This window comes from Stegostoma tigrinum, chromosome 34 (assembly GCF_030684315.1).
Source record: "Stegostoma tigrinum isolate sSteTig4 chromosome 34, sSteTig4.hap1, whole genome shotgun sequence".
Taxonomy (NCBI): domain Eukaryota; kingdom Metazoa; phylum Chordata; class Chondrichthyes; order Orectolobiformes; family Stegostomatidae; genus Stegostoma; species Stegostoma tigrinum.
Window position 1 is genome coordinate 6572533 of NC_081387.1, and position 60948 is coordinate 6633480.

At 43.9% G+C, this 60948-nt stretch overlaps 2 protein-coding genes across 3 annotated transcripts in view; both read left to right on the plus strand.

Moving 5' to 3' along the window:
- The window catches only part of LOC125446645 (zinc-binding protein A33-like), a 20246-nt gene extending 18918 nt beyond the window's left edge, over positions 1-1328 (plus strand). Inside the window, exon 6 of the mRNA XM_048520372.2 lies at positions 1-1328. This exon is cut by the window's left edge and continues 1061 nt beyond it. The gene's annotated coding sequence lies outside the window, so the exon portion shown is untranslated.
- A 21504-nt stretch (positions 1329-22832) lies between these two features.
- Positions 22833-60734, plus strand: LOC125446640 (zinc-binding protein A33-like). 2 transcript variants are annotated; one of them, XM_048520365.2, is made up of 11 exons: positions 22833-23751; positions 26791-26886; positions 26966-27199; positions 29700-29722; positions 29803-29957; positions 30909-31099; positions 53306-53401; positions 53483-53716; positions 54360-54382; positions 54475-54632; positions 59401-60734. In XM_048520365.2, exons 1-11 carry the CDS (start codon positions 23296-23298, stop codon positions 59931-59933), a joined length of 2199 nt encoding a protein of 732 aa, XP_048376322.2. In that variant the 5' UTR covers positions 22833-23295; the 3' UTR covers positions 59934-60734. The 2 variants fall into 2 exon arrangements, with proteins under 2 accessions (XP_048376322.2, XP_059495437.1); XM_059639454.1 differs by lacking the exon at positions 26791-26886.
- Positions 60735-60948: the final 214 nt, after the last annotated feature.

Consider the following 60948-nt stretch of genomic DNA (forward strand, 5'->3'; position numbering starts at 1 on the left):
GTCCCACTGTTCTCACAGAGGTGATGTTCTCAGTTCACATGTCCAGCAAGATAAAAGACACAAGGATTTTGTTTGATTGGCACTCCATCAACAAACATGCATTCCCTCCACCAAAGACGCTCAGTTGCAACAATGTGTATGATCTACAAGATGCACTGCAGAAATTCACCAAAGATCCTTCGGCAGTTCCTTCTAACCTCACGGCCCCTGCCATCCAGAAGGACAGGGGCAGCAGATACCTGGGATCCTGCAAGTTGCCCTCACACCATTCTGAATTAGAAGTATATCACTGTGCCTTCAGTGCTGCAGGGTCAAAATCCTGGAACTGCCTCCCTAATGGTGTTATAGATGGAACTATAGTGGTTCAAGAAGGCAGCTCATTACCACCTTCTCAAAGGTAGCTAAGGATGGGCAGTAAGTATTGACCCGAGATGCTGGAGAATTCCGGTATAACAAAGTGTGGGGCTGGATGAACACAGCAGGCCAAACAGCATCTTAGGAGCACAAAAGCTGACGTTTCGGGCCTAGAACCTTCATCAGAGGCCAAAGAAATTACAAGAGAGTTGCAGTGGGAGAGAGATTCCCTGAGGTTGGTCCGGAAGGAGGAGGGTAACTTCTTCAGATTAGGCATCCTGGAAGAGGCTTCACAATGAGGTTAAAATTGTGATCAGAGATAATGGGAACTGCAGATGCTGGAGAATCCAAGATAACAAAGTGTGGAGCTGGATGAACACAGCAGGCCAAGCAGCATCTTAGGAGCACAAAAGCTGACATTTCGGGCCTAGACCCTTGATCAGAGACCCAAATATTGACCCAACCAGTGAAATTCACATCCTCTGAATGGATTAAAAAACAATCTGAAGGCTGCAGGAAACTGTGTAACTGACCATGCCATGAGATGCCACAGCTCTGAATCTTATACCTCATCCAAGCTAGGTGTAATTTTGATGGGGAAAGGGTCACATTAAATACAAGGGGTGGTCAACTCACTACCATCACTTGAGAGTGCTGTCTCCCACTCTGGTGGGAGATGGGTGGGGCTCACCAAATCTGCTGCCTCCTCACCATTTTTGAGTAACTAATGAATGGGCCATTAAACTGCTCCTGTTGCTGAGTAGTCAAACCATTTTTCATAGAACATGACAGAATAGTGCAGGAGAGCCCAGAAGGGGGATATTGAATTCTCACAGTAATAAGAATGTAGAGCTGCTGTGTTTCATTGTGTGTCACCTCCTGAACCTGTTGCCTGTTCATTAAATACTATTTAATACTGAGCTATTGTTAAGTCCTTTCCAAACACATCTCTGCAAATGAGTATTCATTCAATTTTTCACACATTGTGTCTAAAGCTCAGTGTCAGATTCTATTCTGTAAAGTGCCTAGAGGTATCTGCTTCTGTATTAAAGGTGCCGTAGAAATGCCAATTGTGGTTGTCATTTTTGTCCAGTCTTTTTCTTGTCAACCAAAAGGTGTATGCTATTCAGGTAAAATGACACTATCCTGCCCATCACACAACTGATATTGGCAATTTCCCATCAGCTAAAATGCTAATTCAGAATACTCTCGGGAAGTACATAATGATGAAGGGTACTCTATAGGTTGCACCCTGTGTCTGTCTTCTGAGGAGGCCAATGTGGTTTTTCGCTGTGGCACATCGGAACTGTTGAACCTCTGTCCAAAAAATAAGTCTCTGTGGGTGATCAAGAAGTGTTAGACGGTGTGAGTAAAATGTTATTAGCTGAATAGCAAGGGAAGGGATGACCTGTAATCAAGAGTAGAGGAGGAAGAGAGAGATAATTGCAAGAAAATAAAAATAAGTTGGTGCTGGAGGGAAACCAAATGACTTTGTTACTCCTTCAGAACATTAAAATACATTTTCAGCACTTATTCCGGGATTTTAAATGAATATTTTAGCAACTGCTCTTGCCTCTCTCAAAATGCCTGTATTTATAACTCTTTCCAGACAGCCCCCTTGAGTCATCCTTTCCCTCAGCGCCCGAATCATCCTCAGTAAACCTCCCTCCCTGCGGTCATTGCTGATCTCCAACATTTACCAGGTAAATCTGGCTGAGGTGAAATACTATTCTGCACCGTGTTCTGCTAACCAGATGCTCTTTATATGGTGCAATCTATCAAAAGCATGTAAAACAACACTTTCCGCTGTATCTCTGCATGTGTGACAATAATAAATATATCAAATTGAAACTGACCAGGGGGTGAAACAAACCAAAGGCCAAACGGTCCAGCAATCATCATGTTCAGTTTGGAACTGATCAGGACGACAACTTATTTCAGCCTGAACGCCTGAAATGTTTTAGCATCGTATTGTCATGAATAGAGTAGAATAGAGAGGCAATGCGGAGTTAGCTCGTAAGAGCCAACAGGTCCAGCCAATGGGCTAGGATACCCTGGGAAAAGAATGAAATACTTTTCTAATCAACACAACTCTAGAGCATGATAATAAAATGTGAGGCTGGATGAACACAGCAGGCCAAGCAGCATCTCAGGAGCACAAAAGCTGACGTTTCGGGCCTAGACCCTTCATCAGAGAGCTCTCTGATGAAGGGTCTAGGCCCAAAACGTCAGCTTTTGTGCTCCTGAGATGCTGCTTGGCCTGCTGTGTTCATCCAGCCTCACATTTTATTATCTTGGAATCTCCAGCATCTGCAGTTCCCATTATCTCTGATACAACTCTAGAGCAAGTGGGATTTGAACCTAGGTGCCCTGGTTCAAAGGTAGGGGCACTACAACTGCACCACAACAGCCCCATTTTCAGAAAGAATGTCATCAATAAGTGAAGTCAGGTGTATGACATTGCTATTTTACCAGGCACAGTTGATGAGTAGGCTGATGGTGACGCCTGGGTAAAGGCATCATCAAGGTTTTAGGCCAGTATGATGGTATTTATATAATCCTTACAGAATGGAGCAGGCCATTCAGCCCGATGATCCGCACTGATCCTCCAGAGAGCATCCCACCCACACCCAGCCATTTCCCATCGGTAATCCATCTAGCCTGCGTATCCCTCAACACTACAGGCAATTCAGAACGACTAATCCACCCTAACCTGCACATTTTTGGACGTGGGAGGAAATTCGATCACCAAGAAGGAATCCACACAGATATGGCAAGAACTTGCAAACTCCACACAGTCACCCAGGGCTGGAATCGAATGTGCGACCCTGGTACTGTGACGCAGCAGTGCTAATCACTGAGCCACTGTGCTGCTCAGGGGGTAAGCTTTCAGGGGAAGCCTATAAAACAAGCTTACATCTAAAAGGGCCCAAGATAACCTAGCCTGCTGGTGTATATTTTTCAATTAACAACAATTTCAAAGGGCTGGGGGGGCCTGCTGTGGTCGTCCATCTCCACGCTGTGTTACCTTCAGCATCTGCAGTTCTTACTGTCTTGAAAGGCTGTGTGCTCCTTGTGTTTCAGGCACAAATTGGCCAACAGAGGGCAGTGGGAACTGCTGATGCTGGAGAATTTGAGATAACAAGTGTGGAGCTGGATGAACACAACAGGCCAAGCAGCATCAGAGGAGCAGGAAAGCTGACGTTTCAGGTCTAGACCCTTCCTCAGAAAATGAAGTAAGGTCTGGAACCGAAACGTCAGCTTTCCTGCTCCTCTGATACTGCTTGGCCTGCTGTATTTATCCAGTTCTACACCTTGTTATCAAGCTCAGACTGGAGCAGCCATGACCTATATCAGAGCAAATTACTGCAAATGCTGGGAGTCTGTACTGGAAATAAAAAATGCTGAAAATCACAGCGGGTCAGGCAGCATCTGTGCAGGGAAAGCAAGCTAATGTTTCAAGTCTAGATGACTCTTCACATCAGCTCCAATGAAGAGTCATCCAGATTTGTAACATTAGCTTGCTGTATCTTTTCATGGATGTTACCTGACCTGCTGTGATCTCCAACATTTTTTGCTTTCAGCCATGTCCCACATTAAGACAATGAAAGCAAAGCTCTGCAGATTCGGAAATACGAACAAACAGAGAATGCTGGAGAAACACTGACAACACCTGTGGAGACAAATGGAGCTGATGCTTCAAATCTGGTGTGGTTCTTCTTCAGCACTGAAGGATTTTCGAAAATAGGACCCTTTTTATATTTTTGACAGAAGCGGAGGAGGAGCAAGGCAGTAGATGAATGGAAGCCAAGTGTAAAAGATAAAGGGATTCTTAACAGTGGATAAATTTTAAAAATAGAGATGCAAAATGGGTGTAAAATAAGGACTGGAAATGGCGAGAATTGGCCTTTTTACTTTTCTGTGGAGATAACCAGGATGAGGTTAGTAGGTAGGAGATGGGGTGGGGCTTGAGGTTCCCCAACCCCATCTCCTACCTATCAATCTCATCCCGCCCCCTTGACCTGTCCATCCTCTCTGGACTGACCAATCTCCTCCCTAACTCCCTACCTACACTCACCTTTACTGGCTCCATCCCCGCCTCTTTGACCTGTCTGTCTCCTCTCCACCTACCTTTTCCTCTATCTATCTTCTCTCTTCCTCCCCCGCTCTCCCTATTTCAGAACCCTCTTCCCCTCCCCCATTTCTGAAGAAGGCTCTAGGCCCGAAACGTCAGCCTTCCTGTTCTTCTGATGCTGTTGACCTGCTGTGTTCATCCAGCTCTACACCTAGTTATCAAAGATTCTCCAGCATCTGCAGTTCCTACTATCTCTGAAGTAATTGTTGCAGTTTTTGTTAATCATTTAAGTACACCAAGAATTGTTATTTTACATTCCTCTTTCTTTTGTTTGTATGTTAACTCAGGAAAACGTAAAGAAAATATGTTTTTCTTAACGTTGTGTAGTTTAATCAGTCACATCTGGAGTTGGCACTTCACATTTACCTTTAAAACAAGAGAACTTTAGGGTCTAGGCTGCCTTTTTGGAATTTTTTTTTGGCTGGTCTTTAACAGCGTGAAATCACTTCATGTTGGAAATAATAGGGAGCATTTCTGATTTGATTGAGATTTGCATAACCCATCTGCCCCCACAAAAAAATCAAAACCTTCTCTACCAGCTCATCTTCAGAAACAAAGGCATTTAGATCCATGATATCTACCAATGGGAAGGTCAAATATGCAGCAGGGTCTATTGGAGTACACCTACCATAACAATCTTAAAGGTCATCTGGGGAATGATGAGCTCCCACTCTTCTATCTCTGACACAACCAAATAAAGACAGTTTTGGGTTACAACAGAGTCAGAGGCTGAGTAACACAGCAGTTTATGAAGCTTTGATAAATTGGACCCTTCAAAAGGAACCACCCCAGACACACTTTCCTTCCTCTGGTAGCGTATAGAATGTCATCTTACCCCTTCTCCCTGACCAAGGTGCTGGATGGTTATGTGGGAACCAAGACTGACAGGAAAGAAGTGCCATCAAGGGGCAGTGCCTACTCCCTGCAAATGGGTGTGAAGGTTTCTTTTGGGATTGAAACAGGAGTGTAGGGAAACATTAGGATTGGTGTAAAATTGAAGCAGAATTATGGGGAGTGCATGAGGGAAGTAAGAATAGTTTTCATTGATATAGGGCTGTGGGGACAGAATGTGGGACAATGGGATTAATATATGGTTTTTAGGAGAGGCAAGGCAATTGGGTTAGCTTTGGATGGGAACATGGCTGATAGTGTGACAGTTGTAAATAGTTTGATATTGACTTAGGGCTATGCAGAGAAAGTAGTGGGATTACTGCAAAATACAAGTTTATTTGCTCAAAATCCCTGTGGAATCGAGAGAAGTGTAAATTTAGTGTATTCTTGTTAGTACAGATTGAATGGACCGAAGGGCCTCTTATGTACTGTATGATTCTATGTGCATTTTTCAAAAAATACTTGTTTGACTGGGAACACAGATACACAAATGGCATCTGCTACGTCCGGCATGACCATATTCTCTATTTTGCATTAAAACTGAAAGGATCGGAGTTCTGGCAGAGGAGTGGTGGAGAAATCATCCTGCTGTCTTTGCATTCAAAAGAAATTAATCTCTGTTCAAATTTCTTTCCTGTCCTTGAATCTTCAACCTTTGATCTATGACAAGAATTTTGCAGTAGTTACATTTCACATGCAATGGCCTAGTGGTATTATTGCTCGACTATTAATCTAGAGAACCCAGTAATGATCTGGACGCCCATGTTAGTGGACTTTGGATTCAATTAAAAATCTGGAATTAAGAGTCTAATGGCTACGTCAGGAAAAACTCATCTGTCTCATTAATGCCTTTGAGGGAATGGAACTCCCATAATTACCAGTTCTGGCCCATAACAAGTGAGATTCTACATTCAATTATATAGAATCATAGAGTTGAACAGAATGGAAACAGACCCTTCGATCCAACTCATCCATGCTGACCAGATATCCTACAGTATTCTTGTAAGTATTTTTTGCACCCTTTCAAGTTTAACAAAATCTTTCCTATAGGAGGGAGACCAGATTGAACACGGTATTCCAAATGTGGCCTAACCAATATCCTGTACAGCCACACAACATGACATCCCAAATCCTACACTTAATGCACTGACCAACAAAGGCTAGTGTACCAAATGTCTTTTTCATTACCCTGTCTACCTGCGAATCCACTTTTAAGGAACTATGAGGATTGCACTCCAAGATCTCTTTGTTTGGAAGCATACCTCAGGACTCTACCATTAAGTGTATACATCCTGCACTGATTTGCCTGAGCAAAATGCAACACTTCAAACTTATCTTAAAATCCATCTGCTACTCCTGGGCCCATTGGTCCTTCTGATCAAGGTCCAATTGTGCTCATCACTGTTCACCACACCAGCAATTTTGGTGTCATCTGCGAACTTACTAACCATTCCTTCTATATTCACATCCAAATCATTTACATAATATCAATGCTGTTGATTCCAGACTGCCCTCCGGACAACTAGGAATGGGCAATAAATGCTGGCCTAGTCAGTGACACCTACATCATGTGAATAAATTTTAAAAATTGGAAAGATGAGAGCTGACTGGGCACCTTGAGACAGAAGTAGTGTGCGAGGTGCATGAGGTGAGCAGGGTGCCAAGTGGGTAGATGCCATGTACGCAATCAGGCGTGAGCAATTCTGTCAGGGTGGGTGGGAGTAGATGTTTGGGTCAGGTTGGGTAGGGAGGTATCAAGTGGGAGTGGGAGGGTATCATGAGTGGAGGAGGTTGGTGTGTGAAGTGGAGCATCTAGTGCATCAGAGGCTGGTGTTGGGCCAGGATACCCAAGGTAGCTGGGTGGGGGTGGGGTAACAGTTAAGAAGGGGAAGGGGAATGGCTGGGGCGGTGGTGGAATTTGTTACTTTGGGAATGTTTGGGAAGGGTGGTGGAGTTGAGTTAACAGAGGCGTCTGGAGTTTGGTGTGTTAGGTCTAGCAATGGTCTTCACAGAATTCCTAAAGGGAACCAGGCCATTTGGTCCATTTAATTGACACTGGCCCTCTGAAACACATATCACCCAGACCCACCCATCCCCACTTGATGTCTATAACCCTGCATTTGCCATGGCTAATCCAGCTATCCTGCACATCTTTGGACTGAGGAACGAAACCAGAGCACTTGGAGGAAACCCATGCAGACACAAGGAGAATGTGCAAATCCACACGGATAGTCCCCTGAGGATGGAATCAAATCTGGGTCTGTGGCACCGTAAGGTGACAGTGTTAACTACCGAGTCCCCATGTCAGGAAAGCAAGGATGAGAGTGAACAGATGTTGGATCTGGGGCAGGGGCAAGGCGTTGTTGGTCCAGCAATGTCACATCAGCAGTGGGACGGGAGGGTAATTGGGTTGGGTGGGGATTGTAGTTTCTGCATTGGGTAGTCTCAGGTGTGGGGGTGAAGCCATTGATGGGGAGTGGGGTGTGAAGGTGAGCTGAGGCCAATTTCAGCACTTGCTACGTGCTAGGGTAGATTTTTAATCCTCCAACTAATCCTGGATAACTGGGAAGCTGAGTTGGAAACTTTGGAGGTTTTTGACTTTAAGGAGTTTTTTTTCCATACTCCAGTTTAATCTTTACCAATAACTCTCTGGTGATTCGGCTACCTAGAACATAGAACATAGAACATAGAACGTTACAGCGCAGTACAGGCCCTTCGACCCTCGATGTTGTGCTGACCTGTCATACCGATCTCAAGACCATCTAACCTACACTATTCCATGTACGTCCATATGCTTATCCAATGATGACTTAAATCTACTTAAAGTTGGCGAATCTACTACTGTTTCAGACAAAGCGTTCCATTCCCTTACTACTCTCTGAGTAAAGAAACTACCTCTGACATCTGTCCTATATCTTTCACCCCTCAATTTAAAGCTATGCCCCCTCATGCTCGCTATCACCATCCTAGGAAAAAGGCTCTCCCTATCCACCCTATCTAACCCTCTGTTTATTTTATATGTCTGAATTAAGTCACCTCTCAACCTTCTTCTCTTGAACGAAAACAGCCTCAAGCCCCTCAGCCTTTCCTCGTAAGACCTTCCCTCCATACCAGGCAACATCCTAGTAAATCTCCTCTGCACCCTTTCCAAAGCTTCCACATCCTTCTCATAATGCGGTGACCAGAACTGTACACAATACTCCAAGTGCGGCCGCACCAGAGTTTTGTACAGCTTCACCATAACCTCTTGGTTCCGGAATTCAATCCCTATATTAATAAAAGCTAAAACACTGTATGCCTTCTTAACAGCCCTGTCGACCTGGGTGGCAACTTTCAAGGATCTGTGTACATGGACACCGAGATCTCTCTGCTCATCTACACTGCTAAGAATCTTACCATTAGCCCTGTACTTTGCCTTCCGGTTACTCCTACCAAAGTGCATCACCTCACACTTGTCTGCATTAAACTCCATTTGCCACCTCTCAGCCTGGCTCTGCAGCTTATCTATGTCTCTCTGCAACCTACAGCATCCTTCATCACTATCCACAATTCCACCGACCTTAGTGTCATCTGCAAATTTACTAACCCATCCTTCTACGCCCTCATCCAGGTCATTTATAAAAATGACAAACAGCAGTGGACCCAACACCGACCCTTGCGGTACACCACTAGTAACTGGTCTCCAGGATGAACATTTCCCATCAACTACCACCCTCTGTCTTCTTTCAGCAAGACAGTTTCCGATCCAAACTGCTATATCTCCCACAATCCCATTCCTCCGCATTTTTCCTCACAAACCTTTCCACAGTGACAGTGCCCCTTTAAGATGACTGTGCAGGACATGAGTCTCACACTAAATTGGGAGAAATAAAACTGAAGGGGATGTTAGTGCCAGGAAAAGAAGCAGGCGATGAGATGGCTGTCAGTAAACACACCCTATCCCTGGATGAGGATTTGACCTGCTCCATCTGCCAGGCTCTGTTTGTGGAGCCGGTGCGATTGCAGTGTGAGCACAATTTCTGTAAATCCTGCATTCAAAAATGCTGGGGGAAGCAGCGCCAGGCAGTGTCCTGCCCGCAATGTCAGCTCGTTCTTCCCCGGAGAAGTTACACCAGTAACAGGGTGCTGGCCAGTCTCTGTGAGAAGACCCGGTAACTGGATCTGAACCTGAAGCTGGAGGAGGATCGCCCTGACTGTGAGGGACCTGGGGAGAGTGTGAAGCAGGTCTGTGAGGAACACGGAGAGAAGCTGATCCTGTTCTGTGAAGAGGATGAGGTTCTGATCTGCGCCAGTTGTGTAGATTCCCAAATCCATTCAAATCACAAGTTCCTGCCAGTACAGCAGGCGGTTCAAAAGTACATGGTAAGGGGAGAGAGTGAGTTAGCCAGCTCCGCTCTGCATTGCCCACTGATTTGTCATTCGGACCCTGATGCACATTTTCAGCTAAATGCTGACATTCTGACAATGAGCAATCAAAGATAATTTGCCAGTCAAGTTTTAGAGATGTACGGCATGCAAGCAGACCCTTCGGCCCAACTCACCCATGCTGACCAAATATCCTAAATAAACCTCGTCCCATTTGGCCCATATGTCTCTGAACCCTTACAGATGCCTTTTAAATGTTGCAATTGTACCATGCTCCATCACTTCCAGTGGCGATTGGTTCCAATACAGGCACCATGCTCTGTGTGAAAAAGTTGCCCCTAGGTCCCTTTTAAATCCTTCCGCTCTCATCTTAAACCTTTGAGCTCTAGTTTCAGACTCACCCACGCTGGGGAAAAGACCTTTTCCATTTATCCCAGCCATGCACCTCATGATTTTATAAACCTCTAGAAGCCTCTGATGCTGCAGGGAAAGTAGTGCCAGCCTATTCAACCTCACTGACCCTGGCAACATGCTTGAAAATCTTTCGTGAACCCTTGCAAGTTTCACAACATCCTTCCTGTAGCAGTGAATGCAGTGTCCAAAAGTAGTGTAAGCAATGTCATGAACAATCGCAACATGACTTCCCAACTCCTATATTCAATGCAGTGACTAATGAAGGCAAGCATACCAAATGCTCATCTTCACTATCCTAATTACCTGCAACTTCACTTTTAAGGAACTATGAACCTGCACCCCAAAATCTCTTTGTTCGGTGACACTCCCTGCGATGCTACAAATAACTGTAAATTCCTACCATGACTTGCCTGTCCAAAATGCAGCACCTCACATTTATCTAAACTAAATTCCATTTTCCAATCCCCAGCATATTGGCCCATCAGATCAAGGTCCCATTATACTCTAAGGTAACCTTCTTCACTGTCATCAACACCTCCAATTTTAGTGCCATCTGTGAACTTACTAACCTCCTGTGTTTACATCTAAATTGTTTATATAAATGATGAAAAGCAGTGGACCTAGCACCAAGATAACAAAGTGTAGAGCTGGATGAACACAGCAAGCCAAGCAGCATCTTATGAGCAGGAAAGCTGATGTTTCAGGCCTAGACCCTTCATCAGAAATGGGGGAGGGGGAGAGGGTTCTGAAATAAATAGGGACAGAGAGGGGGAGACAGATTGAAGATGGATACAGGAGAAGATAGGTGGAGATAGCACTAACCCTTGTGGCACATCGCTGGTCACAGGCCTTCCCCTTTTGCACTATGTGAATGTGAGTTCATTGTAACACTTGAAAATTAACTTGATGACAGCAATAATGAAACAATAACATTGAAAATATAATCAGAAATTGCACATTATAGAATAGCATAAAATACATTGTTTTAAATGAAAAAATTGAGATTTTTCAAGTAGTTTATGAAAACTTTCATTATTTAGGCTCACCTGAGATGCACCACCTCATGGGATGGGCATCAAATGCTGCCTGGTCAGCGATGCCCTCATCCCATGAATGAAGAAAGAAGAAAAAAAATGTGGCTATCAGCATTTATCGTGACTTTCTAATTAACCTAGAGAAAGTGGTGATGAAAGTGGCCTTCTTGAACCAGTGCAGTCTTCTATAGAGTCACAGAGGCATACAGTACAGAACCAAATGCTTCTGACCCACAATGTTGTCAGGAAAGTGAATTCCAGGATGTGGACGCAGTGATGCTGAACAAATAGGGATAAAGTTCCAAGTCAGCATGGTGTATGCGTGTGTGTGGCGTGGAAGGGAACCTGCAGGCAGTAGTGATGTTCTCATGGATCTGCTGTCTATTGTCCTTCCAGGTGATATATGGCACAAGTTTAGAAAGTGCTGCTTCCAGAGCTTTGGTGAGTTATAGATAGCACAGTCTGCTGCTGATGTGAAATGGTGGTGAAGTGAGCAAATGTTGAAGGCGGTGGATAGAATTGGTTGCTTCTGTTGCTGTAATGAACCTGCTGTGACAGATGTCCTGGACAGGTGGGACTTGAGCACAGATCTGGCCTTGAAGCAAGGACAATGCCACTGCACTACAAGACCCAGAAGTGGTTATCCTGTTTGGAGTTGGCTTCTTGGGTATTGTTGGAGCTGGACTCACCTGGGAGTTGAGGAGTATTCCATCACACTTCTGACTTGTGCTTTGTAGTGTATGGGAACTTTCTGGGAAGTCAGGAGACATATAGTTTTTCTTGAGCACATGTCTTCACAGTTTATGCAATAACAGCAGACATTGGAAGATAGTGAGATCTGATTCCATTTTCAGTATCAGCTGAAAGCATTCTTGGATTCCATGGAGGAAGGAAAGAAAAGTCAATTTGAATTAAAACAGCTTCGGGCAGAGAGATTGTATAAATGGATGTGCGTATAGTTCCTGTTCCTTTTAAACAGTGTAAATCTTTAACAAGCTATAGTTCGAATGATCTTGCTTTTTATTTCAGGGATTCGCCAGATCACTGGAACAAAACATCTCTGCACAATTTTCCAAAATCTATCAATACCTTGAAAACAAAGTGAGACATTTAATTGAAGGGCTGAGGAGATAAAAAGAGGAAGATTGGCGACAAATGAAGGAGAAGCTGACAAGCATTGAAGAGGAACTAACATCACTTGAGGAGAACATATTGAAACCCGATGAATAAATTAAACAGCAAGACAGGGCTCGCTTTCTCCAGGTGACTCTTTACAACTCAATTCTTAAGCTGGTGCGAGTGTAAATTGCAGATTGTAATGGGGCTGAAACCGTATCATGGCATTCCCTAATATTGAGTCTAATGAATGACAAATGAAGATTGAAACAAATGCAGAAAGTGCTGCAGAAACTCAGCAGATCTGGCAGCATCTGTGGAAAGAGAAACAGAGTTGATGTTTCAAATCCAGTCTCTCCAGCAATTTTTGTGTTTGTTTCAGATTTTCAGCATCTTCAATACTTTGTTTTCAAATGATGATTGAGTTTAGATTGACAGGGGGATTGCTGCACAGTGCCACTATCTGATACGGGCTGCAGTGTATCTGTGACCAGAGTACAAAGTCCAAAAAACAGTGACAATGAAGAGATGAGTGCATTACAGTCAAGGAGAGACAAGAGACTTGGAAAATCACTGAAGCAGCACATGAAATCATTGAAATTAAAACAGGTAGAAACAAAAAAGAATTGCAGAGGCTGGAATCCAAGGTAAAAGCAGGAGGCTGAAAGAACACAGCAAGCTCAGTCCTAAAGAAGGGCATTATCCAAAACATTGACTGCTCCCTTCCTTCAGATGCTGCCTGTGTTCTTCCAGCCTCTTGTTTGTCTAAATTAAACAGATTTTGGATGGCCGTGAGAAAACCAAGATCCAGCAACGAAGTAGCGGATAGAATGTCAAAGCAGAGGATAGAAGCTCATCAGCAAGTTTTAGATACTGCAAAGACATCATCTTGGTAAAACACGAAAGGCTTGTATTTCAGAGGTAGCTGTGCTCCTGAGAGATGTTTAATGTAGCTGGCATAAAAGGATTCCGCGTAATCCAGGATAGAGGACAGGAAAAAATTCAGTGGCTGCAAGAGCTGCTCCATTTTTGTTTAGGTATTTTCAGTGTTGGAGCTGATTTCCTTGAATTATAAAAGCCATAATTGCTCTTTTACAGCTATTGCATTGTTTTGGAACTTTGGGGGAAAAAAGATCAAAGAAACTGCACTTTAAAAAGGAGGAAGGGAGACTAAGGCAATGACCAAATGGGCAGTGATTCAAATGGAGAAAGAGACCTACACTGCTGTCAGACCCAGCAGTGAATATGTTCAGTTGATGCCTTTGCTGTCTAGTTTTACAACATTTAAAATCTGGATGGGTACATAAATAAGAAGGGTTTAGAGGGATATGGGCCAAAGGCTGGCAAATGGGCCTAGATTTATTTCAGATATCTTGTTGGCATGGACGAGTTGGACTGGAGTATCTGTTTTCCATGCTATATATCCCTATGCCTCTATGACTCTAACTCACCTGTGTTACAAATTCGCCCCATTGTCAGACTAAAGGGCCATGTGACAGATTATTTTATTCAGGAATAAGAGTGTAAACAGATGGAGACAGCAAGCCAAGATCAAACAATAATCAAGGCAAAGAACTGCGGATGCTGGAGATTGGAAATTGAAACAGAAAGTGCTGGAGGAATTGACGTGTGAAGAAAGAAAGAAACAAAGACTGGATCACCTGTGGTTATAGTCACTGGAATTTCGAAGAATGTTGGGGGATCTCATAGAAACGTATAAAATCCTGATAAGGCCAGACAAGCTAGATGCAGGAAAAATATTTCTGATATTGAGGAATTCTAGATTTAGGGGTGACAGTGTACGAATAAGGGGTAAGCCATTCAAGACTGTGATGAGGATGAATTTCTTCACTTGGAGAGTTGTGAACCTGTGGAATTCTCCACCACAGAAAGCTGATGGGGCCAGTTCATTAGATATATTCAAGAGTGAGCTGGATGTGGTCCTTGTGGCTAAACTGCTCAAGGGGTATAGAAAGAAAGCGGGAATGGGATACAGAAATTGCATGGTCAGCCATAATTAAATTTCATGGTGGAACAGGTTCAAAGTGCCAAGTGGCTTACACCTCCACCTAGTTTCTATGTTTCCGAGCTCAGCAGTTCTGAGGTAGAATCCCTGGACTGGAGACCTTAATTCTGCTTTCCCTCCTCAGATTCTGCCAGACCTGATGAGTTTCTCCAATGTTTTTGTCTCAAGCTTTAATGGTTGGAATGAGGTGAAATGAGGAAATGTTAAAATGCAGCTGACATGAGGATGTTTGCCCCAGGAGACAATGCTAAATGCCTGGGATGAGCAAATGGAAAGGAACTAATCAGATGATGTAGCACATGGAATAGTGGTCTTCAGTCCAGATAGAGTGGTAGAGATGTACAGCACAGAAACAGACCCTTCAGTCCAACTCGTCCATGCCACCCGGATATCCTAAATTAATTGAATCCCATTTGCCAGCATTTGCTCCATATCCCTCTAAAACTTTCCTATTTATGTAGCCATCCAGATGCCTTTTATGTGTTGTAATTGTACCAGCCTCCATCACTTCCTCTGGTAGCTTATTCCATACACACACTACTCTCTGCATGAAAGTGCTGCCCCAGGTCCTTTTTAAATCTTTCCCCTCTCGACTTAAACTTATGCCCTCTAGTTTTGGACTCTCCTACCCTGGGGAAAAGACCTTGACTATTCAACCTATCCATTCTCCTCATGATTTTATAAACCTCCATAAGGTCACCCTTCAGCCTCCGCCTCTCCAGGGAAAATAACCCCAGCCTATTCAGCTTTTCCCTCTCAACCCTGGCTACATTCTTGTAAATCTTTTCTGCATCCTTTTGAGTCTCACGTCTTTTCTATAGCAGGGAAATCAGAATTGAAAGCAGTATTCCAAAAGAAGCCTAACCAATATCCAGTAGGGTGCAACATGACCTCTAACTCCTATACTCAATGCACTGATGACTAAAGGTAAGCATACCAAATGTCTTCTGCATGACCCTGTCTACTTTTGACTCCACTTTCAATGAGCTATGGACCTGCACGCTAAGGTCTCTTTGTTTGGCAATGCTCCCCAGGGCCTTTCCGTGGAATTGATGGGCCAAATGGCTTCCCTCATCCAACAATACCCTGTAAACTCAATGAATGAATATCAACTGTAGGTTACTGAGGTTTCGTGGTTAAGGGTTTATGTGCAAAACCTCTTAGATTTTCCCACTTCTCCTTTGTTCTGGGAGCAGTAACGCATTAGTTTTCAGCCCTATGGTTGATGCCCATTCAGATACTGAGCTTTAGGAGGTTATTTGACTGTGAGCATAACAGTGAGCCTAATCCTGTTCACATCTGATGTCTAGGCAGGTGCATGTAGCTCCAGAGTTGTCACACTGGCTGTTGCCTCTTTCTGGAGTGAGAACACTGGGTGAAGTGTATCAACAGTGTCTCCAGTTTGGGTCTGCACAGACCAGAGTAAAGCTCTGCGTTACTGGGTAAAGAGAGATGAGAAATGAAACAAACTGACCATTGAACCTTCAATATATTCAGCGGCAAACCTGTTCAGTGTATCAGAGGAGGTTTGTGAGTGCTGGGTGTGTGTCATGTTATCACATCACTGGACTGTGTCAGTGAAAAACCCACCCAGATTCTTTCACATTTTACTATAAAACCTGATTATTCATCCTTGTTAAGTACAATCCAAAGAGCACTCTATATTTGTTGAAATGATTCTGCTTTTCTGTCCTGCAGGAGCTGAACAGATTGCCAAAAAGGTAAATGTCTGATCCAGTTTTACATTTGTGCACAGTTTGTAACTGGCAGTGTGTGATTATATCAAACACATTTAAACAGGAACAGGACAAAGGGGAGGTAGAAACACAGGAAGGATTGGAATTACACAGAATTCCAAGGCCCTACACAGTATGGAAACAAATGAAACAGTTCATCTCTCCAGGTAAGTCACCCCACAGCTGGGTCTTAACTCTCTGGAGCATTTCCCTCTGTCTTCTCCAGCCCCACCTCTCCTTGAACTAAGATGGCACGGTGGCTCAATGGTTTACATTGCTGCCTCACAGCACTGGGAACCTGAATCTGATTCCAGGCTTGGCTGACTGTGTGTAGTCTGCACATTTTCCCTGTGTCTGCATGGTTTTCCTGTGGGTGATTTGGTTTCCTCCCACAGTCCAAAAATGAACAGATTAGGTAGATTTCAATGCTAAATTATCCTGTATTGTCTAAGGATGTGCAGTCGAAGTGGATGAGCCGTGGTAAATATGGAGTTACAAGGATAGGCGTGGAACATCTTCACTGGATTGGTGCAGACTTGATGGGCCAAATGACCTCCTTCTGTGGGGATTCTATGATTCTAAGCTGTGGCCTGTGCTTGGTAAAGTTCACTGTGACAAAGTCTAGGACCTCACTCAAGGTGCCTTTCACTGAGTGCCAGAACTCTATGTTTGATACAGGGACGTTTAACCTTTCCAGTGTGATTCACTGGATGGTGGTGAAATTGGGTGATTGTATTATCTGCTCTCTGATGAAGGGTCTAGGCCCGAAACGTCAGCTTTTGTGCTCCTGAGATGCTGCTTGGCCTGCTGTGTTCATCCAGCCTCACATTTTATTATCTTGGAATCTCCAGCATCTGCAGTTCCCATTATCTCTGATTGTATTATCTGTTCCTTTTGCACTTAAGTCTGGGGTTGTAACTAATTATCCCCACTCTTCAGTATTTACTGACCCAGAAAGGATGACATTTGGGTGTGTACATGAACAGGAAAGGGTTGGAGGGATGTGGGCTAGGAGCCGGTAGGTGGGTCTAGTTTTGGTTGGGATTATGTTCAGCAGGGACCGGCTGGACCAAAAGGTCAATTTCCATGCTGTCTGACTCTTTGATTCACTGAAATGATACATCGCCTTGGTGAGACCTTGCCTGGAATATTGTGTACAGTTTTAGTCTCTTTACCTGAGGAAGACTGTTATTGCGATCAAGGGAGTGTAGTGAACAATTACCTGGCTGATTCCTGGGATAGTGGGGTTGATGTTTGAGAAGAGGTTTGTGAGATCGTGTTCAAAAAAAACCAGACGACCAAGTTCAGTGAGTGGCAAAAATAGCCTCCTTATTGTACATTCACAGCAGCACAATGTGAGGCAAAGATAGAATCCTAAAACCATAGCTTGAAAATAGCCTATTTTATGCATAATTTGAGCATAGATCAACCTCCTATCAATACATGGGTTTCCAATTCGTGGGGGCTGAATGCAGTGCTTACGGGTTTGTTTTTTTTTAACTTTCAATCTTGTCAGCTCCTGCCCTGTAGGCTTTCTTCACAGTCCCTTCTCGCAGGAGTTTGGTTTCATATTTCCAGGGTAGTTAGGTCAATTTTGCTCCCGTGTCCAAGAGACACTGAATGTCTAGGTCACCCACCTTCATGGTCATGGACAGTTCATCTCCCCTCTGCTGGCAAAAAGCCAGTAGGAGCATAGAGGGGCATGGGAGGGGCTCTTTCAGTTTTTAGTCACGTTCAGCAGTTTCTGCTGCTGTTGGATGGATAGCCTTTTAAACTGTTCCAGGAGATCGAGATTACTCCCCACCATCAGAGTCTCTCTTTCTTTAGTGCCCTTCGGGGAGCTCCTCCCTTTCCTCCTTCGCCAGCGCTTCTTGGACCAGTGACCTTCCTTCCCACATTTCCCTGGGCGTCTCTCCTGGGTTTTTCTGGGGCTACTGGGGGTCTGTCCCACTTGCTGTAGGATTCATAACTGGGCCCCCATATCCCAGCCGAGCTGGTGGGCTGCTCGACCAGTTCTTAGTACTTGGTCCCACTCTGGTCCCGGTCGGGTTTATCAAGCTTCAGCATTTTAGTGAGCTCCGGCCTCAAAGGTAGATTTCAGTGGTTTGTAGTCACAGTTTTCAAAATTGGTATCATCCTGCACATTTGAGACCCCTGCATATCCATTCCAGGTTGTCCTAAACCTTTCCTCATATTCGGGGACTTCCTCAGTGGCTTTTTGGCAGCAGGCAGTGACCTTTGTCCAATCAATCTTAGGTGACCTATATCCCTGTAGCCACTGTTTCATTGCCGTCCAGCCAGCGTGCAGCTCCTGCTTATGTTCCCTGGGAGCCCCTTTAATTATCTCAAGGAGGCAGCGTCCCTCTCTCTTGGTAAATGTTACAGTCAGAATTTGTACCCTGTCTCAGGGATGGAGCAGGTATATTCCCCTTAACTGGTCGAGAATTTTCCAGGTTTTCATTGGCCGTTTCTTTGGGTGAGACATTTCTTCAGACCACCTGTTAAATGTTTTCAGGGGTCGCACGAACATGTATGATGTGGTTTTCAGTCTGCCTAACTGGAACATCCAACTCCCTGCTGTCCTCTACTCTTTGCCTCACCATTTTCTCATTTTCACCTTTTTTGGTTTTAAGGGATAATAAAAATCGTATTGAGGATATACAGTCTTCATCATTGTCACTGCTAGAGGATCCCTGGGTCTCAAGAGCTACGGCTTTATTTCACTTAAACACTTCCTGGACATCATGGGTGGTTGGGTACAGATTCCCGATTGGCTTGGGAGCTGGGGGAGTTGCAGCGGGTGGGGTGCAACTGACAAACTTGTCAGCTCTTCCTTAAGTTTTTTGCTCTCTTTTACAAGCTCTTGATTTTTAAGCTCAACTTCCTCCCGGCTGGATTTTTCCTGCTGCAGCTGTTTGTGCATTGCATTTATTTGACCTTTCAGATTATTTGCTTCTTGATCATGGGCTGATCGGGTCATAATTTCATTTCTTCAGCTGAGTTGTGCCATCAATGTAAGGGACCATTTAACCCTGTCCTCATTCTTCTGCCTGTTAGTTCTTTCCCCAGACCCATTTCATGTTCTTCAGGGACTACAGTCCTTTTGGAACATTACATTTCCACTCGATTCTAGTTAGAATCTCCACTCATGAAAATTGTACGTCAAATTACTGTAATAGCTCCTGCAGCATTTCTTCCTCCATTCTGTCAAGCAGAGCAAGCCTGCCTTTGGAGGTTGTAGACAGCTTACTGGGGTCACACATGATGACCCGAAATCATGCGCTGTAGACAATGCCTTTCTGTGGACCTCTTGTCCTAAACCTATTTCAGTCGATTTTGAACCTTCTACCTCTAAGTGTAGGGGGATCTGAAAAGTTAGCATGCTCACGAGAGATTTGAGCCACATTCTGGGACTAGATCATGACTGAGCAGGGTGCTTCTTACCTTCTGATAATATCCGTAACTGGTCATTTTTGACAGTGTCCCCCCAGCATCCTGCCAACTACACCAAGTTGAGAGATTGCATTTAAAGAACCAGAAGACCAAGATCAGTGAGTAGCGAAAATAGAATCCTAAAATCATAGCTCAGAAGTAGCCTCTTTTATATAGAATTTGAGCATACATCGACATTCTAACACTTGATTGCTAAGCTATGGCTGCTGTACAAAAACTGTTTAGCAGTAAATCGCAGATGGTTTAAACACTTGCTAAGTGTTAAAGGTTATTGTTGAGTGTTAGCAGTTATTGTTGAGTGTTAGCAGTTATTACTAAGGTTAGTGGTTATTCTAATGAGATTAGAGTGTCTGAAAAAGGGCCTAGGCCTGAAACGTCAGCTTTCCTGCTCCTCCGATGCTGCTTGCCCTGCTGCGCTCATTCAGCTGTACACCTTGTTATCTCAGTTTAGAGTGTCCATCCGATTTGTCTTTGCATAATTCAAAAGGCGTTAGTCTTGTTATTTCCATAGTTAGAATATTAATAACAATGAATCTGTTTTTTAAATAAAAGTTTGGATTTCTGTCAAAGATCGCGCTGTCTATGACTTTTATTTGCGATCGCCTATTCATTCAATTTCACAGTTGCATCTCTTATAGTAGCGCCGTCAGTTTCAGTCATATTCTCATTCATTCAAAGTCATGCAGTTCTGGACAGAGAGCTATTTGTTTTATTAGTAGGTTAAAGGTTGCTTATATACATGGTGTTGAATAAAGCCTTGGGGCAAGGTAAATTCTGCCACCTACAGATCATAATATGCATTGTCTACTACAAGAAACCCTGCAAGGAAGCAGTATTTTAATCGTAAAGAAAAGGGCTAATCCAATTGTCATCTTTGAATGATTCTTGGAGCCATGTTGGCTAGAGAGGGGTTTAGAGTAATGGGTTGGGGATCACATCTATTAAAGGCTAGGTTTTAATATGAAAAACACTACTTTTGGTCTGAAAGTGTAAAAATGTTTTACCCTGTGATATTTATGCAGTGTTGTTAGCTGTAACGCATGGCTGCACCTTTGAGTAGAATGTTGGCCTTGTTAAATGGAGCTGTGTACATAGTGTGTTATGCATGACTGCACTTTTGTGTGAAATATAACTGCACCTTTAAATGGATTGTAACCTGAGGTAAGGTGCTTCTGAGTTGAACTGGGTGTTTAGCACACTTAAGTTTGTAGTTAGCATTATATGCCATCATGAACAGTGATATAATCATGAATAATTATTAATGGACATGAATTATGATATATCAGGTTGAATAGCTGGAGTTCAGAAGAAATAGAAACCTATAAATCCTAACAGGGCTAAACAGAATATATACAGTAAGGCTGATCCTGCTGAGTGAGGAGTCCAGAACCAGAAGTCAGAGTCTAAGGATACAGGGTAGACAAATTATGACTTAATACAAGGAAACCTTTCTTCACTCAGGGAGCGGTGAGTCCATGTTATGAAGAAGGATCACTAGATTCAAAATGTTAACTCTGCGTTTTCTTCACAAATGCTGCTGGCCTGTGGAGTTTCTCCAGCAATTTCTGTTTTTGTTTCTGATTTCCTAGCATCTGCATTTCTTCTTTTTATTTTGGTGAGATTGTGGAATTTGCTACCGCAGAAAGTAGCTGAGGCCAAAACATTGTATGATTTCAAGGAGTTGGAAATAGCTTTCGGGGTTGAAGGATGTGGGCAAAAGCATGAACAGGTTAGTGAGTTGGATGGTCAGTTATTATCGTAACGAATGGCGGAGCAGACTTGATGGGCTGAATGACCTATTCCTGCTGCTATTTTCTGTTTCTGCGTGCCTACTTTTACAGACATCTGACATTATATTTTGGTAAAATATTTTGTGTTTTTAATGTTCTTGTAGCCCCAGCCTCACTGACCCTGGAACCAAAGGCAGCACATTATTCCCTCATTCTGCCTGAGGCGAGACACAGTGACACAGCATTACAGCCTCCGATAATCGGGGGAGATTTCACGTGGCTTTGTGTATACTGGGGTCAGAGAGATTCATCTCAGGGAAACATTACGGGCAATGGAAGTGGGGGACAAGGCTGAGTGAAATGTGGGTGTGGTCAGAGAGTTTGCAAACGGGAAGGGGATTCTGAAATAAATAGAGAAGGGGAGGCGGGTGGAAGGTGGATAAAGGAGCGGATAGGTGGAGAGGAGACAGACACGTCAGGGAGGCGGGGATGGAGCCAGTAAAGGTGGGTGTAGGTGGGGAGGTAGGATGGGGGTTGGCCAGTCAAGGGAAGATGGACAGATCAACTAGGCGGGAATGAGACCTGTGGGTAGGAGGTGGGAGTTGAGGTGGGAGGGGTGGATAGGTGGGAGAAAATACGGACAGGTCAGGGAGGCAGGGACCAGCTGGGCTGGTTTTGGGATGAGGTTGGGGGGCGGGGAGATTTTGAAGCTTGTGAAATCCATATTGATACCATTAGGCTGCAGGGTTCCCAGGCGGAATATGAGTTGCTGTTCCTGCAACCTTCGGATGGCATCATTGTGGCACTGCAGGAGGCCCATGATGCACATGTCGTCTGAGGAATGGGAGGGGGAGTTAAAATGGTTCCGACTGGGAGGTGCAGTTGTTTGTCACGAACTGAGCGGAGGTGTTCTGCAAAGCGGTCTCCGCTTAGTTTCCCCAATGTAGAGGAGGCCACATCGGGAACAGCGGATACAGTATACGACATTAGCGGATGTGCAGATGAACATCTGTTTAATGTGGAAGGCTTTCTTGGGGCCTGGGACGGGGGTGAGTGGGGAGGTGTCGAGGCAGGTGTAGCACTTCCTGCGGTTGCAGGGGAAAGTGCCGGGTGTGGAGGGGCTAGTGGGGAGTGTGGAGCGGCCAAGGGAGTAACGGAGAGAGTGGTCCCTTGGAACGCGGACAAGGGGAGGGAATAATGTCCTTGGGAGTGGGGTCAGACTGAAGGTGGCAGAAGTGGCGGAGTCTCCGAGAATAGCTATTCACGCTCCCAGCCAGATCGTTATTGACTCCTTTGTCTATCCAACTATTCTTCTCTGCCTTTGAGTTCTATCCCTACATATTGTTTGCTCTTCATTCCCTCTTCCCACTTTATCCTTTGGTTAGTTTGGATAGAGTCAATCTCCAATTTTTGCTTCCTTGATATGCTACTGTACATGACCAAACCGCAGTTGTGGGTGGACATTTATTTATGAATAAAGTATATTATTGAAATGTAAAAAAATACAAATCTGAGGTACAAAAAGAGAGAAATAAAGAAAGAAAGCTAAAAGTACTGCATTACAGTTCTTTTTGTAAGTTAAGGGAAATAAAGTTAAACATTACAGTCCCTCGATAGCTTGCAGTTGCTCCACGCTGATCCCCATCTGAGACTGGCTCCCACAGCATCGTCGCCGCTCTCTCCGCAAGATAAATTAGAAAGCAAGTTTTTTTGAAAAATTAAAAAAAGAATGAGAAAAGGGGGAAAAGAGGAAGTGGATGGAAAGGGCGAGCCCAGGGCTGAGATAATGAGTGGAATCCTGTGAGAGTTGATTCATGCCATTGCAGATATAAACATACTCGCTCCTAGTTTTAAACGCCCAATGGGAGAAATTGCATTCTTTTCTTCATGCCTGGCTAGCGAGCAGTCACGCCTTTCTACCCACCGGAGAATTGAAACCTAACAACTGAGAGAAGCTAGATCACCCTGTGTGGTCCAAAACAAGCTGAAAGAAACGAAACTGAATGTGGAGCAGGGACTGAACTGCAGAGCTGCCTGCGAGATGGCCTCCAGGAAACCGAGCAAGGATTTAACCTGCTCCCTCTGCCTGTCTCTATTTGTGGAGCCCGTGAGGCTGGACTGTTGTCACAACTTTTGTAAATCCTGCATCCTGAAGATTTGGGGGAAACATCGTCAGGTGGTGTCCTGCCCACAATGCCGAGTGGTTCTCCCTAGGAGAGGTTACACCAGTAACAGGACCCTGTCCAATCTGTGCGAGGCGGCTCGGCAGCTCGAATCGAACCTAAAGCTGGGCGCGGAGCTGCCTGGCCGTGAGGAACAAGGCGAGAAGCTGAACCAGGGCGGGGAGAAGGACCCATCCCTCTGTCAGGAACACGGGCAGAAGCTGGTGCTGTTCTGTGAGGACGATGAGATTCTGGTCTGTGTCAACTGTGTTGATTCTCCTCCACATTCCGACCACAGATTCCTGCCATTGGAGAAGCCTGTTCGAAAGTATAAGGTAAGGGAGTGAGTGAATTAACCCATCAGAGATAATGGGAACTGCAGATGCTGGAGAATCCGAGATAGTAAAGTGTGAGGCTGGATGAACACAGCAGGACAAGCAGCATCTCAGGAGCACAAAAGCTGACGTTTCGGGCCTAGACCCTTCATCTGATGCACGGTCTAGGCCCGAAACGACAGCTTTTGTGCTCCTGAGATGCTGCTTGGCCTGCTGTGTTCATCCAGCTCCACACTTTGTTATCTTGAATTAAACCATCTCACTGTTTACCGGACAGTGTGGGCAAACACAAACGATTTTCACTAGTTGGGATTCTTGAACTGGGGGCATACTTTGCGATTCAGGGACAGACCATTCAGAGAGATGGTAGAAAACGCTTCTACAACTAAGGGTGGTCATTGTTTGGAACTCTCGTCCCGGTGGCTCGGTGGTCAGCATCGCTGCCTCACAGCGCCAGGGTCCCAGGTTGATTCTAACCCTGGGTAACTGGTTGTGTGGAGGTTGTACGTTCTCTCCGTGTCCGTGTGGGTTTCCTCCCTCCGTCCAGAGATGTCTAGGACCGGCCATGCTGAATTGCCCATAGTGTTCAGAGATCAGCAGGTTAGGTGGATGAGCCATGGTATATATGTGGATTGGGTGAGATGCTCTTAGGAGGGTTCGTGTAGACTCGATGGACCAAATGGACTCTACCCAAACTGCCCTGTAAAGTGTGTCACAAATGGCAGTTATTCATTTTAATTCTGAGATAGAGATTTTTTTAAATTTAGCAAAGGTTCTATAGGATGTGGGCCAAAGGAATGTATATGGAGTTAGGCCACAGATCAATATGATTTCATTGAATGATGGAACAGGCTTGAGAGTCTGAATGGACTAGTCCTGTTCCTAGATTCCTAATTATTGCCGTTTGAAAGAGGCTCTTATGGCATCATGGTAGTGACCCTACCTCTGCCACAGGAAGCACAGGTTCACGTGCGTAACAGCAACTCTGAACAGGTTGATGCGAAAATATCTCGAACCGTTTGAAATAAATGAATGAATTCATTTCAGCCTTGCTTTTTTTTTTAATCTGACGCTGATATTTGACGGTGAGAACTCTGAGATGATTTATTTACAGTGTCACGCTATTGGAAACTAATGTGTCACAGCCTAGTTTTAAATTAACATAATCTTAATACAACTTCACGTTGGCGTTTGCTTCCGTACAGGCTGCATTTATTGCTGCCAGTTGGGGAACCAACTGTGTTTGACCATAAGACCATAAGAAATAGGAAAAGGAGTAGGCCATTCGGCCCCTCGACCCTGCTCCACCATGCAATAAAATCACAGCTGATCTGATACTCCTTACTCTTGCCCCTTATCACACATAATTGCTGTACTGATCAATTTTCTATCTCAGCCTTAAATATACACAAGGACTCTGGCCCATAGTTCTCTGTGGCAAGGAGTTCCAAAGAAATTCCTCTTTATTTCAGACTTAAATTGGCACCCCTTAATTCTGAGACTATTTCCTTCTGGTGCAAACTCTCCCAGGAAGGTAAACATTGTCTCAGCATTTACCCTGTTAAACCCCTTATGAATCTTGCATGTTTCAACAAGATCATTCTTCTAAACTCCAGTTAAGTTGATTTCCAACCTGTTTAGCCTTTGCTCACCATACCAGGTATCATCCAAGTGAAACTCCTCCAAACTACCTACTATGAAATAGTATCTTTCCTGAAATAAGGGAACCAAAACTGCTCACAATACCAGCACCTTGTACATTTGCAATAAGACTTCTCTCCCCTTACATTTCAACCTTCTTGAAATAAGGACCAATATTTGATTAGATTTCCTGATTACTTGCTGCACCTGTATGTTAGCTTTTTGTGTTTAGTACACAAATACTCACAAACCCTTTTGTGTCGCAGATTGGTGTAGTTTTTCTCCACTTAAATTGTACACTGTTATTTTGTTCCCCCTTTCAAAATGATATTCCAAGTATAGATGCAATTTACTCAGGATTTCAAAGATTACCCATTTTATTCCAGCGCCTGAATTGGAGAATCTTTGATATATGTCTCCATAAAATATGTTTTATTTGATTTGGAGAATAAAAAAAACTGCACAGAATATTCAATCTGTAGTGTACAAGGCCTTGGACAATTATAGCAAACATTCTTTATTCTTGGACATGATACTGCAACCACCTTGCAGTAAAGGTCCACATGCCATTATTTTCTAATTGCTTTGAGCTTTCTGTGCTCCTAGCACACCTCTCTCTGAGAACCAAGCACCCGAGATGCTGCTTGGCCTGCTGTGTTCATCCAGCTCCACACTTTGTTATCCTGGATTCTCTAGCATCTGCAGTTCCCATTATCACTGATGCCATAAGGCCAGACCTTGTTTTCTCTTTGGTCCCCTTATCCATTTCATTCTTCCATTGGACATATGGTTCAGATTACTGCAAACTTGAGTGTAATTTTCATCTTAATATCCAGCTTTTGTCTCTAGCTCACCCTTAAGTACTGATGTAGTTTGATTTGCTTTGATTTATTGGAGTTGCATATACCTAAGTACAATGAAAAGCTTTATTTGCAGGTAACACAGGCAGATCATAGCAAACAGGGACATACAGATCATAAGGTGCTTAGGCAGAGTAAGGAATTCAAAGTTAGACAGAGTATGGAATACAAGGTACTGTATCACAATACAATATGTGAAGGATTAAACTAGAAAGAGCCCTTGCTCAGTTTGAATTTTATTTACAGTATTATGTATGATGACTCCACACAACTGCCACATATTTAGTCTGTACCTAATGTCCAAAACAGACATACAATTAACAGTCTACCTTATCAAATTGATTCATATAACTTTATATACCATAAAGCTATGATTAGTTTCAAGCCTTGTCTGGTCTGGTCGAATTCTTCTTGTTCTGGCTTTTATACAACACCAGTGCCACATGACACATTCCCTGATAATGTCCTCACAGTTTCTGATACCATATATTAAAATAAATATTGCAATGGATCAATATATGGTTTCTTTCATTCTTAGGATTCATTGAAATCAATCTTAAATTCCATGAAGGCTAGAGAAATAATTGAAAGAGAATTAAAGCAGCAGCAGGAGAAGGAGATTTCCAAATTGCATGTGAGTATTACTTTTGCGCCCTATAATTACTGTTACCTTTAGCAACCCACTGTTTAAACAATCTTTTTCACAACTCTAGGAATTCACATCATCCCTGGAGCAAGACATCTCTGCACAATTTGCCAAAATCCATCGATATCTTGAAGACAAAGAGAAACACTTAATTGAAGAACTGAGGAACCTGAAGGAGGAAGATCTGCAACCAATAGAAGAGAGTCTGAAAAGAATTGAGGAAGAGCTAACATCCCTTGAGGGGAATATAGTGAAGCTTGGTATACATGTTGAGCAGCAAGATGGTATCTCTTTTCTCAAGGTGACTTTTTAATCACCCTGTGTTGGAACTGTTGGTGTAATTGTAAAGAGTAGTTTATACTTAGGATGCAAACTGCATTACAGAAATTAAGACCACAGCAGACAAATCCTCAGTGTGGGCTTTGAATTCTGAATTTATGGAGTTTGTTGAGCATTCATTTAGTTTTAATTTTGAGCACAAACTCAACAAATCAGAAACAATGCTTTAGGTTTCAGCAAGATCAAACGTTAATTTGTTACACAACTGTTTCCGAAAGTTACTCAGTAAATTGTTACTCAGTAAAAGTTATTCTGTGATAATAATTCTGGTGTCTCTACTATAAGAAGGATGTTGTGAAACTTGAAAGTGTTCAGAAAAGATATACAGGGATGTTACCAGGGTTGGAGGCTTTGAGCTATAGGGAGAGGCGGGAGCATTGGAGGCTGAGCCATGGCCTTGTAGAGTCTCATCAAATCATGAGTGGCATGGATTGGGTGAACAGTAGGGGATTTCAAAACCAGAAGGTGTAGGTTTAAGGTGAAGGGGAAAGAGTTATAAGGAACCAAAAGGATCTTATTCATGCAGAAGGAAGGTGGACTGATTACTATTCTGGAGTTCGCTGATAAACTACTCACACCTCCAGTGGTAACCTCCCCACTCCCTGAGGTGTTGAAGTATCTGAAACCCACCCTCTTGCTCATGAACTCTGAGCCAAAGCTTCTCAGGCATTTGCTGCAGATGTGCTTGGCCTGGATCACATTAGCATTTAGGAGGTCCCACACTCTGCAATTATAGCATGTCACCCTGATGTGCTTGCACAGATTTCCAGATTGCATCTGTCAGGAAGGGACTCAGATTGGAAGTCTTGACCAGAAATTCCTGGGAAGTTAAGCAGGTGATCTAAATAGGAAATAGGGATTTTGACCCCGACCTGAAGACTGGGACCATTTATGCATTGGGCCATGGTCACTGAGAAGTAAGGTAATGACGTGAAAAACAAAGGGGTGAATCCATGATGTTAGGGTCTTAACCTTGAAGAAAGACTGGACAGACCTACACATTTCACTGTGGAAAGAAGAAGGTATTGATTTTGGCTGATAGTGTAAGTGGTGAGACATCAGCTCAGTCTCACTGTATACACCTACTGCACTAGGGCAGCATGTTGGCTCAGTGGTTAGCACTGCTGTCTCAGTGCCATCAACCCTGGTTCGATTCCAGCCTCAGTTGACTGGCTGTGTGGAGTTTGCATATTCTCCTCATGTCTGTATGTGTTTCTTCTGGGGGCTCTGGTGTCCCCCACAGTCGAAAGATGTGCAGGTTAGGGGGATTGGCCATGCTAAATTGCCCATCGAGTCCAGGGATGTGCAAGCTAGGTGGATTAGGTATGAGAAATATCGGGTTACATGCATGGGGTAGGGGAGTCGGTCTGAGTGGGACCCTCTTCAGACGGTCAGCGCAGACTTGGTGGGCAGAAAAGCCTGCTTCCACACTGTAGACATTCTATGATTCTACAATGAACTCAAAATCAACAGGAATGGGATAGCATTTATGGAGTTGAGTGAACCAATATCATGTGTGTTACATAATTAACCAAAGTCAACATAAGCTCCACAGTGCGTGTATGTCTCAGAGAGAGAAGAGAGGTTTTATTGAGACATGATGTTGAACAGGACAAGGGAATGCAAGCCAATATTAAAATTTAATTGTTAGAGAAGGCAACCTTGATATGGGACTGACATCAAGAATATTATTTAATTCAACAGCCATGAACAAATGGAATGAGCTGATGGATAGAATTAGGAGACAAACTGACCAAATGATGCAAGATAGAGAATGCTTGTTCGTCTGACTAGATGGAGGAAAGGCTTCCCTCCCCCAATAACATCCTCACCACCTAAATATCTCCCACAGGCTCTAGTAGTGAGGCTTCCCCCATTGAGGGCTTTGCTATCCGTCCCTTAGTTTCTCTTTCCCACTTATTGTTTGTCCTGGGAACACTGACACGTTTGAACCTCATAGGTGATGCCCATTCAAAGTTGGAGCAATAGAAGACTATTTAACTGTGGGGGAATCACAGTGGGTGAATCTAATTCTGATGTGTATACAAGCACGTCCTACCCCATAACTGCTCGGGTGTGTAGGATTTGGAAGACAAGGTGCACAGACAGAACCTCTGTTTCAGGGGGATGCTGATGCTGAGAATGTGGAATGATTTGTCCCAGCTTAGGGCCGCTCTGAAGTTCTCAGAAAGTGAAGACCAAAAATGGAGAAAATTGAGATCCAAATGAAAATGAATGAATGAGCAGTGGAGCAAAGCTCTGAAATCTTGGCAGGTGCATTTGAGGGGTAAGGGGGGGAAATAGGGAGCAGTAACTGGACTGGTATCACATTACTAGTGAAAATGTTATGAGCACAGTTACACATTTCACTAAAATCACAGATTATTGAATGTGTTAAAATGTAAAATCAAGACACCAATGTTTACTGATTAAACCATTTCTAATGTTTCATTGTCCTGCAGGAACTGAAAAGATTAAAAGAAAGGTGAGTGGTATTTACATGTATACATATTTATACTGTGATCAATTGGTCATTGTGCGATAAAATCAATTCTATTTAAAAAGATACTTACACAAAGAGGATGAAGAGGATGAAGAGGACTTTTCATGGAGTGATGAAGATAATGAAATAGTGATATTTCCAAGAAGGAATTACAGAAGATATTATGGTCCATTACTTTACTCAGTGTGGAAGGAATTGAGGCAGATCATCTCTCCATGTAAGAAATTCACAACATTGTGTTCACTCTCTGTGGAGTTGCTTTGCTCTCTTCCACCCCCTCCTCCTGAAAGTGTTGCCTTCAGTGGGTATAGTTTGCTGGGGTAGCCTCTTGGATTTCTCCTTAGGGATTTCTTCTTCAAGTGGGACCACTGATTGAGTGATTCGAACACGACAGCATCAGAACATTTTATTTGATATCTAGACAGCCAGCTAGGACTCAAGATTGGGGTCCTGTATTTGCTGATTGGTTTGCAATTTGAAGTCCAAGAATAATGATACGGAGGCTCAGTGGTTAGCACTGCCTTCTCACAGGGCCAGGGACCTGCGTTCGATTCCACTCTCGGGTGACTATCTGTGTAGAGCTTCCACGTTCTCTCTGTGTCAATATTGTTCTCTGCTGAGTGCTCTAGATTCTTCCCACAGTCCAAAGATGTGCAGGTTGGATTGGATGGATGGGCCATGCTAAATTTCCCATAGTGTCCAGGCTAGATGGGCTATTCAAGGTAAATGCGGGGTTATGGGTGGGAGAGTGGGAGGCTGAGTCGGGTTGGGATGCTCTTCTGTGGGTCGGTGCAGACTCAATGGGGACCAAATTTCCACACTGGTGATTCTGTAATAACTTGAACTTCACATTGTACCCAGCCTATAATAGTAACCAAAAGAAGAGGAGCCAGATTCAAAATGCTAATTTTGCTTCTCTCTGCACAGAAGTTGTGAGGCTGACTGTATTTCTCCAGCAGGCTCTATGCTAGTTGCTATTGTATCTGTCCACTGCTCAGGCTGTAGTCCGGTATTATATATACCTGCTATCTAATTCACTTTGCAATAAATCCAATGCAAAAATTCTGAGCTTGGTGCTGAGTCCAGGCGTGAAGGCAAGAAATATTAACTCTTGTCTGTCTGCCTTCCTTTGTATAAAATACTTGACATGATTTCTATTTTCTTTCAGTTCCAGCCTCACTGACCATGGATCCAGACACAGCTCACCGTAGCCTCGTCCTGTCTGAGGATTTGACCAGTGTGACAATCAGCCCTAGAAAAAACCTGCAGCTTCCTGATAGCACAGAGAGATTTGATCAGCATCCATGTGTTTTGGGGTCACAAGGATTCACATCAGGGAAGCACTACTGGGAGGTGGAGGTTAGCAACAAGACTGAGTGGGACATTGGTGTGACTAGAGAGTCAGCAAATAGGAAGGGAAAGATAAACCTGAAACCTAAAAATGGGTACTGGGTTGTGGGGTTGACAAATGGGAATGAATACAGAGCCAGACAGTACTCTGTAATTAACCTGGCTCCGAGTGTGAAGCCTGGGACCATTGGAGTTTACCTGGACTATGAAGGAGGACGGGTGACCTTTTACAATGCTGATGATATGTCCATTCTCTACACGTATGCTGACACATTCACCGAGAAACTCTTTGCTTTTTTCTGTGCTGGATCCTACTATGAGGCTAGAAATATTGCTCCTCTTAAACTGTGTCATTGTAAACCATAGATCTCAAACCTGGCATGATAGGGATTGAGGGATTGATATTAATCTTTTTGTGACAATGTCCTGCTCTAATGTTGATCTCTCTCTCTGCACTTCATTGGCAGCTGTAGCCTGCACTTGTGTAGTATAATCTGCTTGTGAAGCATATTAGACAACACTTTTCGTGTACCTCGACAGTAATAAATCAAATTAAATCAAATTTATCACTGTCTCTCTGGGGCTCCCTGGGTAATGAAATCCCAAGAACTAACTGTAAGACAGAACAACCAAGTCCAGCACAAAGTATTTTTCTAGAACTGCTTATGATCTGGAAGGAGCAGGAATTTAACACATGGTCCCTCTGCCCCCATTGGCCCCCAGCCCCCCAAAAAACTAACCTTGTACCAATTGCTGAACATCATCACAGTTAGAAGACAGAAATTGCTGGAGGAACTCCGGTGCCAAAAGGTATAACGAAACTTTTGCAGAATATCTTCAGGGATGAAAGAGGCCATTCGGCCTATCATGTCCGCACCAACCCTCTGAAGCATCCCACCCAGACCTCTACTCTATCCCCGTAACCCCATATTTACCATAGCTAGCCCACCTAGCCCACACAACATGGGGCAATTTTCTTTTACCATGGCCGATTCACCTTAATCAGTACATCTTTGGATTGTGGGAGGAAGCCAGAACACCTGGAAGAAACCCACACAGGCACAGGGAAAATGTGCAAACTCCACGCAGGCAGTCATTTAAAGCTGGAATCAGTCCTGGGCCCCTGGTGCTGTGAGGCAACATTGCTAACCATTGAGCCACTGTCATTCGGTAAGCTGTGCCCTTTTGAGGAAGGCTTCGTAATGGAGCTTCTCTGAATCACACAGGAACCAGTCAGCATTTTCAGAATTTTTTTTACATGTCACAAAAAAAATCTTCTCAAGTAACTGATTGGGGCACGCCGACAAAAGGAGTGGGCAATTTTGACCAGTACACAGCACTCTTGTCTTTATAACAGATGATGTGTGCCCCAGATTGTATGTATTTTGTCCAACCAGATTCCATTAAAGTCCTCAATTTCTTGGTTTTCCTCAGTCTTGGCTCTATTTCAATTTTTTTTCAGCAAAGTCAGCTCTAACTCCTGTTGAGTTGGTCTCAGAGCACAGTGTGAGCCCAGTGCCTCACTGACTGAACCTGACCTCACGAACATCTCACTTCATCATCCTCTTTTCAGCTCTCATGCTTTATTTTACAAAGCCCTTTTTTGATACATTTTTTGATTTTTACATTTTGAAAGTGCACCAAAATATTCTATGTCTTTTACAAGTGGTCTTGTTCATCACTCCCATAGTCAATGCTTCAACATGCGAGCATCAACCAAACCATAATAAGATCAAACTGTTTCTCACTGGTGTGAACTTGGTATCAGTTCACACAATGTGTCCAGTCTCTCTGTTTGGAAGGGAAATGGTTCCTTTCCAATGTTAGTGGTTTCATCCGAGCCCCTTTCCACATTTAACGCAGTAAAGGTGACCCCCACAAACCAGGAATATCCTGATTAGCTCTGGAGAAGGGGGAAAGTGGGGACAGATCAAATGGTTCAGATCAGATGAAGTGAAATATTCATCAGTACTTATGATCCAGCAACATTACCCAATTTATTACAGTTCCTTCTAGATTACCCCAAATTGTCGTGCTTCTGAGTGATGAGGGAGGCATGGTTCTGTAGTTAGCACTGCTGTATCACAGTGCCAGGGATCTGGGTTTGATTCCACCTTCTGGAAAATGTCTGCATTGAATTTGCATGTCTTCTCTGTGTCTGCATGGGTTTCTTCCGGTGCTCTGGTATCCTCCCACAGTCTAAAGATGTGCAGATTGGGTGGGTTGGCTATTGGCAATGTCGGGTTGCAGGGGTAGGGTTGGAGGGTAGGTCTGGGTGGGATGCTTGTCAGTGTGGACTCTATGAGCCAAATGACCTCCTTCCACACCGTACGGATTCTCTAATTGACTCCCCTTCTGCATTCACACCCCACTTCCAACCCCTGCCTGATCACAGCAGGGTGAATTTAATTCCTTTCTTAGTGGATCCCTTCCTCCCAAGGGCCAAATGACTTAAGTTTTAAAGGATCCAGTTTAACCAGGCTTTCTTGAATCAACAAATGAGTGAATTTATTAATTACTCAAGATGAAAAGAAATGGAGACACAAAGCAGAAATAAGGATTTGCTCCATACATAGCATAAAATAAAGGGATTGAATTATTCCGGAAGAGCATGTATGAAGACATTTTGGCAATTATTAGATCATACCATCGCTTTGAAGTTAACAACTGAGCAGTTGATTTTGAGAATCTTGAATTTGACTTGGTTGAAGGTGAAAGGGGAAAGATTTAAAAGGGACGTATTGGGTAACTTTTTCACGCAGAGGGTGGCGTGTTAATGGAATGAGCTGCCTGGGGAAGAGTTGGAGGCTGGTAAAATTACAATTAGTTGGATAGGGGTCAAATGCTAGCTAATGGGACTGGAATAATTTCAGCCATCTGGTCAGCATGGACAAGTTGGACCATATTTTACAGTTCTATAACTCGACGTACCTAGTTACAGTGAGCAGTTTTGTTTTGCTTGTAGTCCATGCAGATTATTGGCAGCGTGGAGGAACAGAGGGATCTTGGTGTGCAGATACATAGATCCCTTAAAATGGCCACCCAAGTGGACAGGGTTGTTAAGAAAGCATATGGTGTTTTGGCTTTCATTAACAGGGGGATTGAGTTTAAGAGTCGTGAGATCTTGTTGCAGCTCTATAAAACTTTGGTTAGACCGCACTTGGAATACTGCGTCCAGTTCTGGGCGCCCTATTATAGGAAAGATGTGGATGCTTTGGAGAGGGTTCAGAAGAGGTTTACCAGGATGCTGCCTGGACTGGAGGGCTTATCTTATGAAGAGAGGTTGACTGAGCTGGGTCTCTTTTCATTGGAGAAAAGGAGGAGGAGAGGGGACCCAATTGAGGTATACAAGATAATGAGAGGCATAGATAGAGTTGATAGCCAGAGACTATTTCCCAGGGCAGAAATGGCTAGCACGAGGGGTCATAGTTTTAAGCTGGTTGGTGGAAAGTATAGAGGGGGTGTCAGAGGCAGGTTCTTTACGCAGAGAGTTGTGAGAGCATGGAATGCGTTGCCAGCAGCAGTGGTGGAAGCAAGGTCATTGGGGTCATTTAAGAGACTGCTGGACATGTATATGGTCACAGAAATTTGAGGGTGCATACATGAGGATCAATGGTCGGCACAACATTGTGGGCTGAAGGGCCTGTTCTGTGCTGTACTGTTCTATGTTCTATGTTCTATTATACCATTCGAAGTGCATTAGGGTAATAGGACAGAGCGAGGAATACAATGCTACGGCTGCACAGAAGTTGCACAAGAATGAGATCAACTTTCAACTTTGAAAAGTTAGTTTAAATTTTATTGTTCTGACTCCTTTCAACAGTGACAACATTCCAATATTTAGCATGAGAGAAAGTCCTTCCCTTTGTTTTAGCTGCAGTGGAGGGTTGCTAAACTGGCAGTTCTCATTGATGCGACTCTCTAATCCACGTGCTAGGACGATTGCTTCCCTTCCTGTCTATTTACTTGATATGCCTTGCTGAGGCCAGATGTTGTGCTTGAGCTCTCTTGCAGCTACAACATTCTGGATTTCTCCACACCTTGCTTCTGAGGGAATATCTCTCAAAGGTGGCTAAGTTGAATCACTGAGGAATTGGCAACTGAGACAACACTCATTGTTTACAGTCAGTCACAGATTGTGTTGACAGCAGGACTCAGTGTAAGCATCCCTCTACAGACAGCTTGTGGCCACAGTTACGATGCCAATCTTATGTGCAGCCTGGCATATATGGGTGTAGTACACGAGGTAAAATTTTCCAAGCAATCAACCTGCTCAGCATCTGCAGTTTTCCCTTCATCTCGCAACAAGGAAGAGAAACAAAATTCTTCATATTGTATGTCAGAAAGGACTTCAGTCTCTTTTTTGTTGTTTTTCTTGTTCTGAATGTTCAGCTGTCTAACTCATCCTTCATATGCCATATAAATTAGATTGTGATTGTTGTTTTGATCGAGAATAGTTTTTTCATGTAAAACCTGGTACTAGAAATAGATTTTGTGCTGGACTTGGTTGTTCTGTCTTACAGTTAGTTCTTGGGATTTCATTACCCAGGGAGCCCAAAAGAGAGACAGTGATAAATTTGATTTGACTTGGCAGATTACATTGGACCTTGCACTGTGAAATGAAATAGGATTCAACTATGACCTCATAAAGAAGACATCCCTAGGTAGAAATGGGCAAAATGTGATTGCATTTTGCACTCAGTTTGAGGGATGATGAGGCTAACAGCACACTCAGACGTCCATTGTAGGCAGTTTTTAAACCTTGCTTCTGTGCATGCCCAGCTTTCCTGCTCCTCTGAGGCTGCTTGACCTGCTGTATTCATTCAGCTCTACACCTTGTTATCTCAGATTCTCCAGCGTCTGCAGTTCCTACTATCTCTGTGAAAAAGACATGTCTGGAAGAGGTAGCTTATGGCTAAAATATCAGGTAGTGAGTTCCCTCGTTGTCTATTCTTGTTAAGTCGTTCCTTATTTGAGCTTTCCCTGAGACGTTACAAGTGTGATATTTCATGGGCTTCACACACAACTTTGCCAGACAGTCACTGAATTTACAACCAAAGCTTTGTTTCTGTAGTAGTCCTTTTTCAAAACAAAGTGCATTATTGAATTAAAAATTAAACAAAAAAGTTTGTAAAAACTTCAGGGTTCTAATCTATTGTCATAACACATGAAAGTGCTTTCATGATGATTTGGGGAGGTGACAGCATAATGGTATATCACTGGACTGCTACTGCCGACACCTAGATAGTGTCCTGGGAAACTTTTGCCATGGCAGATCTTGGAATTTGAATTCAATTAAAAAGAAATCAGACGTTAAGAGTTGAATAATGATTGTCAATTATCAGGAAAATCCCATCCATTTTGCTAATGGCCTCTAGGGAAGGAAACTGCCATCTTGATCTGGCCTACTTGTGACTCCAAATCCATTATGACGTGGTTGATTCTTTACTGCTGTGTAGATAATTAAGGATCGGCAATAAATGCTGGCCTGGCCAATGATGCCCACATCCTGTGAATAAATTTACAAAATATCTCAGTCTACCAAAACTGAACAGAAAAGGCAAATCAGGAAAGTACCCTCTGGCTTTTTATTTCATTTACCAGCAAAGCTGACACCGTATTTTGCCACAATAAAAGCAAGACATTGCAGATGTTGGAATGCTGCAATAATATCAAAGAACAGAAACTGCTGGACAAACTCAATGGGGCTGGCAACATCAGTGCAGAGTGAGAAACAGTTAATGTTCTGAATCTAATGTGACGTGACTTTAGAAATAACTTTCATCAGCTTCCCCCAACTGAGGAGTATGAATGGTTTTGCTGGCAAGTGCTGGGAGGTGGACACATGGTTCATCTGTGTCAGTCTCTTGGATCACAGCATGTATCCAAATGGTTCTTTTCAGATTCAGTTAAATATAATTAAGAGGAGGCTTGACAACAGCAATTTGCTTTAAATATGAATGTTTATTAAGCAAGAATAACGTTTACAATGTTAATAATAAATGGAAAGAAAAAAGAAAAAGAAAAACAAATGTCCCATCCCTTTGCCCTCTGGGGACCCCTTGATTGATGGCTGGTCAGGAGGCTCAGGTTCATTCCTGGTACTGTTCATGGCCCTGGTCTGAGGTGAAGTCCAGCAGCCCTGGAATGAGACTCTCTCCCTCTCTCTCTCTCTCATCCTAAACAGTCTATCTTCCCATGCAGCTATTGAGTATCATCATTAACTTTTCACCCTTTGGCCCATCTGATACAATCCACCCCTGATGATATCTGACATCCTATGTCGCAATTGCAAATGCAGATGCAAATCAGCGATTGCCGTGCAAGCACATCTAATAAGAATATGTAACCTACACTAGAAGATTAAAACTACAATGAAAATAACTAGCATCAAAACAAAGAATACAACAATAGGGTGATTCATAAAATTCATGATCACAGTGTCTTTTGGGGACCAACTCTTGCCTATATTATACACATGCACACCACCCCAATGTACAGTCAAAGCTGTAGTGAAACCAACAAGATGTCCCAACTGATTGAGGTACCAGAATATCATTGACATTTTTTTTCAGTTAATGTATTTACATAATTTGCTCTAAATTTCAGCATTTTTTCAAGATCCTTAATTTATGTTTTTTTTTCTCAATTTCTGTCCACAGCATTCTTCATCACCAGAGTCTTAGCTCAGCGTTTTTCACATACACTAAATGCCCTAACACGTTAAAATTTCACCTCCTGGTTTAGTCATACCAGTGCTCAAGATGAGGTATCTCTGTGTCATCTGATGGGCCCTATCACTCAGTCCATCACTATTTCTCCCAGAATCCTTACTCTTTCATTTCTGCAACATTTTGACATAATAGCCAATCACCCTTCTTATTTTGATTGTATATCATTTTACATCCCTTTCACTAATGCTATTTACATTGTTTTAAAGTCAGTTTCTCTGTGGATTTTGTATATGTCTTGTCATTTAAACTATGTTTTTGTGCTCTTCCAAGCCACACCAATCCTTTTGTCAAGTAGGTGTACATGTCTGAGACCCGTTCTTCAGTGCATGTTTTCTGTATTGTCTTGTTTATTACCTCCAAAATAACATTCACTTTTGCACACTTCCATCAGTATCCCGAGACCATGTCATGCATTCTTGACATGATCTTATCAAACGGTCTATGAGGTTTTATTCGTCTTTCCATACATGGTCCTGATGCCTCCCGTAGTGGCTCGATCACCAATTTAATCTTTCTTAATAAAATAGACAAAGACACAAACATCATCAAGAGAAAGCTATCAATTTGGTGCTCTCATCTAAACTTTCTTTTCACTACTGTAACATTTTAACCTGAACTGCTGCTTCAACCCATTATCTGATTCTTTTTATCTCCTGCCACTAGTCTCCTCCTGAATTACTTCATCCCATCCAATTTTGCCATTTAACTATAACCATCATGTCTGATTCCAGAGATCTGTAGAGATTTGATATTCCAAGGAACAGAATCTTATAATATTTTAAAATAGAAGTCAAGCGTTTGTTTGATTCATATCCAGCATAGTTTGTTTGTTCTCTAAGACAATCCACCTTTTTCTTAAAGTTACTTGACAATTCATTCTAGATATTTGATATATCTCAATGTAAATTTGTCCACGTTCAATATTCTGTTTACTTCCTTAAAGTTACTAATAATGTTTTTACATATTGAACCATTGAACTGTGTGTGCATGCATTCTATCATTTTCCAGAATCCCTTTAAATGTTTTAGAGTGCCAAGGCATGTGAGTCTTAATATCGTTTTTTTTCATGATGTGTTTAAGTGGACCTAAATGACTTTCAGATTCATGACAATCACTACAATTAATATTTCCACAGTACTTTCCCAACATTGATAGGTGTTATTGATGGTTTCAGGGTGCCCAAGCCAACACTGTATTGTAATGTTGAAATTATGCAAATGAGTTGTCAAACAAGCTCTATTTATTCCAAATTAAGCAGAATGGGTTAATTAGTATTAATCCATGATGAATTCAAAGAGAAGGGGTGGGGCATAAACTCCTGCATGTAATTATGTCATCCATCTCTCCTTCTTGAATGAAGGAAAAGTCATTAAATTTACCTTTTTAAAACTTCTCTCACACTGGGAGTTGCACTTTTTATATTCCAATATCTCAAAATCACTTGGATATTATCAACGAGTCCATCCTATCATCCAGAATTAAAGATTCACTCGAGCCAAAACAATATTTGGAAGTCCATTCTTGCCAGTAAATGAAATTTCAAACATGGTAATTTCTGGATCAACACTTAATGCTCCCAGATTCCCTGTTCTGTGGTACTAGGGCGGCACCCTAGTCCATGACGACATCAGCCCAGAGGCCAAGGGGCTTCTGCTTGAAACATGGCCCCAAATCCTGCAATTTGGACCCCAAGCAATATCTTATTATTCTCAAATATTGTGGGTGCTGTCCTCCTACCTGTTTTACCTTATTTGCTATTAGGAGTTGTGCTGTTAGCCCCTTCTCCGAAGATAGCTCTGGAAGCGGACATCCCCTTTCCCATCCGCCCATTCATACTCTGAATCAGATGAACACCAAACGTCTCCATCCCAGCAAGTGGAGGTCCTATTGTGAGGTTAATAACGTGTATACTTTGACTGGCTCAAATTTCCTATTGTGCTGTTTTGCTCTGTTTTCTGTTGTGCCAGATGGCAGACTATCCGGTTTTGTTTCTCCTCTGCTCTCCAGGCTCTTTCCTGCGCTGTCTTAAACTGTTTTTGTTGCAATAAGGTTATACTGTTTTGCTGCCATCAATGCGGGCCTTCAAACTGCCTGTTCCTGGCATGGCACTCTTCCAGTATCCCCACATGTAGAATGCGAAGCTGTTAACAATATCCATCCTATTTGTGGTACACTGTCATTGTTTCTGGGGAAGCTGGCCTCCCGCAAGCACGCGTGTAGGCAGCCTGTGTGACTAACCCTCCTCTCTCTCTTTTTCCTAATGTGACCATCATCCATTCTTGCAGAGGCCCTAAATGTGTGAACAAATTAGCCACAGACCCCGATTCCAGAGTCCTACCACATTCCACACTGGAATTTGGAAGGTCACCAGAGCCTCGGTTTGCCTTTCCCTTCTCTTAAATATTTTCCGGAAACTTAGTCCTGGTTGCCAACTTGGATCAGAGGCTGTATCAAAGCGGTTTTTGTTTTCAAGATATCAAGGTGTGGAGCTGGATGAACACAGCAGGCCAAGCAGCATCTTAGGAGCAGGAAAGCTGACATTTCGGGCCTAGACTCTTCATCAGAAATTAAGACAAGGCTGGAGAGCAACAATTTTCATAAATATGAATGTTTATTAAGTAAGAATAATATTTATAATGGCAAATAACAAATGGTTACAGTTGTAATAATAAGTGGAAGATAAAAAGGGGGAGAAAATCACACATCCCTCTGACCATTGGGAGCCTCTTGATTGATGGCCTGTCTGGGGCTGTTCATGGCACTGTTCGCGATGCTGGCCTGAGGTGAAGTCCAGCAGCCCTGGAACGAAACTTTCTCTCTTTCATAGAGTATCACAAAACAACCAGTACAGAAAATAACGGATACGATAGACAAAACTGTTGGTTCGTAGAGAAAGCAAGTTTTTAAACAATTGTGTGGTCTGCAGGACTCATCCAAGGTAATGCAGCTTGTTAAGTTTCATCAACAAGTTTAGCCCTTTGGAGACAGTAGGAGCTGCCGATGCTGGAAAATATGAGATAACAAGGGTGAACACAGGAGGCATCAGAGGAGCAGGAAGGCTGAAGTTCCGGGTCTAGATGAATCTTCAGATATGGGGGAGGGTAAGGGGACTCTGGAATAAACACAGAGTTGCGTGGGGGGGGGGGGGGGTGAAGGTGATGATGGATGGAGGATAAAGAAACAGGTAGGTGGAGAGAAGACAGACAGGTCAAGGAGGTGGGGATTGAGCCAGTAAAGGTGAGTGTAGGTGTGGAGTTAGGATGGGGGTAGGTCAGTCAACGGAAAACGGACAGGTCAAGGAGGCAGGGATGAGACTGGTATGTAGAGGGTGGAGGAGGGTGTTGGTCAGTGATGTGGGAGGAGTGGATAAATGGGAGAAAAGACGAACAGGTTGAAGAAGTGGGGACAAGATGTGCTGGTTTTGGGATGAGTTCGGGGAGGGGTGATTTTGAAGCTTGTGAAGTCCACATTGAGACCGTTGGGCTGCAGGGTTCCCGAGCAAAATATGAAACGCTGCTCCTGCAACCTTCGGGTGGTATCATTGTGGCACTGCAGGAGGCCCAGGATGGACATGTCCCCCAAGGAGTGGGAAGGGGAGTTGAAGTGGTTCATGACTGGAAGGTGCAGTTGTTTGTCACGAACCGAGTGTAGGTGTTCCGCAAAGTCATCTCCAAACCTCCGCTTAGTTTCCCCAATGTAGAGGAGGCCACATGGGAAACAGCGGATACAATATACCACATTTGCAGATGTGCAGGTGAGCATCTGTTTAATGTGGAAGGTTTTTTTGGGGGTCAGGAATGGGGGTGACGGGGGGAGGTGTAGGACAGGTGTAGCACTTCCTGCGGTTGCAGGGAATAGTGCCGGGGGTGTTGGGGTTAATGGGGACTGTGGAGCTGACGAGGGATTCACGGAGAGAGCCATCCCTCCAGAAAGCAGATAAGGATGGGGAGGGAAAAATGTCCTTGATAGTGGGGTCAGGTTGCAGGTGGTGGAAGTATTGGATGATGATGTGTTGGATCTGGAAGTTGGTGGGGTGGTATGTGAGGATGAGGGGGATTGTGTCTTTGTTACTATTGAGGGGAGGTGGATGAGTTGGGGAAAACACAAGAGATGCAGTTGAGGGCATTTTTGACCACTTTGGAGGGGAAGTTGGGGTCCTTGAAAAACGAGGACATCTGGGATGTCTGGGAGCGGAATGCCTCATTTTGGGAGCAGATATGGTGGAGGTGAAGGAATTGGGAACAGAGGATGGCATTCTTGCAAGAAGGTGGGTGGGAGGAGGTGTATTCTCGGTAGCTGTGGGAGTTGGTTGGCTTGACTTGAAATGGATATCGGTTTCCAGCTGGTTACCACAGATGGAAACAGAAATGTCCAGGAAGGAGAGAGAGGTATCAGAGATGGTCCAGGTGAACTTAACTTTGGGGTGGAAGGTGTTAGTGAAGTGGATGAACTGTTTGAGCTCCTCATGGCAGCATGAGGTGGCGCTGATACAGTCATTGATATATTGGAGGAAGGGGTGGGGGGATAGGGCCAGTGTAGGTGCGGAAGAGGGATTGTTCCACGTAACCTACAAAGAGGCAAGCATAGCTGGGGCCCATGCGGGTACCCATGGCCACCCGCTTTGTCTTTAGGAAGTGGGAGGAGTTGAACGAGAAGTTGTTGAGGGTGAGGACGAGTTCAGCTAAGTGGATGAGGGAGTCGGTGGAGGGGGACTGGCTGGGACTGCAGGACAGGAAGAAGTGGAGGGCCTTTAGGCCATCTGAATGGGGAATATAAGCATATAGGAAGTGGATGTCCATGGTGAAGGTGGGGTGTTGGGGACCGGGGAATTGGAAGGAGGTTTTGGAGGAGGTGGAGGGCATGGGTATTGTCACAGACGTAGGTAGAGAGTTCCTGGACCAAGGGGGAGAAAATGGAGCCAAGATAGGTGGAGATAAGTTTGGTGGGGCAGGAGCATGCAGAGACAATGGGTGGACCAGAGCAGTCAGATTTGTGGATTTTGGGAAGGAGATAGAAGCGGACAGTGCGGGGTTGGGGAATGATGAGGTTGGAGGCTGTGGGTGGGAGGCCACCTGAGGTGATGAGGTTGTGGATGGTCTGGGAGATTATGGTTTGGTGCTCGGGGGTGGAGTCATGATGAAAGGGGCTGTAGGATGAGATGCCAGAGAGTTGGCACCTGGCCTCAACAACGTAAAGGTCAGTGTGCCATCCTACAACTGCACCTCCCTTGTCCATGGGTTTGATAGTGAGGTTCGGGTTGGAGCCCTTCAGCCCGTCCTATGTAATCTATCTTCTCATGCAGCAGTAGAATGTCGTCACTATGTTTTTGTGCTTCAGCCCATCCTATGCGGTCCGCACCCACGGATTATATTCTTCAAATTCCTGCCCTCTCCCCCAATTTGCATCTTCAATCTACCGTATCTCTCAGCCCAAGCATTTGTGTTTCACACGTTCAAATGAAAACCTGTCTCTACTTTGTGTCGGCAAACTCTGCAGTGTCCCTTTAAGAAGTCTGATCAAGTTTCACAACAAACTGGGAGAAACGAAACTGAAGGGAAAGTAAGCGCCCGGAGAAGAAGTAAGCAGTGAGATGGCCGTCAGTAAACACATCGTATCCCTGAATGAGGATTTGACCTGCTCCATCTGCCAGGCTCTGTTTGTGGAGCCGGTGCGATTGCAGTGTGAGCACAATTTCTGTAAATCCTGCATTCAAAAATGCTGGGGGAAGCAGCGCCAGGCGGTGTCCTGCCCGCAATGTCAGCTCGTTCTTCCCCGGAGAAGTTACACCAGTAACAGGTTGCTGGCCAGTCTCTGTGAGAAGACCCGGCGACTGGATCTGAACGTGAAGCTGGAGGAGGATCGCCCTGACTGTGAGAGACCTGGGGAGAGTGTGAAGCAGGTCTGTGAGGAACACGGAGAAAAGCTGATCCTGTTCTGTGAAGAGGATGAGGTTCTGATCTGCGCCAGTTGTGTAGATTCCCAAATCCATTCAAATCACAAGTTCCTGCCAGTACAGCAGGCGGTTCAAAAGTACATGGTAAGGGGAGAGAGTGAGTTAGCCAGCTCCGCTCTTCATTGTTAACGGGTTGTGTTTAATGCAGTTTAAAGTACCTGGTGAATTTTGCTCAGCCCATGTGTTCGCGCATTCTCGGCCCAGTGCTGACCTCTTCCAGTCAGAAATCAGAATTGCACAATGATGATAGCTAAGATAACAAGGTGTGGAGCTGGATGAACACAACAGGGTCTAGGCCCGAAACATCAGCTTTTGTGCTCCTAAGATGCTGCTTGGCCTGCTGTGTTCATCCAGCTCCACACTTTGTTATCTCGGATTCTCCAGCATTTGCAGTTCCTGTTATCAATGACTATGGCTATTCGGGCCAACGTATCTGCATCTGTACTGTTCTTCGTGTCAAATTCCTGCATTTTTTCCCATAGGCGAGCACACCATTTCTGTCCAAAAAAAATCACCCAATACTTTCTTGAATGCCTCGATTGATCCACTTTATTTCCAGGCTGCCTACTCGATCTGCTAACTACTTGCCGTGTGAAGAAATTTTATTTCGCTCACATCATCCTTGCTTTGTTTGAACATCATTTCAAATCTGTGCTTTCTCATTTTTTTCTTTTAGATGTTTTCACTCAACCCATTGTGTTCAGCCCGCTCATAAACCTGAGTGAAATTTCCTGAGTCTTCCTCTCTCGAAGCAGAGCAGTCCCGATTTTTTTGATCTATCCTCATGACTGAAATTTCTCATTCCTGGAAACATTTTCCTAAATCGCCTGGCGCTCTCTCCTTAATAGATTCACGTTATCATTGTAGTTAGCTTAAATGCAACTTAAAAATTCGTCTCCCTCACTGTCTTCTGTCATATTTTCGTACTATGATAGACTCCCCGCCCATAACCCCCTAGATCTGCAACGTCTGTCCGCAAATCCAATACGTCCCGAACCAATTGAAAAGTGAACAGATTCCTGATGACCTTTTTCGCTGTTGCTGACATCTTTAAAGACACCAAAAAGTGTTCGAAACTCATTTACTTTTTTAGTGCACGTGTGTATTTTTTTTTCTCCTGGTTTGCTCACACCAGAGTTCTGGAGATTATTCTCCCTATCCTGGAGATTCCAGAACATCCGGGAGGGTTGGGAATTCTAGCTGCAGTGTCCCTTTAAATACCTTCACGGCTGACTGTTTTATTATTGCTGTACCGTTTACTCTGGAAGTAAGTTGCCCATACTTTCAGCATTTTCACTCTGAATGCGGTGTGATGCAGTTTTAGCGAAGGTTACATTTATTCAGGGCAGAACTGATCGCTGTGTCCTGACAGGAAGTGAAAACACACTCAATTTCTCATAGATAAATTTAAGTAGTACAGTGAAATTTCAGAAAATGCGAGGCAATTGCAGAATTTAACTGGGGAGTTGAACTTGTTGAGCATCCGGGCCAGAGCACAGGGTGATTTGTTTTACAGAATTTGTATTCTGCAACATATATTAAAGTGGAGAATGCCAATTCAATGATTCAAGAAAGGAGGCCCCTGAACTTGATGTGGCATTGGGAAAATGCTGGAATTCCACTTAGGATGGTGTAGTGCCTTCTTTGTGCCACGGTGAAGCATGTCTCTGAGGGGACACAGGACGTTCTCAAGAGGGAGAGTGAACAGCTCGAGAGTGTGATACACATTGATACAAATGACACAGGCAGAAAGGGTGATGAAGACCTGCAAAGGGAGTTCAGAGAGTTAGGTCGTCAGTTGAAAAGTGTGACATTTAGGGTTGTAATCTTGCGGTTACTCCCTGTACGACATGCCAGTGAGGCTAGGAATGGGAAGATGGCACATTTAAATACGTGGCTAAGGAACTGGTGTGTGTGTGGGAGGGGATGGCTTCATATTGGTGGATCACTGGGGGCAGGTTGGACTTGTACAAGAGAGATAGATTGTACTTAATCTGGAGAGCATGATTATGCTGGCAGGGAGGTTTGTTAATGCCACTCATGAGGTTTTAAATGAATGTGGCATGGTTTTGGGAACTAGAGCAGTGGTTCAGCAAGTGAAGGGACTGAGGAGCAATTCGAGGCTAAAGCCAATAAGGCCAAAAGGAGGGACAGATGGTGAGAGGCTAGAGAACATGCTAGGACTGGAGGTCTGAGTTACTGAGGTAGAGTCACAGACTCAGACAGCATGGAAACAGGGTCTTCAGCCCAAGCTGGCCAATGTTGACCATCTTGCCCACTCAGCTAATTCCAATTGCCCACATTTAGTCCATATCCCTTCAAACCCTCTTCATGCATGTACCTATCCAAATGTTTTTTTAAATGTTGCTACTGTATATGCCTCAACCACTTTCTCCCTCAGCCCATTCCATATATGCACCACTCTCTGTGTGAAGAAGTTACCCTCCAGATCCTCCTTAAATCTATCCCCTTTCACCTTAAACCTATGCCCTCTAATTTTCAATTTGCTTTCCCTCGGGGGGAACAAAAGGCTGTATGCAATAGAATTAAAGGCTATCTGCAAAAAAAAGGCATAAGCATCCACACCGCCTCTTGCTCCCATGAAGAGCTTGAATAGCTCATCCACTTCACCAATACCTTCCACCCCAACCTTAAGTTCACCTGGGCCATCTCTGATATCTCTCTCTCCTTCCTGGCCCTTTCTGTTTCCATCTCTGGTAATTACCTAGAAACCAATATCCATTTCAAGCCCACCAACTCCCACAGCTATGTAGAATACACCTCCTTCCACCCACTTTCTGCAAAAATTCCATCCCCTATTCGCAATTCCTTTGCCTCCCCCGCATCTGCTTCCAGGAAGAGGCATTCCACTCCTGAACCTCTCAGATGTCCTCGCTTTTCAAAGTCCACAACTTCAGCACCTCAGTGGTAGAGAATGCCTTCGACTGTGTCTCCCGCATTTCCCGCAACTCATCCCTCACACCCCATCCCCGCAATAACAACCAAAACAGATTCCCCTCCCGTCCTCACATACCAACCCACCAACCTCCGGATACAACGCAACATCCTCCGACACTTCCACCATCTGCAATCCGACCCCACCACCACAGACATTTTTCCCTCCCCACCCTTATTTGCTTTCTAGAGGGACCACTCTCTCGGTGACTCCCTTGTCTGCTCCACACTCCCCTCCAGCCCCACCACACCCGATACTTTTCCCAGCTACCACAGGCAGTGCTACACCTGCCCCCTACACCTCTCCCCTTACCCCCATCCCAGGCCCCAAGAAGACCTTCCTCTGCTAATGTGGGAAACTGTATCCGCTGTTCCAGATGTGGCCTCCTCTACATCAAGCGGAAACCAAGCGGAAGCTTGGGGACTGCTTTGCGGAACACCCATGCTCGATCCTCACTTCTGCACCTCCCAGTCATGAACGATTTCAACTCCCCCTCCCATTCCTCAGACGACATGTCCATCCTGGACCTCCTGCAGTGCCACAATGATGCCATCCAAAGGTTGCAGGAACAGCAACCCATATTCCGCTTGGGAACCCTGCAGCCCAATGGTATCAATGTGGACTTTACAAGCTTCAAAATCTCCCCTCCCCTTACTGCATCCCAAAACCAGCCCAGCTTATCCCCGCCTCCCTAACCTGTCTTTCCTCCCACCTATCCCCTCCTCCCACCTCAAGTCCCTCCTCCATCTCTTACCTACTAGCCTCATCTAGCCCCCGTGACCTGTCCGTCCGCCCTGGACTGACCTATCTCCTCCCTCACTCCCCACCTACACTCACTTTTACTCGCTCCACCCCCACTTCTTTGACTTGTCTGTCTCCTTCCACCTATCTTCTCCTTAATCCATCTTCTCTCCACATCGCCCTCTCTCCCTATTTATTTCAGAATCTCCTGCCCCTCCCCCATTTCTGAAGAAGGGTCTCAGCCCGAAATGTCAGCCTTCCTGCTCCTCTGATGCTGCTTGACCTGCTGTGTTCATCCAGCTCTACACCTAGTTTCTTGCTATTTGCATTCATCCTATCTATGCCCCTCATGATCTTATACACCCCAATAAGATTACACCTCATTCTCCTATGTTCTGAGGAATAAAGTCCTTTCCTGGCCAAACTCTCCCTATAACTCAGGTCTATTAGTCCTGGTAACATCCTTATAAATCTTCTTTGCACACTTTCCAGTTTAACTGTGTCTTCCCTATTAACAAGGTGACCAAAACTGTACTCCAAGTGTGGCCTCACCAACAACTTCTACAACTTAACATAATAATCCAACTCCTATACTCAGTACCTTGACCGATGAAGGCCAGTATGCTGAATGCCTCCTTCACCACGCTATCAACCTGTGATGCTGCTTTCAATAAACTATGCACTTGTACCCCTCAGTCCGCCTGTTCCACCACAATCCTCAGGACCTTACCACTTCCTGTGTAAGTCCTACTTTGGTTTGACTTTCCAAAATGCAACACCTCACACTTATCTGTAATGAATTGCATTTGCTATTCCTCAGTCAACCTCCCCATCTGATCAAGATCCTCTGTAAGTTTTGATAACCTTCTTCTCTTATCAACTATACCTCCTAATTTTGTATTATTCGCAAACTTACTAATCATGCTTTGTACATTCACATCCAGATCACTTATGTAAGCAACAAATAACAAAGGTCCTAGCACGGACCCCTATGGCACACCACTACTCACAGATCTCCATCCGAGAAACAACCTTCAACTATCACCTCTGCTTCCTATCATTGAGCCAATTTTGAATCCAATTAGCTAGCTCTCCCAGGATCCCATGGGACTTCACTTTCATGACTAGCCTGCTGTGTGGGACCTTGTCAAAGGCCTTAATAAAGTCCATATAGACAACATTCACTTACTCTACCCTCATCCATCAGCTTGGTTACATCATTGAAAAACTCTAAATGATTTGTCAGACAAGACTTCCCATGCGCAAATCCATGCTGACGATCCCTAATCAGATATTGGCTATCCAAATGTTGGTTGATCCTGTCCTTCAGTATCCTCTCCAATAACTTGCCTAGCATGGATTTCAGGCTCACTGGCCTGTAATTCCCTGGTTTGTCTTTGCTACCTTTCTTAAACAATGGAACAACATTCGCCACCCTCCAGTCTTCTGGAACTTCACCAGTGGTTAAAGATGAAGCAAAAATCTCAGCAAGAGCCTCAGCAATTTCTTCCCTAGCCCCCCACATCATCTAAGGATGGACTTAAACAGACTCAGGGGATTTATTGACCTTAATGTGCTTCAAGGCTAGTAACACCTCCTCTCTGGTAATGTGCATGCAGTCCAAAACATCCTCATTTATTTGCCTTAATTCCTTAGCATCCACGATTCTCTCCTCAGTAAACACTGAGGAGAAATATTCATTAAAAATCTCCTCTATCACTGTGGCTCCACACGTAGGCAGATCTTTAAGGGGATCTATTCTGTCCCTAGCTACCCTTTTTCTCTTAATATTGCTGTAGAAACTCTGGGGATTATCTTTAATCTTATCTGCCAAAACTATCTCAGACTGCCTTTTGATCATCTGATTTCCTTCTTAAGTGTGTTCCTAAGCATTGTGTAGTCATCTAGCGATTCACTTGAGGCCAATAGCTTGAGCCCAATGTATGCCTTTACTTCTTTTTCCTGACTGGACATACTGTCCCTGGGCTCTTTATTTAACACATTTAAAAGCCTCCCATTTTCCCATCATTCATTTTCCTTCAAACATACTCACCCAATCAACGGCTGATAGATCCTGCCTAATGGCCCCAAAATTGGCTCTCTTCCAGTTTAACGCCTTAACCTGTGGACCTGTCCTATCTTTGTCCATAACTATGTTAAAACTAGGAGAGTGTTCTGGTCACTGGACCCAAAGTGCTCTCCGACAGTCACTCGCTGACTTTGTTCCCTAAGAGGAGTTCCAGTGTTGCACCCTCCCCAGTAGGGCCCTCTATATATTGATTTAGGAAACCTTCTTGAGCACATTTGACAAATTCCACCCCATCCAGGCCTTTTGCACTCTGGGTGGCCCAGTCAATACAGGGGAAATTAAAATCTCCAACCAATACCATTCTATTATTCCAACGGGTATCTGCAGTCTCCCTGCACATCTGCTCCTCTAGTACCCATTGGCAGTTTGGGGGTCTATAATACAGTCCCAACAGGGTGACCATCCCCTTGTTGTTTCTAATTTCTAATCGTATGGCCTCATTTGATGGCTCCTTACCAATATCTCTAAGCACTGTGGTTATGTCCTCCCTTATCAAAAAGACAACTCCCCTCCTTGCTTACTTGTACTTCTGTCACACCTGTAGTTTCTGTATCCTGGGCCATTGAGCTGCCAGTCCTGCCCTTCTCACAGCCTTGTTTCTGTTATGGCTATAATATCCCAGTCCCCAGAGCCAATCCACGCATTGAGCTCATCTGCCTTACCAGTCAGGCCTTGAAATAAATGCAATTTAAACCAGAAATCTCTTCCTTCCCTTTACTGTGCCCCTGGATATCCAATGGCTATTTTCTGCTGAATTCTCAATGGCCCCTCTCTTATTCAGAGCCCCATTCCCTAGTCAAACTAGTTTAACCTTCCCAGGTAACATTAACAAGTCTCCCACAAGGATATTGGATCCCCTCCAGTTCACCTCTTGTACAGGTCACCTCTACTCCAGAAGAGGTTCCAGTGATTCAAGAACTGAAAATGCTAGCCCCTACACCAGCTCCTCCACCATATGTTTATCTGTCCTATCCTTCTATTTCTGTCCTCACTGGTGTGTGGCACTGGGAGAGATCCAGTCATGTCCCTTCGGGTCCTGCTTTTTAAATTCTTACCTAACACCCCATACTCATTTTGCAGGAACCCATCCCTTTGTCCACCTGTGTCATTTGCACCAAAGTGCACAATGGCCTCTGGTGATTCACCCTCACCCTTCAGAATATTCTGCAACTGCTCTGGGACATCCTTGACCCTGGCAATAAGGAGGCAACACACCATTCTGGTGTGTCTTCTGCGGCCACAGAATCTCCTGTCTGACTGCACCACTGACCTGACCACTGCTGCTAGCCCCTGAAATGTTATTCCCCCAACAATATCCAAAGCGGTATACCTGTTATTGAGGGGAATGACCACAGGGGAATGGGTGGGAGCTTGGGTGGGAGTTGGGTGTTATGTGTTATGTGCAGCCAGGAGAGTTTCTTGAAGCAATATGTAAATATGTAAATAGTCCAATGAGGGAAGGGGCTTTACTGGACTTGGTATTGTGGAATGAGCCCAGCCAGGTTATTGAAGTTTCAGTGGGGAGCATTTTGAGACCAGTGACCATAATTCTGTAAGTAAACTAAATTGGGGAAGGCTAACTTTGGCAATATATTGGGGAATGTATAGTGAGGACGGTTGTTTGAGGGTAAGTCCACATCTGTCATGTGGGAATTTTTAAAGCCAGTTGATCAGAGTTCAACATCAGCATGTTCGTGGGAAACTGAAGGATAAGGATGGTGTGCTTCGGGAGCCTTAACTGTCAAGAGAAATTATGAGTGTGGTCAAAAAAAAGGATGTATAGATAAGGTTTAGGAAACTGAAGACAAAGCACTTGTGGAACATAAAGGAAGCAGGAAAGAACTTAAAGAAGGATTTAGGATGACCAAAAGGGGCCATGAAATATCCTTGGTAAACAGGATTAAGGAAAATCCCAAGCTGTTTTATCAACCTATAAAGAGCAAAAAGGTAGCATGGAGAGGGTAGGTGCACTGAGGGACAAAGCTGGGAATTTCCATATGGAACAGGAGTAAGTGGGTGGGGTCCTCAATGGATGATTTGCATCAGTGTTCACAATAATGGATGGCGCATCGAGAGGTGGGATATGTCGATATTCTAGGATATGTGAATATAAAAAAGGAGGTCGTATTGGGTGTTTTGAAAAATAATAAGATGGACAAGCTGCTAGGACCTGAAGGGGTCTATCCAGAATACTGAGGGAGGTGGGGGAGAAAATTGCTGGGATGTTGTACAATATCTTTGTATCCTCTTTACTCACAGGCAGGGTCCCAGAGGACTGGAAAACAGCCAATTTTGTTCTTTTGATTAAGAAGAGCAACAGGGATTATTAGAGAAATTACAGACCAATGAATCTGACATTATTGGTCGGGAAATAAAGATGCTTACATACAGGACATACTCTTATTTGGAAAAATTTGGACTTATTAGTGACAGGATTTGTGAGAGGGCGGTCGGGTCTCACAAACGTAAATGAGTTTTTTGAGGAAATGACAAAGACAGCTGATTGAGGGCAGTGGAAATTGTGAGCAAGGCCTTTGACAAGGTCCATCATGGCAGGCTGATATAAAAGGTGAAGTCACATGGGATCTGGGTGAGCTGGTAAAACGGATGCAGATCTAGATTAGTCATAGAAGACAGAGAGTGGGGTATTACAGCCTCATGGTATTGTTGTTGGATCTTTCAATCTAAAGACCCAGCTAATGTTCTGGGCACCTGGGTTTGAATCCTGTCATGGCAGATAGTGGAATTTGAATTCAATAAAATTCTGGAAATAAGAGCCCAATGATGACCATGAAACCATTGCCAATTGTTGGAAAAACCCATTTGGGGTTGACTAATGACTTTAAGGGAAGGAAACTGCCATCCTTTTCTGGTCTGGCCTACATGTGACTGCAGACCCACAGCAATGTGGCTGCCTGTAAACTGCCCTCTGCGCAATAAGTGCTGGCCTTGTCAGTGACAGCCTCATCTCGTGAATAAATAAAAAAGGAACTGTTGTGCTGGGTCTCCACCCTGTTTATTCCCCTCTCTTCCCTTCCATCCCCGTCAAAAGTATTGAAAAATATTTCAATTCCTTTAGATCCCTTTCTGCAGAAGAGTCATACCAGAGTTGAAACGTTAACTCTGCTTCTGTCGCTACAAATGCTGCCAGACCTGCTGAAATTCTCCAGCATTTTCTGAGTTTGTTGCTCAAAGTTTAGTCTGTGCCTGCTTTAGAGGCTGAAGTGAATCTCCACTTAACACCCACAACCTGCATACAATTAGTTATAACTAACTATGTCTTACCTATCCAATCCATTCATTTGTTTTATATAAGAGTTAATGGTGTATATTGGTCAAACAGTTATTGGTTTGAACCTATTCCTAGTCTCAATGAGGAGGTTCTTCACCCAGAGTGTTGTGAGCGCATGGAATAATTTACCAGTGGTAGCCGTGGAAGTGGAGCCATTAGTGACATTTAAGCGGCTGCTGGACATGCACATGGACAGCAGTGAATTGAGGGGAATGTAGGGTAGCTTGTTTTATTTTTGGATTAGGATTATTCCACGGCACAACATCGTGGGCCGACGGGCCTGTACTTTTCTATGTTCTATGTTCTATGAAGACTTTTCATTCTGCTTTTACAAAGAAAGGTCTACCAAAAATGTTATGAGTAATATTCTCCTCACTGCTGCCCTCACATTTTGTAAAATAACAACAGATATTACAATGGATTATGGTGAGATCTACTTGCATTTATAGGACCAGCTGAATGCATCCTTGGATTCCATGGAGGAGGAAAAGAAATGTAAGAGTGAATTAAAACAACAGCAGGAAGGGAAGATTTCAGAACTGGATGTGAGTATGATTTTGCTTCCCCTCAAAACACAGCGAACCTTTAGCAACCTGCTGTTTCAATGATTTCTCTCACCATCTCAGGAGCTCTCTGTGTCACTGGAAGAAGACATCTCCACCCAGTTTGCTAAAATCCGTCAATATCTTGATGAGAAAGAGAAACATTTAACGGAAGGTTTGAGGAGACAAAAGCAGGCGGATCTGCGACTGATGGAAGAAAATCTGAAAGAAATCAAAGTGGAAATAATGTCACTTGACGAGAAGATAGGGAACCTTCGTGCAGACATCGAGCAGCAAGATGGAATCGCTTTTCTCAAGGTGATCCCTTATACCCAATCCCCAAGCTGTAAACAGTGCTTTATAGTTGAGCTCAAACTCCATAACAGAGGACATCTAGGATTGAGAATACTGTCGCATACTGTCAGTGCATCACACTGCTGGCAGTATTACTGTAGGGAAGGAAGTGGGAGGGCAGGTCCGGGCTGCATCAACTTCAAACTGGGATTTGAGCCAGCATTCATAAATCCTTCAGAATAGAAGGTGGTATGGTGATGGCAGTGGGGAAGGTGGACAGGGGAGGGAGAAGATTAGTGGAAACCAGACCCAAACACGGAAAGGTGGAAACTCTCCTTGGGATCCTGAGAAGGTGTACTGTACTTGTCAACAGTTCAGTGCTGCACGGACCAAAGGCAACCTCTGAGTCAGTGAACATTTAGGAACTTGAAATAAAAGGATCTGGTCTGTGACCCCTCAGCAGTAGAAGTCCTGTTTGAGCGTGCCTGTTACTGTGTGGGGGAGTTGAGGTGGTCCATAGTGACTGGTGTCATATTGCATTACTGGAACCTGAGAAAATTTCCTCTACCTTGATTTACATTTAACTCGAGCGTGCCACTTGTATCTGGAGCACATTCTAACCGGCATCACCAATACAATAACATATTTCTGTTTCTCTGCTCTACAGGAACTGAAAAGGTTGCAAGAAAGGCAAGTATCCAATCCAAATCTTCACGTGGTTTTACTCTGTGATCCCAGTTTGTATGCAGCAGCAAGTGACTGTATCAGTTCCATTTAAACAGGTACCTGGACAATGAGGAGGAAGGAGACGATGAAGAGGAAGATTCACAGAGCAGTGAAGATGAAGAAATACTGACATTTCCAAGAGAGAAGTACATAGCATTCCAAGGCCCTTTACTCTACACAGTGTGGAAGGAAATGAAACAGATTATCTCCCCAGGTAAGAAGCCCCACAAGATTGTGTTCACCCTCTGGGGAGTTTACTGTCCTCTACTTCTGTAACTGCTGCCTATTAGTAGTTCAGAAAATTAGGGGGCATCAGCCTTTGGAATGTTACTGAAGGGAGCATTTTTTTACATGACACAGACACAAAGGAATCACAGCACCATATTACTTGACATGTAGACGCTTAGACTTATCTTTGAGAATGACTAGACAGTGATTAGAATGGGGAGCACTGGTGCTCCGCTCTGCTCCAGGAATCCGAATGTTGAACGTAACAAGATGAATATTTTGCCTCCCTTAAGCCTGCTGAACCAGTCGTTATGATTGTGGCTGACCTTGCATCTAGCCATGTATTTGTCCCATCTCCCAGTAATACCTTAATGTTAAACATAAAATATTAACCTCAGTTTTAAAATTAGAATTGAGGCTTATATTGATTGCTCTTTACAGAAATGAATTTCAAACTACTAACACAACCCATGGCATGATAGTTTTTCCTAATTTCACTCACGATGTTCTTACAGGAGGGCAGGAATGGTTTCACGGCTGTTTCATGGTTGAATGTGATTGTTTATAAAGTCCAGTTTTCAATCATTGAATTTCAGGCACTTGTCTCAATACTTTGATATAGCACAAGAAATATAATCTTTCACATTTCTGAATGGTTTACTCTCTCTGTTGTGGTTGCATTAGACCCTTTAATGAGGTTGCAAAATGACACAAATTGGCGGCTATTTTATGTGAGATAGCACATGGTTTCAGGGAAACATTACTTTCCAATTTAAGCAGCTTTTTTACATGAACACCTTTTCTGAGAATCCAGCCAATAGTAATAATGGTTGATATCCTACGTCTTCATGACACGTTAGAGATAGTTTCTCTCGACATACCCTAATACTGAAGTTACCGCACAGAAAGAGGCAATTTGACTCAATGAGTGCAAGCTCGTTATCTGCAAGAAATGGCCCATGTATCTAACTCTGAGCACTGCTGGAGGCCAGGCTCAAGCAGAAACATATCTATGAATGACTTTGTCAATCTGCACAGATCCAGGCAGAGGAACATCAGAGAGGTTTGTGAGAGTGGCACTCTGTCAGCTGGTTGAAAGGGTGTGGGATTTCCCTACATTAACAGTGCTGTGCTGGCATTGGCATGTGTATGTGTGCGTCTTTGTGTCTCTGTGGAAAACTGAGTAACTGCCATGGCGACCAAGGTCCAATTCACCCAGTGTTGGCTGGTTATATGCACAGACCTACACTCCATTGCTGTAGCCAAACCTTCTCGACATCAATGGTAAGGTGAGAGAGAGCAAGGTACCTTACTCTGAGTGCAGTTCATCTAAGGGTGACAGAGTGGTGTTAGCAGACATCCTGAAGGATCAGGAACAATAGACAGGCAACCCAGAAGCTCCTTCCAATTTCACTCCAGAATTGCCCAGCTTGACAAACTCTGCTTGACTGTTATTTTAAGGTCTGTGGCAGCACAAGCCAAGCAGGTTGAGCCTGCATCTAGATGGGAGACTCTCGGCAGGTCTATGCTGTCTAGGCCCAACTGCACCAGGATAGGAACACCCAAGTCTTCCAAGGCAACATGGCCAAATACAAAAGAAGTTCCTGTGAATTCCAACAGCAGAGTCGTGGAATGCATTAAGATATAGTGGGAGGGAGAGAAAGAAGAAAATTACTGAAAATATATAGATTATTGCAAATTATCTTCCACTTTAGAATATTTTCACTTTCTGCTGCGATATAAATTTCATTTATTTAAGTCCCAACCATGTGAGAGATAAGAACATAAGAGCATAACAAAAGAACACAAGAACTAGGAGCAGGAGTAGGCCATCTGGCCCCTGGAGCCTGCCCTGTCATTTAATGAGATCATGGCTGATCTTTTTGAGACTCATCTCCACTTACCCACCCACTCATCATAACCCTTATTTCCTTTACTATTTATCTAGCCTTGCCTTAAAAACATTCAGCAAGGTAGCTTCTACCACTTCACTGGGCAGGGAATTCTATGGATTCACAACCCTTTGGGTGAAGAAGTTCCTCCCGACCTCAGTCCTACATCCGATTCCCTTTATTTTGAGGCAATGCCCTCTAGCCCTAGTTTCACCTGCTAGTGGAGAAAACCTCCCTGCCTCCACCTTACCTACTCCCATCATAATCTTATATGTTTCTATAAGATCTCTCCTCATTCTTTTGAATTCCAATGAGTATAAGCCTAGTCTACTCTGTCTCCCCTCATAATCCAACCCCCTCAACTCTGGAATCAACCAAGTGAATCTTCTGGGCATCCCCTCCAGTGCCAGTATATCTATTCTGAAGTAAGGAGAGCAAAACTACACACAGTACTCCAAGTGTGGCCTCACCAGGATCCTATACAGCTGCAGCATAGCCTCCCTGTTTTTAAACTCCATCCCTCTAGCAATGGCAGACAAAATTCCATTTGCCTTTTGAATTAACTGCTGCACCTGCAATCCTACTTTTAGCGATTCATGCACAAGGGCACTCAAGTCCCTCTGCGCAGCAGCGTGTTGCAATTTTTTACCATTTAAAGCATAGTCCATCTTCCTGTTACTCGTACCAAAATGAATGACCTCACACTTATCAACATTGTACTCCATCTGCCAGACCTTTGCCCACTCACTTAGACTATCTATATCCCTCTGCAGACTTTCAGTGTCTTCTGCACACTTTGCTCTACCACTCGCCTTAATGTCATCTGCAAACTTGGGCACACCACACTTAGTCCCCAACTCCAAATCATCGATGTAAATTGTAAACAATTGCGGTCACAACACTGATCCCTGAGGCGCACCACTAGCCACTGACTGCTCTTTGCTTTCTAGTGGTCAACCAATCCTCTATCCGTGCCAATACATTACCTGTAATACCATGGAACTTTATCTTATGTAACAGCCTTTGGTGTGGCACCTTGTCAAATGCCTTCTGGAAATCCAGATACACCACATCCACAGGTTCCCCACTGTTCACCATGCAAATAATGTCCTCAAAGAATTCCACCAAATTAGTTAAACATGACCTACCCTTCAAGAACCCATGCTGGGTGTTCCCAGTGGGACAATTTCTCTCCAGATTTCTTGCTATTTCTTCCTTAATGATAGATTCAAGCATTTTCCCCACGACCGAAGTGAGGCTAACTGGCCTATCGTTACCTGCTTTTGGTCTACTTCCTTTTTTTAAACAGTGGCGTCACATTGGCTGTTTTTCAATCTGCGGGAACCACTGCAGAGTCCAGTGAATTTTGGCAAATAACTACTAGTTTATTTGCTATTTCCCCCATTACCTCATTTAGTACCCTGGGATGCACTTCGTCAGGGCCAGGAGACTTGTCTACCCTTAGCCCCATCAGCTTACCCAGCATTGCCTGCTTAGTGATAATGATAATTTCTAGGTCCTTGCCTGCTATAGCCACCTTGCCATTAGTTTTCGGTGTATTATTTGTGTCTTCCATAGTGAAGACCAACACTAAATAACTGTTTAATGTCATGGCTATTTCCTCATTCCCAGTTATTAAATTGGCCTTCTTATCCTCTAAAGGACCAATGTTTACCTTCGCCACTCTTCTACAATTCACATATTTATGGAAACTCTTGCTGCCTGTTTTTATATTCTGAGCTAGTTTACTCTCATAATCTGTCTTACTTCTCTTTATAACTTTTTTTGTGGCTTTCTGTTGGCCTTTAAAGATTTCCCAGTCGACTAGTTTCCCACTACTCTTTGTTTTTTTGTCTGTGTTTTTTTTCAATCTGATACTTTCCTTTATTTCCTTAAACATCCATGGCTGGCTCTCTCTTTTCCTACAGTTTTTTCTCATCACAGGAATATACTTCTGCTGAGCACTGTGAAAAATCGTTTTGAAAGTCCTCCACTGTTCCTCAACTGACCCACCATAAAGTTTTTCTCCAATTCTACCTTGGCTAACTCCTCCCTCATTCCTTTATAGTCTCCTTTGTTTAAGCACAGGACATGGGTACAGTCTCTTGAGATTGACAGATGAACAGCCTCTTGATATGTCCCAAAGATGGAAGAATTTTCAATCACCAAGTGGTGCTCATCTCTCACAAGCTACTTACTCCTTGACTGTAGGCAGTACCGGAGACACTTATAATGTGATGTCGAGGACAGCAGCCAAGATGTTGTGCTTTGATGTGGACAATAATGAGACTGAGCAAAATGTGCAGAGAATGTGCTCATGTCTGGCCTGTGACAATGTTAGAAATGCAGGCCATTTATTATTACAAAAATGTCTGTTTGTACATATTTGTGATTAACCTGTTCAGAGATGCTATGACACACCTCGGCAGTGGGTGGGGCTTGAACCTTGACCTTCTGGCTCAGAGGTAGGGAGACAGTGCCACAAGAACCCTGTGCATGTCCCTTTAAGGGTAAACCAGCTTCAGAATTGATGGAGAGAAGATGATGATTGTTGGAGTTTGCGCTGAAGCATTGCCCCATAAAAGGGTTTTTGTCACATGGGGGTAATGTCCCTGTTTGTGAGTTAGGAGGTCTGGGTCAAGCCACCCCCATATCAGAGGTGTGTCACATCAGAACAGGTCAATTAAGAAGAAAACTTGGATCCATAGAGGGTCCCTTGTGGTGTAATGGAAGCACTCTTACATCATTGTTTACTGTACCTACTCTGTAATAATTACTAACACTGAAATTATAGATGTTAATTTGTGTCTGCCTATGCTCCTCAATAAAATATCTAATACGATGTTTATTTGACTTTGCCAGTTCCAGCCTCACTGACCCTCAATCCAAAAACAGTGGATCTTAACCTCGTCCTGTCGAAGGACCTGACCAGCGTGAGAGCCGGAAACAGCACATTCATGCTTCCTAACAATCCACAGAGATTTGGTGCCGTTCCATTCGTCCTGGGATCGCAGGGATTCATATCAGGAAAACACTACTGGGAGGTGGAGGTGGGGGACAAGACTGAGTGGGCATTGGGTGTGGCCGAAGAGTCATCCAGCAGGAAAGGAAGCTTGCACCTAGGACCAGAATATGGTTACTGGACTGTGTGGCTTAACAGTGGAAACGAATATAAAACTAATGATTGTCCATCTGCCCAACTGACTCCAAGGGTGAAACCCAAGATCATCGGAGTTTACCTGGACTTTGAGGGAGGACAGGTGATCTTTTACAATGCTGCAGATATGTCTGTTATCTACACATTCATTGACATATTCACTGAGAAACTCTTTCCTGTTTTCTATCCTGGATCAAGTGATATTGCTCCTCTTGTACTGCGTCATTTTGAACTGTAGAAGTAAATTCTAGATAGTGTCAGAGAGTGGGGAGCATGTGAGCACTGTTGGGTGAACATTCCACATGCTACCAATAACTATCGAGGTGCATCTCGAAACAGCACTAAGAAGAGGGCATTTGATGATAAATGGTGGAGATGAGAGCCTGCATTGCAAAGTGCTTTTTGTCCTGACAGTTTGGAGTGTGCTCACTGACTGGAGTGTGTCTTACTGTGCAGGCTGAACTGATTCTAATTGGGCTTCCTGTCCCCTCGCGTCAGTTGCCCAACCCAGGACTCTTCATTCCTGGTCCTTCCCCTGGCAGAGCCTCTGCTACTTTTTGAATCTGGCCTCTGTGTAACTCGGCAAATTAATGACAGTTGCTGTGAGGAAAATGCAGCAACATCTTTTACACACAAGGCAGAGTTTAGTAATCATAAATATGTACATAATTGGGACCAGGTAAAGATTTGCATCACTGTAATCTGGGAACACAGGCCTTCGCAACTCAGAGCGAACCATAAGCAATTACAAAGATTTTGCTAGGGGACAGACCACAATTTTTCAAGAAGAGAACATTGCGAGTCAGAAATCTATTATTTGTTAACACAGTTCTGATTGTGCCTCAGTTGTAGATGTTGCTTAATTCTAAAATTTTATCTTACAACATGAGAAATAACATTTCTTTATAAAGTCAGGGTTTATTGTTGACATTTCTTGTCAAGTTCTTCTGTGCTGTGTGACTCTCAGATTCTATCTGATTTCGGCAGTTGTGCAATTTAAGTCTGAGATAATGGGAACTGCAGATGCTGGAGATTCCAAGATAATAAAATGTGAGGCTGGATGAACACAGCAGGCCAAGCAGCATCTCAGGAGCACAAAAGCTGACGTTTCGGGCCTAGACCCTTCATCAGAGAGGGGGATGGGTGGAGGGAACTGGAATAAATAGGGAGAGAGGGGGAGGCGGACCGAAGATGGAGAGTAAAGAAGATAGGTGGAGAGGGTGTAGGTGGGGAGGTAGGGAGGGGATAGGTCA

Bases quoted from the DNA above. Each gene is read 5' to 3' on its own strand.
- LOC125446640 (XM_048520365.2), top strand. From the start codon at position 23,296: ATGGCCTCCAGGAAACCGAGCAAGGATTTAACCTGCTCCCTCTGCCTG. The intron at 31,100-53,305 runs GTTAGCAACAAG...TTGCATTTATAG, and splicing joins AGCACTACTGGGAGGTGGAG to GACCAGCTGAATGCATCCTT. The intron at 53,717-54,359 runs GTGATCCCTTAT...TCTGCTCTACAG, and splicing joins ATGGAATCGCTTTTCTCAAG to GAACTGAAAAGGTTGCAAGA.